Source organism: Eulemur rufifrons, chromosome 14 (genome assembly GCF_041146395.1).
Source record: "Eulemur rufifrons isolate Redbay chromosome 14, OSU_ERuf_1, whole genome shotgun sequence".
Classification (NCBI taxonomy): domain Eukaryota; kingdom Metazoa; phylum Chordata; class Mammalia; order Primates; family Lemuridae; genus Eulemur; species Eulemur rufifrons.
In genome coordinates, this window is record NC_090996.1 from 1,510,151 (window position 1) to 1,576,881 (window position 66,731).

General features: G+C 43.6%; 1 protein-coding gene and 1 pseudogene across 2 annotated transcripts; one reads left to right on the forward strand and one right to left on the reverse strand.

Moving 5' to 3' along the window:
* Window positions 1-6,059: 6,059 nt before the first annotated feature.
* Window positions 6,060-59,790, forward strand: LOC138394802 (integrin alpha-M-like). 2 transcript variants are annotated; one of them, XM_069487236.1, is made up of 30 exons: window positions 6,060-6,140; window positions 7,271-7,376; window positions 8,801-8,904; window positions 9,182-9,252; window positions 9,393-9,510; window positions 14,308-14,438; window positions 14,864-15,009; window positions 15,761-15,914; window positions 16,859-17,009; window positions 17,682-17,755; window positions 17,930-18,059; window positions 18,342-18,484; window positions 24,153-24,293; window positions 24,382-24,594; window positions 51,733-51,863; window positions 51,958-52,121; window positions 53,945-54,099; window positions 54,196-54,327; window positions 54,490-54,563; window positions 54,802-54,943; window positions 55,040-55,162; window positions 55,394-55,473; window positions 56,259-56,342; window positions 56,668-56,743; window positions 57,210-57,317; window positions 57,484-57,567; window positions 57,720-57,833; window positions 57,920-58,021; window positions 58,280-58,390; window positions 58,835-59,790. In XM_069487236.1, exons 1-30 carry the CDS (start codon window positions 6,113-6,115, stop codon window positions 58,904-58,906), a joined length of 3,462 nt encoding a protein of 1,153 aa, XP_069343337.1. In that variant the 5' UTR covers window positions 6,060-6,112; the 3' UTR covers window positions 58,907-59,790. The 2 variants fall into 2 exon arrangements, with proteins under 2 accessions (XP_069343337.1, XP_069343338.1); XM_069487237.1 differs by having other exon boundaries at window positions 24,385-24,594.
* On the reverse strand, window positions 29,010-29,789 carry LOC138394567 (aspartyl/asparaginyl beta-hydroxylase-like; annotated as a pseudogene).
* Window positions 59,791-66,731: the final 6,941 nt, after the last annotated feature.

The window sequence follows — 66,731 nt, forward strand, 5'->3', positions numbered from 1 at the left end:
CGCTTAAGCCCAGGAGTTTGAGGTTGCTGTGAGCTAGACTGACGCCACGGCACTCACTCTAGCCCGGGCAACAGAGCGAGACTCTGTCTCAAAAAAAAAAAAAAAAAAAAGAGTTCAATTATAAAGTGTCTCAGTGTGGGTCTCTTTGAAGTCATCCACTTGGAGTTTGTTGAGCTTCTTGGATAAACATTCATGACTTTATCAAATTTGGGAAGTTTTCAGCCATTATTTATTCAAATATCCTCTCTGCTCCTTTCTCTCTCTCCTCCTCTGGGATTCTCACAGTTTAGTTTTCTATTGTCTGACTCCCTAAACAAGCTCCATGAGGGCAGAAATTCTTTTTTTTTTTCTTTTTGTGACAAAATCTCACTCTGTTGCCTGGACTAGAGTGAGTGCCATGGCATCAGCCTAGCTCACAGCCACCTCAAACTCCTGGGCTCAAGCAATCCTATTGCCTCAGCCTCCTGAGTAGCTGGGACTACAGGCATGCACCACCATGCCTGGATAAATTTTTCTATATATATTTTTAGCTGTCCATATAATTTCTTTCTATTTTTAGTAGAGACAGGGTCTCGCTCTTGCTCAGGCTGGTCTCGAACTCCTGAGCTCAAACAATCCTCCTGCCTCAGCCTCCCAGAGTGCTAGGATTACAGGCATGAGCCACCCTGCCTGGCCAGGTCAGAGATTCTTGTATATCTTGCTCAGTCTGTCTCCAATGGACAGATAGTTCTGGTTCATGATAGATACCCAATACAAATTAATTGAATGACAGAGAGGATTCTGGGAAGATGGCAGAGTAGGATGCACCAGGAATCCATCTCCCCACCTAGATGGCAATTGTACTGGCAGAATCTGTCTGATGTAACTATCTGGGAACTCTGGAGTCTATTCAAAGGCTTAAAACTTCCAGAGGATGACTTGGATGTAAATTGTGGATAATTTTGGTCAACTTCAGTTCTTAGCACTGTAATAGTTACCAATTTCCCACCACCCAGGCCCTTGGCAGGCAGCTGTGCATGGATTCCAGGAGCAGCTTGTGCAGTTTACAGAGCCAGGGTGGGCAATAAGACCCCATCCTCCAAATATCAGAGATCCATGCTCTGATTGTTGATTGTTGCTTCTGACCCCAGAGGTACAGACACACAGGCAGGACCGGCCCCTCCGCATTGTCACAAGCCCTTCCTCCTCTGGCTGAAGAAACTTCCAGGGAATTTAAAGGTCCAGGGCGTTTCTCCTCCTTCATCTTTCTCTTTTTCCACATTTGGGAGCCAAACATTTAAGGACTAGGACATTCAAAAGCAACCACATTTACAGAGAAATTTAGAAAGTCACCACACATGCCCATGGAAAGGCACAGACTCAGGAAAGACCTGAGAAGACCTTACGTATATATACACCTCAGACTGATCTCTGGCACAGAGACAGCTTACTACAATCCAGAAACAAAAAGCAAAATAAGACCAAAAAATAACAGAAAACTTTCAGGAAGGGGGAGAATCTGATTTACAGAGTTACCACATTATTATATCAAAATGCCCAGTTTTCAACAACAACAACAAAAATAACTATAAGTCATAAAATAAAAAGTAAAGTATGGCCCATTCAAAGGAAAAAACAACAACAACAACAACAACAAAAAAAAAACAGTAGAAACCATCCAGGAGGAAGACCAGACAGCAGACCAACTAGACAACAACTTTAAAAAGAATTAAGGCCGGGCGCGGTGGCTCACGCCTGTAATCCTAGCACTCTGGGAGGCCGAGGCGGGTGGATCGCTCAAGGTCAGGAGTTCGAGACCAGCCTGAGCGAGACCCCGTCTCTACCAAAAATAGAAAGACATTATATGGACAACTAAAAATCTATATAGAAAAAATTAGCCGGGCATGGTGGCGCATGCCTGTAGTCCCAGCTACTTGGGAGGTTGAGGCAGTAGGATCGCTTAAGCCGAGGAGTCTGAGGTTGCTGTGAGCTAAGCTGACGCCACAGCACTCACTCTAGCCTGGGCAACAAAGTGAGACTCTGTCTCAACAACAACAAAAAAAATAAATAAAAGAATTAAAGGGGCCGGGCGTGGTGGCTCACGCCTGTAATCCTAGCACTCTGGGAGGCCGAGGCGGGTGGATAGCTCGAAGTCAGGAGTTCGAGACCAGCCTGAGTAAGAGCGAGACCCCGTCTCTACTAAAAATAGAAAGAAATTATAAGGCCAACTAAAATATATATATAGAAAATATTAGCCAGGCATGGTGGCGCATACCTGTAGTCCCAGCTACTCGGGAGGCTGAGGCAGTAGGATCGCTTGAGCCCAGGAGTCTGAGGTTGCTGTGAGCTAGGCTGACGTCACGGCACTCACTCTAGCCCGGGCAACAGAGTGAGACTCTGTCTCAAAAAAAAAAAAAAAAAAAAAAAAAAAAAGAATTAAAGGAAGATGTAGAGAAAGTCAAGAAAATAATGTATGAACAAAATAGAAATATCAACAAAGAGGAATAAAACCTAAAAAGAAACCAAAAAGGAATCTTGGAGCTGAAAAGTACAATAACTGAAATGAAAAATTCACTAGAGAAATTCAAAGGTAGATTTGAGTAGGCAGAAGAGAGAATCAGCAAACTTGAAGATAGGATAATGGAAATTATTGAGTCTGAAGAGAAGAAAGAAAAAAGATTGAAGAAAAGCGAACAAGAGCCTAAAGGACCTCTGATGGGACAGAGAAACCAGCATATGCAGGTTTAAAGGCCCTGGACCTTTAAATCCCCTGGAAGTTTCTTCAGCCAGAGGAGGAAGGGCTTGTGACAATGCGGAGGGGCCGGTCCTGCCTGTGTGTCTGTACCTCTGGGGTCAGAAGCAACAATCAACAATCAGAGCATGGATCTCTGATATTTGGAGGATGGGGTCTTATTGCCCACCCTGGCTCTGTAAACTGCACAAGCTGCTCCTGGAATCCATGCACAGCTGCCTGCCAAGGGCTTGGATGGTGGGAAATTGGTAACTATTACAGTGCTAAGAACTGAAGTTGACCAAAATTATCCACAATTTACATCCAAGTCATCCTCTGGAAGTTTTAAGCCTTTGAATAGACTCCAGAGTTCCCAGATAGTTACATCAGACAGATTCTGCCAGTACAATTGCCATCTAGGTGGGGAGATGGATTCCTGGTGCATCCTACTCTGCCATCTTCCCAGAATCCTCTCTGTCATTCAATTAATTTGTATTGGGTATCTATCATGAACCAGAACTATCTGTCCATTGGAGACAGACTGAGCAAGATATACAAGAATCTCTGCCCTCATGGAGCTTATACAGGGAGTCAGACAATAGAAAACTAAAATATATAATTTTATGTAATGATAAGTGCTATGGAAAAATATTTGAGCACCTGTAGCAGATGCTGCAGTTGCCCCGTCTGTGTCTCATCAGCGTTTAACATTGTCATGCAAGCCAGCTAGATTTCCAGCTGGCAGCACCTGCAACTACTGGCCTGAGGGCTCTCTCGGCTCCTGGAGCCTCCTTTGCCTGAGGGCAAGACAGGGCTGGGAGCAATAGAGAATTGATGCCCCAGAGAGCACCCCTCAACCAATACCTGATGTGGGTTAAGGATAAGAATCTAGCTTCCTTTCCCCTCAGTGTACTGAGCTCCAGTTGTCCATAGTGGCAGTTTGTTTCATCACACATGTTTTATGAGCTCCTTCTCTTCTGCACTTTCCCATCAGTGTTTCCTGGATCATCTTCCAAATATATTACTTAGGCTTGAATTCTTATCTCAGAGTTTGCTTATAGGGGAACCTAAGATAAGATTTTATCAAGAGTGGCTTGATAAATTGAGGGGCTAGGTGCGGTGGCTGACCCGTATAATCCTAGCACTCTTGGGAGGCTGAAGTGGGAGAATCGCTTGAGGTCAGCCTGAGCAATAGTGAGATCCCATCTCTACTAAAAATAGAAAAATTACCTGGGCATTGTGGTGCACACCTGTAGTCCCAGCTACTCAGGAGGCTGAGGCAAGAGGATTGCTTGAGTTTAGGAGTAGGTTGCAGTGAGCTGTGATGACACCACTACACTCATGCTCTGCCTTTTGAAAAAAAAAAAATAGTAGGGGTGAGGGACAAGTGGGAGGGAATGGCTGGCAGCCTGTAGATATGTACCCACCTGTGCGCACCTGGTCAGGTCATTGAGAAAGGCTCTGCAGGTTGGCCATTCTATGTTTTTGCCTGTAACTTTACAAAAAGTGGACGGTTGGCCACTGTTTAGGGCAAGGAGGGGCCTCAATGTCTAAGTTAGTTTATCTTCCTATAGTGGTCAAAGTGTGAAAGTTTTTACCAAAACAAACCCATTATTAAACGTATCTATTAAACTGCTCCCCACATCCTGGTTGGTATCTTCTCATTTGGCCCATGGCCTTGTTCCTCCTTTTCTCAGTCTTTTTACCTGCTAAGATATATGGGCACTTTGTTGTTTTAAATTATCTACTGGTATTTTTTGTTTATGATTATAGAAGTCATTCTGTTTTTGTATAAAGGTTTTAGATACCAAAAATATATAGAAGAAAAAATCATCCCGTGGCAGATTGAAGATAACCACAAATTCTTTGACACTCCTCCCATTGAGAGGTGGGATCTGTGTCCCCTTTCTCTGAATGTGGATGAGCTCTGTGACTGCTTGACCGACAGAGTATGATGGAAGTGACTGTGGGTCAGTTTCCAGATCAAGACCTTACCAGACCGGAAACTTTCACTTCCTGTCTCTGGGAACACTTGCTTTTGAAATCCAGCCACTGTGCTGTGAGGAGCCCAAGCCATGTTGACAGGGCACAGGTAGATGCTCCAAGTGACAGCCCCAACTGAGCTCTCAGCCTACAGCCAACCGCCAGCTGTGTGAGCGATCCATTTTGGAAGTCTAGCTCAGTTGCGCCTTTGGATACCTTTAGCCCCAGTCAGGATCTGACTGCAATCATGATACCCCATTGAGAACTGCTGAGGCCAGGCAATTCACAGACACATGAGAGACAATAATAAATTGCTGTTTTTAGCTACTAAGTTTTGGAGTGGTTTGCTATGCAGCAATAGGTATGGGAATGTACCCAGAATCCTACTATTTTGGAGATAACCACTATTAACATTTTGGTTTTCCTGCACATATATATTTTTAAACACAATGTACAGAATTTTTGTGGACTTTTTTTCAGTCAGAAAACATTTATTTCCAACTGGTTATTAGGAAAGTAGAGTTAGGGCCAAGAAAGAAATAAAATATGTTGAGAAACAGTGAGAAGAACCATTGGCATGGAAATCACCTCAGCAGTCACATGAAGGTGCGGTTTGGTGGTCTGTATGTTTCCCGAAAGTGTTTCCCGTGTCATTGAAACAGAACCAGGAACGACTACACACAATGCAATTGAGGACGCATCAGAGTGAGATAGTATTTAACCATTCGTCTGTTGTTGAATCTTCAGGTTGGTCCAGTTTTTCACTATTAAAAACTACGCTGCAGTAAATAAGCTAGTACGTGTATCTTTGATGGCACTTCTTAGCTATTTCTCTGGATGAATTATTGGAAGTGAAAATTCTTGGGCAAAGGTTCTGAGGCTTTTTAAAAAAAGCAAAATAATGTTTAAAAAGCACCAGGTATCCCTGTACTTGCGTTGTCCTTGTCGATGGCTGCGGCTGAGGGGCGCTTCTGCTTCCACGGGCTGGAGGAGGGACAGTTTGCAAAGTGTATTTTTGGGGAGACACAGAGTTTGACCTCCCACACTTGTTTGGTTTGTATTAATGTTTACAGCACATGTTCCAGGAGGCAGGCCCTAGGCCTATTCAGCTTGTTTTTCATAATGCTTTGGCCAACCTCAGAAGCAAGTGGGTGATAAGTGGTACCTTTTGGATAATGACCATGATGGTGGGGGCAGGAAGCTGGGTAAGAAGGGGGTAGGGTGTGTGCGGTCCCAGGAGCAAGGTCAAGCAGGGCTGTGCTCACTGAATCTCCGCCCTCTTCCTTTGAGTCTCTAGCAGACTTCTGCCTCCCACTTCTCTTTTTCTACCGTTCCCAGCTTTGGCGGCTTCCTTGAGTGGCTCAGTGGTGCCCGCAACATAGTGTTCATACTCCTTCCAGGTTCCTGCTCCTTCCAGCCATGGCTTGCAGAGTCCTTCTGTTATCAGGTGCACCAGGGGCTTGGGGGGCCCTCAGGGTGGGGTGGAGGGGAACTTTTGGGTCTGTGAGTGAAGAGACACAGCATATGCAGGGGTTAGTCTGGGGAGAGGCCAAGGGAACTTGGGGAGGGATAAAGGATTCCAGAAGCAGCAGGGAGTAGAGGCAGACCAGATGGGATGGCCAGGGAAGCTTCGATGAATGGCTGCATTCACAGGCTGTGCGAGGCCGTTTGGCTGGTCCCGTCACTTCACAGATGAGGAAACTGAGGCCCAGAGATGTGAAGTGACATGCCCAGGGGTGCATGGCAGGTGTTTCCTCTTGGATTCAACCTCACCACCTCCACTTTGCCTCCAGTTCTATTTTCCAAGGACCCAGATGTAAATGTTTTTTGAACGATTCCAGTTTGTTTCCTTCTGTGCCTATGTTTTGTGGAGAATTTGACAAGAAGGGAAGGAAATGCGTGAGAGCTGTATAGGAAGGAAATTATCTAATCAAGGGTATCAGGAAACTTGATTGTTAAGCAAATCATCGGGGTGCTAATACTAGGGGAAGAGGCCGTTTGTGTGCTCAGAGAAGAGGATGGAGGTCAGAGAGGTGCTGACTGCATCCCCCGATGGTGGCTCTGGGGCATCAGCAGACGGTGGCCTGGGGGTCAGATACGGCACCACTGTTCTTGTACCGTCTGCGAGCCGTAGGTTGCAGATGAACATTTGCAATCCATTTGGTGATAAGGAACACTAACTTTGAACCCCGGTTAAGTGAAATGCTATCTCTACCCCCAAAGAATTCCATTTGTCTCCTTAGTAAACCTGTATTATGAAAATTTGTACTCAATAATTATGTTTTGAATTCCCTTAATGAAAAATTTGTGGAAATGTATTTCTGCTCTTGTTATGTAAGAACCTACGTAACATATTCTATTGGCTTCTTGGTCTGTAAAGCCTAAAATATTTACTGTCTGGCTCTTTATAGAGAAAGCGTGCCAACCCCTGCCCCAGCCTGTGGGGGCTGGACGCGGGAGGCAGGCACCTGGGCGCTGGGCGGGCCGACTCCGGACATGAAGACGCACAGAGCAGGAGGCCTCCTGCTTCCTTAACTGTCTCCTTTCCTCTGACCCGACCCCTTGTGCCCCCTCCAGTCTTGACCTTATGTCGAGGGTTCAACCTGGACACTGAAAACCCAATGACCTTCCAAGAGAACGCAAGGGGCTTTGGGCAGAGCGTGGTCCAGCTTGAGGGATCCAGGTAAGAGCCTCAGATGGCTTCCCTGTCTCACGCGCTTTCCCTCCAAGGCTTAAATATCTGAAAAAAGCGGCAATTTCCTTGAGTGATTTTTTTTGGAATAGCTAATAAAGTTACAGGGTTCTAAATTGAAAAGACACGAGCAGGTGTAAGAGTAAAGTCCCTTTTTCACTCCCTTCCCCCCAGTTCCCTTCCTGGGAGGGACCTCGGGCAGTGGCTTCTCGTGTGTCCTTCCAGAGAGTGTCTATGCGCCTGGAACACACATACATCCTCCCAGGCTGCATCCCCCACACAATTTGTCGCACACATTATACTGTCTGCAGGCTGCCACCCACTTTTGAAAATAAATTTTATTAAACACAACCGTGTCCACTTGTAACTTACTGCTTATGGCCACTCATCAAGCTATAACGGCAGAACTGAGTAGCTGCGACAGAGATTACAGCCGGCAAAGCTAATGCATTTCTCTTTACAGAAACAGCATTTACGGAGATAATATTACCTTTACAGAAAAGTGTGCTGGTCTCTGCTCTATAATGCCCTTTGCTTTCTTCCCGCTTAATCTTGGTAATTTGACCTGATAAGTACATAAAGATCTTACTCCTTCTGCTTTATGCTTGCGTGCAATTCCATTATTCGGAGGTACTGTAATTTACTTTACATCCCATTAAATCTCTTCTTAATGAACACTTAGATTGTTTCCAAACCTTTCCTATATGAACAATGCTGTCATTTTGCCCATGTGCAAGTGTATTTGGAAGTAAATTCCTAGAACTGGGATTGCTAGATCAAAGGATAAACAGGCATATATAATTTTAACAGATTTTTGCAGACTCCCTACAGAGGTGGCAACAACTTACACTTGCACCAGAATGCATGAAAACACCGGCCTCCCCACCCGTTTGCCCACCCGGTGTGTTATCAGACTTACTGATCTTTGCAAATCGAATGGGTGAGAAGTGGTATCTCAATTTAGTTTTAAATTGCTTTCTCTTTTTATAGCAAGGTGAACCCTTTTTTCTTATCTGTTGCTCATTTTTCTATTTCTTTTTAAACCAGTCTGTAGGAGCTGTGGATATACTGAGGAAACTAGTCTGGGGTATGAGTTGCTCATGCCCCTCCGCCCAGCTTATCATTTGTTTATTGACTTTGCTTATGGCAGTTTATCACATACAGAAATTTGTTTAAAATGACTGTGTGTTGAATTTATCTATTTTTTAATGACCTCTGGTGTTATGCTTAGAAATACCCTACCTGTTCCGAGATTTATAATTTTCCCATTTTCAAAATTTGCTAATTCTTCCTCCTATTTATGGGAGGAATCCATGTGAAGGTCCCCACTTTCCTCTGGGTGGTAGAACTTCTGTGGTCATGTTAGAGTTTCCCCCACATGTTAGAGTTTTCTCTCTTCCTACCTCTCCCCACAGGGTGGTGGTTGGAGCCCCCCAGGAGATACAGGCTGCCAACCAAACAGGCGGCCTCTACCAGTGTGACTACAGCATAGGCTCGTGTGAGCCCATCCGCCTGCAGCGTGAGTCACTGCCCCGCCTGGGCCCCAGGGCTGGAACGCACCTGTGAACGCACCTGGTCTTGGCAGTCCTCGAGTTCGGGAGATCTGTGGTGGGGGCAGATGGGTCTGGCTGTGCAGCTCTGCTCTGTCTGGTGTCTGACCCCAGACACCCTCAGGCAGCCCCTCCACGTTCCCTCCCCATGACCTTGGTGCCCCTTGACCTCTCAGACCTGCTCAGCTCCTACACAGCCCCTCTTAATCCCCCTGAGGGTGACCATGTACATATCTGTCCCCTCAGCCCCCCCAGAGGCTGTGAACATGTCCCTGGGCCTGTCCCTGGCAGCTGCCACCAACCCCTCCCGGCTGCTGGTGAGTTGCCCTGGGTCACAGCAGGGTCTCGGCCAGGGTAGGGGGCGGTGGGGGGCCTAGGACTGGTGGGGAGTGGAGATGCGTGGGTGAAAGGGCAGGAAGCAGGGGAAGCCCCTTTTCACTGGCCTCATGTCCCCCAGGCCTGTGGCCCCACCGTGCACCAGACTTGCAAGGAGAACACGTATGTGAAAGGTTTCTGCTTCCTGTTTGGATCCAACCTATTGCAGGAGCCCCAGAGGTTCCCAGGGACCCTCAAAGGTAGGTGGCCTTTGGCCAAGGGCACAGATGGGCAGCATGAGACAGGGTGGGGGCAGGACTGGGGCCTTCGCATGGTCTGGGGGGTGATTAGAGGTCTAGGGCAGAGGTGGGGAGCTGGGTTGCGTTAGAGGGAGAGGCTAGGGCAGGCGCTAGGGGCTCGCACTGAAGGGTCCTGGTGCAGCCACTCACCTCTGTGAGAGAGGGATCAGGCCTCCTGAATTCACAGAGGTCCCAGCCATTGTCCTCAGAGCAAGTGCCTGGATCTCCCAACCGCAGCCTTTGCTGCTCTGGCTGGCGTGGCCCCTGCTGGCCTCTGCAGACACCCCCATCCCTCTGCCTCGGCCACCATGCTCCCGCACCTCTGGCTGCCGTTCTCCCAGCAGCACAGCCAGCCGTCACCTTGGGGCCTCTGCTCTTACCGCTCCTTTGGCCCTCCTGCTGTTCCCCGGATCTCAGCTGACAATCCATTACTGTCATCCCAGCTCGAATGTCACCTCTTTGAAGAGGCCTTTCCTGTGTGGCCCTTCTAACCATTCTGACACCACTCGTGTCACATGGGCCTACTTTACCACCTTTGTACCCCATGTTCATGCTTCACCCGTGTCTCATCTGTCCTTTCTTCTGTAACGGGTTCCGAGACAGCAGGGCGCTTGTCCGGCTCGTTCGCTGCTATGTGCCCTTCATCTGCCGCTGCGGAACAGTCACCTCCGAACTCGGCAGCTTAAAACAACAAATGTTTGCTACCTCCGAGTTTCTGTAAGTCAGGAATCTGGGCGTGGCTTAGCTGGGTGCCTCTGCCTCAAGGTGGCTCATGAGATTGAAGTCAAATTGTTCCATCAGGGCTACGGGCTCATCGGAGGGCCTGGCTAGGGGACAGTCTAATTCCAAGCTCACTCACGTGGTTGTTGGCCCGAGGGCCTCAGTTCCTCACCGGCTGTTGGCCGGAGGCCTCCCTCAGCTTCTTGCTGCACAGGCCTCTCCCAAGAGTAGCTCACAAACAGCCGCTGGCTCCCTCACGGGAAGCAAACCAGAGAGCAGGAGAGCAAGAGAGTGGGCACCCGAGACCTGCGTCCCAGTCCTCATAACCTAGTCTCAGACGTGATGTCTCAACTCTGCTGTATTCTGTTCCTTTGAAGTGAGCGGAAAAGTCCAGCTTACACTCAAGAGGAGTGGGCTGTTCAATTGTATCGTTGCCAGGAGGTGGGAATCTTGGGGACCATCTTGGTGGCTGCCTACCACACCCCTGTTCCCCAACATTTGTTGAGAGGAGAGAGAGAGAGCATGTATTGCTCAAGCTGTTTTCTCTCACTGCTCTGTTCAACTGCTTGGCCATCTTTTTGCTGTTGGTTCTGGAACCAAAGGTAGATATTTGCCTTTTACAACTTTTCTTTCTCAAGCCTGGCTCCCCCGTACTTCAGCGTCCACAGAGAACTCTCCTTCCTTCACAGAGAAAACAAGTGCTCCCAGGCGTGGACTCCCTCCACTTCCCCCTTCTCCTTGTCACGTTTCCACAGTGGCGCCACCTTGGCAGTGTCTCACCAGTTTTAGGAGAGATCTGTCTCTCTTCCTTCTCGTGACTAATTCTTCCACCTGGGCTTTTGAGGGTCTCCCCTGCATCAACTAGGAAGCCCACTTCTTCAATCCCTCGTTCTCTTGGGGAGCTTTAATTTCCCCTCCTCTGAATGCAAACATGCTCATGCTACCTATATCTTAAAACAATCAGCCACCAACGCTGACAGCCATGAAAACAATCTTCCCGCATCTGGTCTGTCCTCATCTGCCATCTCTCCTTCCCTTCACAGCCAAGCTTCTCGGAAGGGCGCTCTCACCTCGTCTCTACTGCCGCATCTCACGATTCTGCACCCTCTGATGTCTGGCTTCTCTGTCCACCCATTGCACCGACCTTGCTCTTGACAATGGCATCTGTGACACCCACAGTGCCAAACCTCTTTTCTGTCCTCAGGTTCTCTCAGCTTTCTGGTGTGACTGGTAGGTTGCCCCGGCCATTTCCAGACGTCCTGGCTTCAGACATCCCAGCCTCTGGCTTCCGCCCTGCCGGGCCTTCCCTGCTTCACCCCCAGGCTGTCGCCCTCTGCCTTCCCTGTCCACCTAGGAGCCGCGGGTTCCACTTCCCTTCTCACCCATGTGTTCTTCCTGTCTGATACCATCCAGTTCTGTGGCTTCAGCCACCACCTCCACGTCTCCCTTTAGACTTCTGTCTTGTCTGTTGTCTTGCTACAAAAGAATACCCGAGACTGGGTCACTTACGAGGAAAAGAGGCTTATTTGGTTCACAGTTCTGCAGGCTGCACAGGAGGTGTGGCACGAGCTTCTGCTTCTGGTGAGGGCTTCGGGGAGCTTCGAACCACGGCAGAAGGAGAAAGGGGAGCAGGCATGTCCCGTGGTGGGAGAGGGAGCCGGAGAGAGGGGAGGACTGCCAGGCTCTCTTCAACAACCAGCTCTCGGCCAGGCGCGGTGGCTCATGCCCGTAATCCTAGCACTCTGGGAGGCCGAGGCAGGTGAATCACTCAAGGTCAGGAGTTCGAGACCAGCCTGAGCAAGAGCGAGACCCCGTCTCTACTAAAAATAGAAAGAAATTATCTGGCCAACTAAAAATATATAGAGAAAATAATTAGCCGGGCATGGTGGTGCATGCCTGTAGTCCCAGCTACTCGGGAGACTGAGGCACTAGGATCACTTAAGCCCAGGAGTTTGAGGTTGCTGTGAGCCAGACTGATGCCATGGCACTCACTCTAGCCAGGGCAACAAAGTGACACTCTGTCTCAAAAAACAAAAACAAAACAAAAAAACAACCAGCTCTCGGTGAGCTAGTGGGGTGAAAACTCATCCCCTCAGGCCTGCACCAAGCCATTCACGACCCAAACAGCTCTCACCTCCCACACCGGGGATCAAATTTCAACATGAGATTTGGAGGGGAGAAACCTCCACATTATAACAACCTCACTCCCAGGAGTTCAAGACTACTTCTTAATTTTTGTCCTGTTTACTAAAATCATGTCATGCATGCACTTGGTTTAAAATTCACAAGGCACTGAAGGATACACTGTGGAAACGTCCTCTCGGTCGGGAAACGGCTGCTGCCAGTCTCTTGTGTCTTCGTCTGGAGGTGCCCCGTGTACTGACAAACACACACATGTGCGTTCTACACTTTTGTGCCACAAATGGTAGCATGCTATACACACTGTTCTGTACCTTAATTTCTTTCGTGTAACATATCTTTGAGATTTTCAAAAATTTCCCTGGCTAGTCTCCTTTGTATATTTTCTACATAACCATTAGAATCTGGTTATCTAGTTACAAAAAAAAAAAAAAAAAAAAAAAGCCAATACTTTTTGGAGCACTTTTATTTTATTTTTTCAATACAGTAAAATTGACCTTTTTTTCTTTTAGTCCCATGAATTTTAACATATTCATATGTTTAACATATTTTGTGTAACCGTCACCATACTCAGAATACAAAAAAGGTCCCCCCAAAACCTCCTTCGTGCGGTTCCTTTATGGGCCACTGTCCCCTGCCTCAGCCCCTGGCAGCCACTCATCTGTTCTCTGTCACTATAGCTTTGTCTTTTCTAGAATGTTACATAAATGGAATCGGAACCTTTCACCAGCATGTGAGCCTCATCCGTGTGGCCGTGCGTGTCGTGGTCCCCTCCCGGCCGCTGCCGAGCAGCACTGCCCTGCGGGGTAACCGCGCCGCTCGGGCTGTTTGCGGCGTGTGGCAGTCGTGCGCGGAGCTGTCCCAACTCACCGCGGCGGCAATCGCTCTCCAATACGAACAAGCCAACTTACTTCCTTTTCTAAGAACCTTCGGTGGCTCCCCACGGCCTGAGGGACGAAGCCAAACTCCGTGCGGGAGCAGCGAGGCCCTTGCCACGGTCCCCGGCTCAGGGTCGCGCTGCTCTCCACCCGCCGCGCGGACGTTCGCCCCGGTGGCGCCCTTTCCGGGCACGGCGTTCCTGGAGTCCACCAGGGTCCTTGTGGGCCCCATCCCGTCTGTGTCAGTCGGAGTCCCAGCTAGGCAGATGGCACAATTAGAATAATTTGAAGAGGGCTCATGTACAAAAGGACTAAGTATAAAGGTGTGATAGGGTCTAAGGAAGCCGTGAGGGGTAGTCCGAGCACCTGGCGTGAGCGCCCAGACCTCTCCGCCCCTAGGCTCGTGGGATGGGCATGCGCTCTGGGTGCACCGGAACCCAGAGAGTCACGTGGGGCAGCCTCCTTGCGGGGAGCCCTGGTCCCCTGTCGAGGGCATAGGTGGCCCAAAGCAGCCTCCAGGAAGGCAGCCCACGGGAGGACGCCCTGGCCTCACTCCCCTCTTTCCCTCCAGTCTCCCGTTGAGCCCTCCGGAGGGCCAAGGAGCCCCACTGATGTGGCCCAGGTCGGTGGGCCGCCTCCTGGGCCACAGAGCCCAGTGGAGAAGGGTAGTAAGTGGGTTTGGGGGTGGAGGTAGGGGAGGGGGGCACATTCAACTTATCCATGTATGTGCTAGTCTTTTTTCTATTATTTATTTCTCTCTTTATATTTCTGGCAAATTATTTCTTGTTCTTTACGATCCAGTCAAATATCACCATTTTCCCTGACTCCCATGGGTAGAATTAACCAAAATTTCCCACACCACTGTTTGGTTATGTTTTTGTCTAGCTGGGAGCGTGGGTTGGGTCTTGTTTACCACCTAATCTCATTGCCCAGCAGACAGGGACATGCAAAAAAAAAAAAAAAAAAAAAGGCACCAAGTCTCTAATTACTTAATCAATTCATACTTTTCCTTCTTCTGCAGGGTGTCCTCAACAGGATAGTGACATTGCCTTCCTAATTGATGGCTCTGGTAGCATCAACACAAATGACTTTGCTCGGATGAAGGATTTTGTCTCAACTGTGATGGAGCAATTTGAAAAGTCCAAAACCCTGGTGAGGGCCCGTGGGTGGGTTGGGAACAGCCCACATGAGGCTGGCAGGTGCGTGACAGTCAGGCCATCGCGTCCCCCTTCGCCTTCAGTTGCAGACACTGCCAGATTGACAACCCACTCTGCTTCTCTTTCCTGCTTCTCTTTTCTGCTCCGGCCGGATGCAGCCTCGACATTCCTTCCGCCGTTTGCAAAGCGGGCAGCTCCGACTGGCGGATAGGGGTTGGCATGGGAGATGAAGCCCGTGTCACATCTCTGGCTGAGCTCTAGTACTGAGAGGAAGTGGGAGCTGTTGGCAGAGGGACTGGGGGCAGTGCCGAGAAGGAATTTGGAAACTGGGATATTTCAGGATTTGGGTAGGGCTTGCTGGGAGATGCCTAAGGGAGTGGGGACACCTTCTGTATGTAATGCCAGGTGCCTCCTCCCCAGTTCTCTTTGATGCAGTACTCTGATACCTTCCGGACCCATTTCACCTTCAGAGATTTCCAGGAAAACCCTAACCCAAGATGGCTGGTGAGGCCAATTACACAGCTGTACGGGAGGACGCACACTGCCACAGGAATCCTCAAAGTAGTGTAAGCTCTTCCTTCTTTGCTGAGGATGGGAGGAGGAGGAGATATTTCTAGCTGGGCTTTGAAGGATGAAGGGAGTTGTTCAGACAGCGTTGGGGCAAAGGATGCTTCCAGTGGAGGGAACAGCATGGGGAAAGGCGTGGAGGGACTGCGCATGGTGTGTTCATAAAAACACAAGTGTGAGTAAAGGTGAGAGTAACGTGGGGAAGTGCAGGAGAGGTGGCTCAGAAGATCGGTCAAGGTCAGGTCAGCAAAGGCAACTTTACAACCAGCTGGGGAGCCACTGGAGGTTTTAGGCAGTGGGGGGACATCGCCACACCTTGTTTTGGAAAGGTCACTTTGATTTCAGTGTGTGTGGAGGTGAGGGGAGGGTTGGGGCAGAAGTGCAGGAAGGACTCGAGAGTCCTAGATGTGCCAAAGAGCTGGTGCAGTGTTCTAGGAGAGGTTTGATGAAGGCCTAATTAAATTTATCTCTTTTAAAATTTTTTTTAAATTTAAAAGTAATAATATTCAGTTTAAAAAGCCAAACTATGCAAAAGTACACAAAGGCACAGAAGGCTTTGTTTCCTTCCCCTGCTGCCTTTCCAGGCCTTGGGGCAGCCACAGCTCAGTGTTCGGTCCCAGAGGAGACCAAGCCCTCCTAGGCAGAGCCCAACGGTATCTCTGTCTGTGACTCTGCTGACCTTGCCTCCCTAACATCAATAATATCTCTGTCTACTTGAATTTGACTTTGTCCCTCCTCTTCCCTGCACAGAAAAGAACTGTTTTCCGTTGCCAAGGGAGCCCGGGAGAATGCCCTTAAGATCCTAGTCGTCATCACAGATGGAGAAAAGTTTGGTGACCCTTTGACATATGATGATGTCATCCCCGAGGCAAACAGAGAAAGGGTCATTCGCTATGTCATTGGGGTATGAAATGTGGCCTGGTGCTTCTGCTGAGGGTTTCTAGTTGGATACACCCTCCCTTCAGTTTGCAAATAGGGATGAACTCAAAGTGAGGAAAGGGTTATTGCTAGCTCATATGTGCCTGTATCAGTTATCTATTGTCACAATAGTGCTGTGTAACAAACTAATCCAAAATCCAGTGGCTTAAAATAGTAAGTAAGCCTGTAGGTCAGCTGGACAGGTTTTCTGGTCTCAGCTGGGCTCACTCACACATCTGTAATCAACTGCAGAGGGTCTTGGCTGGGCTCTCTCCGTTTCTGAGGGCTGCAGCCATGTTTGCCTGCTGGGCGAGATGGCCTTCGTTGGAACAACTGGGGTGACTTGGCTCCTCGGCTCCCTGGGTCTCATCCTGCAGTGGGCTGGCCTGGACATGCCCTCGTGGTGAAAGCAGAGAAACAAGAGAGCAAGAGGAAATGTTGCAAGTGTTTTTTCAAGCCTCTGTTTGCATGATGTTTGCTAACATCCATGGGCTAAAGCAAGACCCATGGCCAAGTCCAGAGACAGTGAATGACGCAGATTATTCCACCAAGAGTAGGAGGGCACAGCAAAGTTTTGGGGAAAGGACTTGGCTAAAAGAAGAGGTAGAGAGTTAGGATCTCAGTGTAATCAAACCACCATAGCACTTTGTGTGATATAGAGAAAGAAATTATCATGGGTGCACGGCTTGGCAAGTAGGAAATACCTTCATATAAAGAAAGAGGCTCCCCTTCCACTGGGAGTCATGGCACAGCAAATGGATCAAAGGCTGGGTTTTAGCTCCCAGTTGCTCCCTATGCTTTGCAGACCTGTCCTGGGGCCTTCTGGTGCATTCTCTCATTTGACAAATAATGTTTCAGATTCTTTCCTTTGCTAGATGATACTGCTACCCATAGGCAGCGTCTGATTTGGTCTCTGTTCCTTGGTGACAGGTGGGGTCTGCCTTCAGCAATGACAGATCCCGAGAAGAGCTTAATACCATTGCATCCATTCCATCTCGTGATCACGTGTTCCGGGTGAATAACTTTGAAGCTCTGAAGACCATTCAGAACCAGCTTCAGGAAAAGATCTTTGCGATTGAGGGTGAGCAGGCGTCTGTGTTCCCAGAGCAGCTCCAGCGGCACCCTCCACCCCAAAACATAGATTCCTGTCTGGAAACTAGACCCTCCTAACCCTTGGTGTCCTGACCCTCAGCACCAACTCTCTCTCCACTGCCTCCAGCTCCCAGCCACCCTGGCCTCACGTGGTCACTTCCTTTGAAATCAAAGAATCTAGACTTTTATCTCTAATTTTGCAGGTCTTGGTTATAGGCTGATAAGTTGGAGTGTGGGGGAGTCAAATCCCACACAGTGGGTTTTTCCCAAAATTCAGATGTGTTGCCAACATTTGTCTGTTTGGTTCACTATTCTATCCCTGTTGCCTAAAATAGTGCCCAGTATATAGAGAAGGAGCTCAATAAATGTTTGTTGAATAAAAGGAATTTAATCATTGGTGAATTTCATCCATGATCTGGATTTATGGCTTATGTTGGAACGTTGGAAGATTAGACACCTTGAGGACCATACTCCTGCTTGGCAAGAAGTAGCTGGAGCTGAGTAGATGCCGCTCTTAGAGGGGCGTAAGAGGGGCCTGTGCTTTCCAGCTCAACAAAGATCCCATTTGAGCCTTTAGTCTGGCCACAAAGGCATTTGAGTTTCCAGCACCTGTTCTAGGCAATTCTGCTTTCTTTAATGTAAAAAGTTCTCTCCCTCACAGGTACTCAGACAGGAAGTACCAGCTCCTTTGAGCATGAGATGTCTCAGGAAGGCTTCAGTGCGGCCATCACCTCTGTAAGTGGTCCTTCATCAAATTGGAGGTGGGGGCGGCAGGAAGAAGAGACAGAGGAGGTGCAAGGGTTGGGAGGCTCTTCTCTGTGATGGGTCCTTGTTGGGAGTTACCTCTTTGATGGGCAGCAGTGGTCCCTTCTCTCTTTCTCACCAAGCCTGTTCTACCCCTTTTCCCAGAATGGTCCCTTGCTGGGTGCTGTGGGGAGTTTTGACTGGGCTGGCGGAGCCTTTCTATATACATCAAAGGAAAAATTCACCTTCATCAACACAACCAGGGTAGATTCAGATATGAATGATGCTTACTTGGGTAAGTGGGGAGCACAGGGGTTACTCTAAGAAGGGGTCAGGATGTGGCATAACTCAACTAGTGTAGGTGTCATTGGATCTTTCATGGGCCTTTGGGATAGCTTTAAAGACAGGAATTTCAAGACTTAATTTTTATTATATTCACAAAGAAGAATATAATGCAGGGCTCTGTTACCCCAACCTACCAGGCATGAGCTGCCCCATTGTTCTGCTCAGGGGGTGGGTCTGCGTGGTGGAGAAGGGGTCAGAGAAGGCACTTCACCTCTTAGTCCACCGTCTTCAGGTTATGCCGCCACAGTCATCTCGCGGAACCGGGTGCAAAGCCTGGTTCTGGGGGCACCCCGATATCAGCATGTTGGCCTGGTGGTGATGTTCAGACAGAACGCTGACACCTGGGAGTTCAACGCTAATATCAAGGGGAGCCAGGTGAGTGCAGAGTGTGGAGCGTGAGTGTGCCAACAGGGGTGCGTGGGGGCTGAGAGATTCCAGGATGGGCATTGCCAGATGCCGCTCATGGCTGCGTCTTGTAAAGGAGGCTTCAGAGGCTTTGAACTGGAGAGTCATGGGACCACCTTTGTGTTCGAGAATGCTATGTCCTTAGCTTTTCTAAAAATAATAAATAAATAAGGACACTTGACCTGTACAGAGCTGATCTCAGAGCTGTAACCAGTATAGTCGTATTAGTTATTAAAGTATTAAAATAGTTCCATATCTGTTGATAAATGGAACCCATGGACTCTGGTTCCTCTCCCAGTGCTCTTTGGACTTCCGTATGACCCAGCAACTGTGGGGGCGGGCAGGACACCATAGGGGACCTCCAGGACCTGCTCCAGCCAAGCTCCAAGTACTATTCCTCCCTCCCTGTGCAGCCCTAGCACTTCAATATTTTGAGTGTCACACCTGCAAAAGCAGTATGGTCGCATATTTTGTGGGAACTCACGTGTGAGGCAAAAATCTCTAACCTAAATCATGCAAATTCCTGAAACAGGATTGCGCTCATAATATTGTGCCTGTGGTTCTGTGTGTGTTTCTTTAATTTTCATCAGTGGTTCTTTTTGGCCTGCAATTAATTAACGTGAAACCGGTTTGCCCTGATACTCAAACAGCTTGTCATAATTCTTTGCTAATAGTCAGATCGTTCACATGGTCTTTCCAAATGTTTTACCAACACATGTTGACTGTTGATGGCGTCAGTGCCTGGCACACGTACGGTGTGGGTGGAGGAGAATGTGTAGGGGAATTCCAAGAAGTCAAGTGTGATGTGATGCTACTTCTTGTTTTGTGTGTGTGGTCCAGGATCACATGAGGAAGGGGGGCTGGTCAACTCCTCCACTACACATAGGCACCCACAAATTACCATCAAGAATGATAAATGCTTAAACTGGGATAGTCTGGGACTTAGGAGAGAAAATGGGAGGAGCACTTATGCAAGAGCATTGGGGAAGGCTTCCTGGAGGAAGTGACAGTTAAGCGAAGGCCTGAGGTAGAAGAACAAGAAAAGTGAAGGGGAGGAGAGGGGGAAGAAACGGACCAGAGGAGGGAGGAGAGAGCATGGACAGAGTTGAGAGTGCGGGTGTTTGTGGTGGGAGGAGTGGTGGAAGAAAACACTGGAAAGAAGGATAGGTGTGGTTTATCTCAGGCATGCAGGACTTGTTCAACTTTCGAAAAATCAACATAGAGCTGGGCACGGTAGCACACACCTGTAATCCTAGCTACTTGGGAGGCTGAGGTGGGAGGATCACTTGAACCTAGGAGTTTGAGACCAGCCTGGGTAACAGTGAGACCCCATCTCTATAAAAAAATAATATTGTAGATATGGACAAGCTGATCTTAAAGTCCATGTGGACTCAGAATAGCTAAAGCAATCTTGAAAAAGGAGAACAAAGTTGGAGGACTCACACTTCCCAATTCAAAACTTACAAATCTATAGAGTAAGGAATTAGATTTGTGGTTGCCAGGGGATTGGATGGGGGTGGGGATTGGGAGTGACTGAGAACAGATATAGAGTTTCTTTCTGGGGAGATGGAATGTTCTGGAATTAGTGGTGGTGGTTACACAATATTGTGAATATATCAAAACTCACTGAACTTTATACTTTAAAATGGTGAATTTTAAGTTAGATATATTTTGTCTCTAAAAAAGCAATTTTGAAAAAAAACACAGTAATTTACCATAATAGCAGATTAGAGAAGAAAAAACATGTAATCATCTTAATAGATATAGAAAAATAATTTGACAAAATACAACATCCTTTCATGATTAAAAACTCTCAGCAAACTAGGAACTAAAAGGAACTTCCTCAACCTAAAAAAGAACAATTTATAAAAAGTCTATAGCAGGCATCATACTTAAAAGTGGAAGAGAATGCTTTTCTCTTAAAATTGGAAATAAGGCAAGAATATCCACTTTTACTATTCCCATTCAATATGGAAGACCTAGCCAGTGCAATAATGCAAGAAAAAGAAGGGAAAAAAGCATACAGAGTGGAAAATAAAAAATAAAACTATCTTTATTTGCAGATAACACTATTGCATAGAAAATATTAAAGAATCTCTAAAACAACTGCTATAATTAATCTATAAAACAGATGCTATAATTAATATGTTATTTCAGTAAATTCTTAGGATACAAGATCAATATGTAAAACTAATTTGTATTCATATAAAGTCATTGAACAATTGGAAATTTAAATTAAAAAGTATCATTTATAATAGTGCCAAAGACCATGTAATACTTATGTATAAATCTAACATAATCCCTGTATGCTGAAAATTACAAAATACTAATGACAGAAATCAAAGACCTAAATAAACTGTGGTTATGGACTGGAATATTGGAATTCCAATATTGCTAAGATGTCAATTCTTCCAGAATTGACCTACGGATTCAATGCAGTAAAAATCCTGGGTAGTATTCCATTGTGTGTATGTACCACATTTTCTTTATCCATTCCTCTATTGATGGACACTTAGGTTGAGTCTAGATCTTGTTTTTTGTGAATAGTGTTGCAATATACATGGGAGTGCAGATATGTCTTCGATATACGGGTTCTCTTTCTTTTGGATATATACCCAGCAGTGGGATTGCTAGATCATATGGTAGTTCTATTTTTAGTTTTTTGAGAAACCTCCACACTGTTTTCCATAGTGGCTGCACTAAACTACATTCCCACCAACAGTGCACGAGCATTCCGCTTTCTTCGCATCCGCGCCGGCATTCATTTCATTACTATGTCTTTTTGATAAAAGCCGTTCTAACTGGGGTGAGATGATGAAAATATACTTGTTATGATTTCAGTCTTCTTGAATTTCTTAAGACTTGTTCTGTGGCCTAACATATGCTCTATCTAGAGACTGTTCCATGTCTGTTTGAAAAGATTATATATTCTGTTGCCATTGGATAGAATGCTCTGTATATGTCTGTTAGGTCCATTTGGTCTATAGTGTTGTTCAAGTCTGCTGTTTCCTTATTGATTTTCTGTCTGGATGATCTATCCATTGTTGAAAGTGGGATATTGAAGTCCTCCATTATTATTACTATTATATAATGATACTATTATTGTACTGCTCTCTATTTCTCCCTTTAGTTCTGCTAATATTTGCTTTATGTATTTAGGTGCTCTGATGTTGGGTGCATATATTTTCAAAATTGTTATATCTTCTTAATGATTTGACTTCTTTATCATTATATAATGACCTTCTTTGTCTCCTGTGGCAGTTTTGACATAAGGTCTATCTGGTCTGATATATTAATAAGTATGGCTCTCTTTTGGTTAACATTTGCATGAGATATCTTTTCCATCCCTTCACTTTCAGTCTATGTGTGTTCTTAAATCTATATTGAGTCTCTTGTAGGCAGCGTGTAGTTGGATTTTTAAAATCCATTCAGCCACTCTATGTCTTTTGATTGGAGAATTTAATCCATTTACATTTAAAATAATTATTGATAGGTAGGGACTATTACTACTGTTTTTTTTTCATTGTTTTCTATTTTGTAGTTCCTTTGTTTCATTCTTGTTCTCTTGCTGTCTTCCTTTGTGATTTGATTTTTTTTTTTTTTTTTGGTAGTGGCATGCTTTGATTCCTTTCTCTTTATGTTTGGTGTTTACTACAGGTTTTTTCTTTGTGGCCATGATGAGGCTTACATAAAACATCTTAGTCTAAGCTGATAACTTCTACTGCATACAAAAACTCTATACTTTAATGTCTCCTCCCCCCCCATTTTAGGATATTAATGTCACACTTTACCCATTGATCATCTTCTTCTATTTTGAGAGCGAGGGTCTCACTTTGTCACCCAGGCTGGAGTGCAGTGGCATGATCATAGCTCACTGTAGCCTTGTACTCTTGGGCTCAAGTGATCCTCCTGCCTGAGCCTCTCAAGTAGCTAGGACTACAGGCACCTACCACTATGCCTGGCTAATTTTTTAGATTTTTTTGTAGAGATGAGGTCTAACTATGTTGCCCCAGATGGTCTCAAACTTCTGAACTCAAGCAATCTTCCCACTTGGGCCTCCCAAAGTCCTGGGATACAGGTGTTAGCCACTGCACCCAGCCCCAGATTGATTTTCAATAAAGGAGCAAACACAGTTTAATGAAGAGTTTATTCAACAAATGATACTGTAACAATTGGAGATCCACAGTCAAAAACAAATAAACCTCTTATCTTCTTAGCTTTGGCCTTAAAATAAAAAAAACTCTACCCATATCTCACCCCATAAAAAGTTAATTCTTTATATTTCTTATAAAGTATAACATACAGTTACCATGCCAGCAATCCCATTCCTAAATATCTACCTAAGAGAAATGAAAACAGATGTTCACATGTAAACCTGTATGCGAATATTTGTAGTAGCTCTATTCATAATCACTAAAAATTAGAAAAAACACAAATGTCCTTCAACTAGGAAATGGATAAACCAACTGTGGTCTATTCACACAGTGGGGTACAAATCAGCAATAAAAAGGAGTGAATTATTAACACTAATGCATGTGACAATGTAGATGAATCTTAAGTGTATTATCGTAGGTGAAAGAAGCCAGACCAAAAAGGCTACATCCTGTATATTTCCAGTTATGTAACATCCTGGAAAAGGCAAAACTGTAGAAAGCAGAGCAGTGGTTGCGGGTGTCGGTAGTGGATGGGAAGGTGACTGCAAGGGGGTACGAGGGAATATTTTGGGGATGGCGAAACTATTCTATATCTTACTATGGTAGTGGTTATGATTTTATATGTTTGTCAAAATTCATAAAACTGTATACTAAAAAGGCTGAATTTTATTGTTTGTATGTTATACCCTAATAAACCTGACCTAAAAAATAACCAAAATCCTGCTGACTTTAGGATGAAACTTAAATGCCTTTATTAGGTTATCAGCGAGTCTCCCTCAGGGGTGTGGCGGGTAAGATCACAGGTAGTGAGTCATGGCATGATGTTCCCTGCACAAGTTCCTAGAACTTGTTCCTGTTTATCTGTTTACTCCCCCGTCCCGCTGCACAGAGGGCCCTGGAGGGTACTGTGTCTCTCCTGCCCAGCCCTGTGTTTAGTAAGTAGCAAACCCTTGTTTGTTGAATGAATAAATGAATGAATGGATGATTAAATGGATGAATTCTATGGAAGAGTTGTATATATTAACATTGAACATATTTTAAAAATCCTTTCACTGGTAAGTAGACATTATTTCTTAATATCACAAAAAATATTCCTGGGTAGCACTAGTGATTCCTTATTAGTTAGACTGCCAACTTTGACTTTTTACCCCCTTAAAGACTTCCATTATATTGAAAGGGTATCCTGTCTGCTCTTCTAGGCTTTTCTGTCTGTATTTTCCAATCCAATTTCTTCTTTGCTTACTTAATAATCTCCCTGTGGAATACCATTTGGGGTAAATCCTCACCCACTGTCCCCTGACTCCATAATTGGCTCCTCTAGCTGACAGCGCATTCAAACGAAAATCCGTCATGAATCGTACAGAAGATCACATCTACTCCAAAGGGCTTTTCCCACCTGGCACAGTTTTCCTTCACAGAGAGAAAACTCCCACACTCTGCTTTAGGTGGGAAGAGGAATATGATCATGGCCCCATCTCTTTCAGATCGGCTCCTACTTCGGGGCCTCCCTCTGCTCCGTGGACATGGACAGCAGTGGCAGCACCAACCTTGTCCTCATCGGGGCCCCCCACTACTACGAGCAGACCCGGGGGGGCCAGGTGTCTGTGTGTCCCCTGCCCCGGGGGGTGAGTGGCTGATGAGACCTGGGCTGGGTGGGGTCTGGATGCGGGGTGAAGGGGTTGCCTGGGTTTGGGCCTGACAGTTTGTGTTCAGCAGAGGGCTCGGTGGCAGTGTGATGCTGTTCTCCACGGTGAGCAGGGCCACCCCTGGGGCCGCTTTGGGGCAGCCCTCACAGCGCTGGGGGATGTGAACGGGGACAAGCTGACGGATGTGGCCATTGGGGCCCCAGGAGAGGAGGAGAACCGGGGTGCTGTCTACATTTTTCATGGAACCTCAGGATTTGGCATCAGCTCCTCCCACAGCCAGGTGAGGCCAGGTTACTGTCCTTGTCACCACAGTAGCCTCTTTACTGATCTGTCACCTTCTAATTCAATGTTCCCATAGTTGCCAGATCAGTTCTTCCAGTCCTCCTTTCAGAACCTTCAAAAATAATAACACGCACTTCACAGAAATCTCAAAGAATCTTAATCCTAGATAAATGCTTTCTGCTGTGATAGAAGGTGCATGGGGGCATCATTACTCCAATGTTACAGGTGAGTAGCCAGGCCCAGGGACGGAAAATGGCAAGCTGGAGGATGGAGGCATTCCTTTCTTCTGAATCTCGGTCCTGCCAGGGTGACCAAGAGTCTTGGTTTGCCCAGATCTGTCCTGGTTTTAGGAAAGCTTCACATCCCAGGAAACTGATATGGTTGGTCACCTTGTGGGGCTGCATGTTTTATGGGTGTGTGACTTGTGCAGTCACACAGGGTCATTCTCTCAAAAGGATCCTGTGCTTGGTTTAATGCTCTGCTATTACTATCTTAAATATTTTCTTAATAATTTTTGAACAAGAGGTCCCACATGTTTCTTTTGCATTGGGTCTTGCAAATTATGTAGCCCATCCTGATGACTGAGCACCCTAAATTCTGACCCCTACACCTGGTTTCCACTCTAAGATGCCTCCCTGTTTCCTGCTAGATGGAGTGCGCGGTCTGGAGGGGCCCTCATAGTCTGGTTTCAGCTCACCTGTCATATTCTCTCCCACACCCCCGCCCCTGGCAACCACCATTATACTCTTAGCCTTTTTGAGTTTGACTATTTTAGATAACTCATATAAATGGAGTCATGCAGTATTTGCCCTTCTGTGACTGGCTCCTTTCATTTAGAATAATGTCCCCCAGGTTTATCTATGTTGTCACAAATGACAGAATTTCCTTCTTTTTAAAGGCTGAATAATATCCCACTGTCTGGATTTTTAAAACTCCATCACTTGTTGATGGGCATTTAGGTTGTTTTCACATCTTGGCTACTGTGAATAGTGCTGCAATGAACATGAGAATGTTAATATCTCTTTGAGATCCTGATTTCAATTCTTTTGGATACTGAGAAGTGGGATTGTTGGATCATATGGTAGTTCTACTTTTAATTTTTAGAGGAACTTCCATACTGTTTTCCATAGGGACTGCATCCTTTTGCATTCCCACCAGTAGTGTGCAAGGGTTCTGATTTCTACAAATCCTTGCTGACACTTGTCTTTTGTTTTTTTGATAATACCCATCCTAAGAGTTGTGAAGTGATTTGTGGTTTTGATTTGTAATTCCCTGATAATTAGTGACATTGAGCATCTATTTATATATCTGTTGGCCATTTATATGTCTTTGGAAAAATGTCTCTTCAAATCCTTAGCTTATCTTTAAATCAAGTTATTAGATTTTTTTTTTTCTGTTGAGTTGTAGGAGTTCCTTATATATTTTTAGAGATTAATCCCTTATCAGATATACGGTTTGCAAATATTTTCACCCATCCTATAGGTTACATTTTGACTCTAATGATTGTTTCCTTTGCTGTGCAGAGGCTTTTTCATTTGATGTAGTCTCAGTTATTTTTGTACTTTTTGCCTGTGCTTGTGGTATCATATTCATAAAATCATTGCTCAGATCAATGTCAAGAAGCTTTCCCTCTATGTTTTCTTCTAGGAGTTTTTCATTTTCAGGTCTTACGTTTAAGTCCTTAGTCCATTTTGAGTTGCTTTTTGTGTATGGTGTAAGATAAGAGACCAATTGTACTCTTTTGCATATAGATATCCAGTTTTTCCAGTACCTTGTCTAAGACACTGTTCTTTCCCCATTGTGTATTCTTGACACTCTTTTGAAGATCAGTTGACCCTATAGGCATGAGTTTATTTCTTGGCCCTGTATTCTGTTCCATTGGTTTATATGTCTGTCTTTATGCCTGTACCATACTGTTTTAATTACTGTGGCTTTAAAAAAAAATACACACACACACACACACACACACATATATATATATGTATTTTGTTGCAGTCAGGTAACATTAAATGAAAGCTATTTAGATTATTTTTAGAAAATCCATTGATGTTGCCCCACTTGGCACATATTTGTAAAGACAAGGCTTATTAATTCAGATATTTGGAATTTAAAAATATTTGAAGTAGATCACAGCATAATGAATCCCAAAATTCCAGAGTTCTAGAGATGATTATGTACAAAAATCCAGTAAAACTTATTTTACTCATTTATCAGTTCTATGTCACTCCTAAGTTTCTCTTAAAAAATGGCTTTATTTATAAAAAGTAGTGTTCTATAATTCACAATATGAAGAGCTTTATCATAATTTGAATATCAGCTCTGTATCACCCATATAGCACAACTTTAGAAATTTAAGAAAATCACTGTTCTTATTAACTTAGTTCAGGTTTCACTACACATTAGGTCACCATGCGGAACTCATTACATCGTAGCTATGATCTATAATAATAAAAATATACAATTTCTTTGATTTTAACCTAAAAACAGGAAAAAAGTCACCTTATCTTCAAACAGTGATATCAAGAGCTATCCCCAACATGACAATGAAACCACTTGTGACTTTTTTAATAGCTCATGGTTCTTCAAAAGTGATGCTGTAGCTACTTTCTTTTCTAACAAAGGAGTATTTTTATCACAGCAACTATGTCTGAGCCAAAAATAAACCACATTAAAAATAGAAGAAAATCTTCAGTGTCGATAGGAAAAGTCTCATCTGTTGTGAAATGGCAGCAGGCATCGGGCTCTGTGAGTGCTTCTCACACATCCTAAATCAACCCAACCAGAGGCACTTTTGAGTTTACCCAGTAGTGCACAGGGCAGTGTCTGGTGCTGTGGGGCATGACGTCATTAGCCAAAGGCAGAACAATCTTTAAACTGTGTACCAATAATTTATATAGATTTTCTAAAATTGAAACAAATACCGAATGGACTACAGCTATCATATGATCAATCTGAGCGGTCGTTTTTTTTATTAATATGATACAGCAAATCATTCTTTTTCCTTGTGTCCTACCAAGGAATTTTTGTCCCTACTCCATTTTGAAAAATAAATTAACGATCATAATTTAAAACTTCCATAGAAATATTAAATTTAAAAAATTAACCGGCTAAAAGTTACAAAAATCTCAAAATTTGAGTTTTAACTTGAATACTTGAAGCTAATGTAGAAATTTTTGATAAGAATATAAGTGTAGATATCTACAACTTAAGCCTTCACAACTAACGATGATCCCTGTTAGCATTTTTAAGAGCGTTAATGCAAGGGGCTCTTAATGGCTTTGAAATATGCTTAATGCAGAGGTTACCCAAGTCATTCTAATGTACTTAGTTAATAATATATTAAAACCCTGCCAAGACAATTACTGTTATATCTCCAATATAATTATGAACTATTGTCTGGAAAACACCCATTAATGCAGGTAAGACTAAAAGCTGTGTCACAAAACAGAAAAAAAGAAAAGAAATTGAATAGATCCACTAATGCTATCAAAAAAGAACATGCATGGCTGAGCATGGTGGCTCATGCCTATAATCCCAGCACTTTGGGAGGCTGATGGAAGAAGATCTCTTGATGCCAGGAGTTAGAGACCAGCCTGGGCAACACAGAGAGACTATATCTCTACAAAAAGAATTTTTAAAAATGGGCTATGTGTGGTGGTGTATGCCTGTAGTCCTAGCTACTTGGGAGGCTGAGGCAGGAAGATGGATCACCTGAACCCAGGAGTTTGAGGTTGCAGTGAGCCATTAATATATATCATTGTTCTCCAGGCTGGGTGAGAAAGAGAGACTCCATCTCTTGAAGAGGAAAAAAAAAAAAAAAGAAGAAGAAGAAAAAAAAAAAGAAGAAGAAGAAAAAAAAAGGAGAAGAAAAAAGAAGAGAGAAAAAAAGGAAAAAAGAAGAAAAAAAGAAGAAAAAAGAAAAAAAGAAGAAAAAAAGAAGAAGAAAAAAAGAAGACGAAAAAAGGAAAAAAAAGAAGAAAAAAGAAGAAAAAAGTAGAAAAAAGTAGAAAAAAAGAAGGAAAAAAGAAAAAAAGAAGAAAAAAGAAGAAAAAAAGAAAAAAAGAAGAAAAAAAGAAAAAGAAGAAAAAGAAGAAGAAGAAAAAAGAAGAAGAAAAAAAAGAAAGAAAAGAAGAAGAAAAAAAAGGACATGAAGGAATGTGACATTATATGTAATTTTTGTTTCTAAAGAAAATGCACTAAAATGCCAGTGGGCTATAATTCATTCAAAACGTCTTTCATATTCATTCCCAAAGATCTTGATCTGCTCAGTAATTACTTCATAAGATTGACCACAGCTATTTTGGAGTGTAGGGGGCCCTTTTAAGTATCTGGTGGTACTTCCTGTTGTTCCTATGCAGGGGAACACTTATTTCTTCTAAGTTATGTTTGAGTCTGCAGCATTATCTGAAGTTTCTATCGTTCATTTTTCAAAGGCTAATAGTAATATGTTTGTCATCGTGTTGCTGTGCTATGGCATCTGCACCGTAGTGCGATCTTTCATCGCCAACTACTTGGTTCACTGGAATCTGGGTTTTCTTGTTTGTACATTCTGTCTTTATTTCCTGATTCCAGTCCTGGTCCCGTGAAACTGGACTTGCCTCCACGCGGTAATTATTCTCAGTTTCTTCACGAAATGTTCCAGTGTTTCAAATCTACCGTCTAGGTCACCTGCTGTAAGGAAGTTGTCGTCTGGTTGCGGATCTCCTGCTGCGCCATCCTCTTGCTGTCGCAGGTCTTCTCCGTGTTCTGCGTGTTTCCTGGAGAAGGAACCGCGTTTGCGCTTTCACTGCATCTTGCGCGTTCTTGGCACCGCATCCCCCCGCCACCCCCGCCCCGGGCGCTCCGCCGTCTGGCGTGTGGCCCGGCGCCTTCGGGTGGGACTGCTGGCCTCGAAGCAGATCTTTCTTTAAGTCCTAATAAAACTTTGTCGTCGTCCACATCAAAATCTCTTTAATCCAGCAGCACCCTAGACTCCCAGTTTTCCTTGAACTACCTTGTAATCAACAAGGTCAAACGCAAGGACAGCTGAGGCTCCCAGCAATGCAGTGATGACCATGAACCGCGAGAAACATGAGCTTCCAGAAAGGCCTCCTTTCCTCCCATTCTGTGTTCTGTGTGCTTTTCTTCTCTCCGGGGACCTGTGGCTGCCGCAGCCGCAGCCGTGTGGCCCTCGGCATTCTCGCGCAGGGGCATCTCGGGCTGGGGAGGCCCCCGGGGCGCGGGAGCGGGCTGGGCCGGTGCCGCAGCTCCGCCTCCGGGACTTGCACTGCGTGTGGGCCCCGTAACGTATTTTAAAATCAGAAAGGGCAATGCTTCCACCTTTGTTCTTTCTCAGGATTGATTTGGCTATTAGTGGTCTTTGTGGTTCCACATGGATTTTATTAATAGTATTTTTTTCTATTTCTATAAATAATGCCTTTGGAATTTTGGTAGGAATTGCATTGAATGTGTAGATTGCTTTGGGTAGTACGGACATTTTAACACGAATTCTCCCAATCCACGGGCACAGGATATCTTTTCATTTGTTTGTGACTTTTTAATTTTTAATCAACATTTTGTAGTTTTCATCATACAAATCTTTTACTTCCTTAGTTAAGTTTGAGTTTATTCATAAGTATTTTATTCTTTTTCATGATGTAAATGAAATTATGTTCCAGATTTCCTTTTCAGGTAGCACATTGTTAGTGTATAGAAATGCAACTATTTTTCTAATTTAAATTTTTATTTTTATTTTTTTATTTTTTATTTATTTTTTTTTGAGACAGAGTCTCTCTCCGTTGCCCGGGCTAGGGTGCTGTGGCATCAGCCTAGCTCACAGCAACCTCAAACTCCTGGGCTCAAGCGATCCTACTGCCTCAGCCTCCCGAGTAGCTGGGACTACAGGCATGCGCCACCATGCCTGGCTAATTTTTTTCTATATATATTTTTAGTTGGTCAGATAATTTCCTTCTATTTTTATTAGAGACAGGGTCTCGCTCTTGCTCAGGCTGGTCTCGAACTCCTGAGCTCAAACAATCCTCCCGCCTCGGCCTCCCAGAGTGCTAGGATTACAGGCGTGAGCCACCGTGCCCGGCCTAAATTTTTATTTTTAATTGGCAAATAATATTCATAATTGTATATATTTGTGGGGTACAATGTGATGTTTTGATATATGTATACATTGTAAAATGATTATATCAAGCTAATTAACATACCCATCACCTTGAACACTTATTTTTTTGTAGTGAGTGCATTTAAAATCTATTCTTTCAGCAATTTTGAAATATATAATACATAGTTATTAACTATGGTCACCATGCTGTGTAATAGATCTCAAAAAATTATTCCTCCTGTCTAACGGAAACTTTGTACCCTTTGACCAACATCTCCCCATTCTCCATACCCCTCTCCCCAACTCTCTGGTAATCAACATTCTACTCTCTACTTCTATAAATTGAACTTTTTAAGATTCCACGTTGTCTTAGTCTGTTATATGTTGCTATAACAGAATATCTGAGAGTAGGTAATTTATAAAGAACAGAAATTTATTTCTAAGTTCTAGAGGCTGGGAAGGCCAAGAGCATGATGCTGGCATCTGGTGAGGGCCTTCTTGCTGTGTCGCAACATGGTGGAAGTCATCATAGGGCAAGAGGGGCACACAAAAGAGAGCCAAACTGGCTTTTATAACAGACGCACTCTCATGCAAGTAACCCACTCCTGTGATAACCCATTAATCTGTTAATACATGAATGGATTAATCTATTTGTGAAGGCAGATCCCTCATGACACAATCACTTCTTAAAGGCCCCACTTCTTACTACTGTTACATTGGGGATTAAGTCTCAACATGAGTTTTGGAAGAGACAAACATTCAAACCATAGCACACATATAAGTGAGATCAAGCACTTTGTCTTTCTGTGCTTGGGTTATTTCACTTAGCATAGTGTGCCCAGGCTCATCCATGTTGTTGCATTTCCTCCCTTTTAAAGGCTGGATAGTATTCCTTCATGCATATATACACCACATTTTCTTTATCTGTTCATCTATAAATGGGCACTTAGGTTGATTTCATGTCTTGGCTATTGTGGATGATGCTGCAATGAATGTAGGAGTGTTGATATCTGTCAACATACTGGTTTTGTTTCCTCTGGATATATACTCAGATGGATGGATCACATGGTAATTCTATTTTTATTTTTCAATTTTTATTTTTTTAATATTTTGAGACAGGATGTTGCTCTGTCACCCAGGCTGGACTGCAGTGGCAGGATCATAGCTCACTATAACCTTGAACTCCTGGGCTTAAGCAATCCTCTGCCTCAGTCTCCCAAGTAGCTGAGCCTGCAGGTGTGTGCCATGACACCTGGCTAGTTTTTCTATTTGTAGTAGAGACGGGGTCTCAGTCTTGCTCAGGCTGGTCTCGAACTCCTGAACTCAAGCAATCCTCCTGCCTCGGCCTCCCAGAATGCTAAGATTACAGGTGTGAGCCACTGCCCCAGCCTTAATGACTTTTTGTGTCTCATTTTTGTTGGAAAGCATTTGAATACTTGGTTGCAGTATGGAGGTCTGCAGTTTCAGTTGATCCTCTAGATGGTATCAGTCATTTGTGACCTTAAGGGTGTCTTGATTTGGGTTAGGTAGGAGAATGTAGATTCTCAGCAATAAGTGGTTGAAAAGCAAGAAAGCATTTTTGGGGCATGTTGCTGAGGGCATGGGTGTTCTGCATTTTTCCATATTTCAATAGGACCTTTCTTAGCATTAAACAATGACTTTAAAATGTCATCTGCGGAGAACTCAATCAATTCCATCTGTAGTTCTTTAGGTGCCTTGGTAATGTCAAGTTGGTGAGGCTGAAATGCTAATATGAGTGTGATGTCATGATTCTCAAAGTCAGTGAACCTTTCATTGTGTTCTCCAATTAATAGGTCTATAACAGCTGCATATTCTTCAAATGATTTGCATATATCATCCTGCTCATCAGTGACCTTTGCTAACTCGGGAAAATGTTCATCTGAAATTTCTTTTTGAAGAAGTGTTTTGAAAAAGATAGGTTTTTTTGAAATGCTTGGATTTTTTTTTTTGCCACATATCATATACAGACTTAGTTTTACCTTGCAAAGAAATATTCAAGTCATTTTGATTTGACATGATATCACACAGAAATGCTGCATTCTTATGAAAATCTTCTTTCAATATTAACATTGCTGATTCTGTTTTTCATGAAATTTAACTGTCTGTTCTTACAGAGATAACATTTTGGCTAACACCTGTCCCTGTGATAGCCAATGCACTTTAGAATGATATAGCAAATCCGCTTTGAATACCTCATTGTTCTATTTTAGCATGTTATGAAACTGATGAGGCCATGTTGCATTTGCACAAATATAGTTAACAATACTTTAAAACATTTTTTTTTTTAGTTCAGGGTATTATAGGGGTACAAAGATTTTGGTTACATGTAATGCATTTGCCTTGCCCAAGCCAGGGCTACAAGTGTGCCCTTCCCCCATACAGTGTGCTCCACACCCATTAGTTGTGGGCTTACTGCCCTCACCTCGCCCCCACCTGATCGGCATCCAATGAGTATTACCACCATGTGAGCACCTTAGTGTTGATCGGGTAGTGCCAATTTGATGGCAAGTACATGTGGTGCATGTTTTTCCATCCTTGTGATACCTCACTTCGAAGGATGGGCTCAATCTCTATCCAGGATAATATAAGAGGTGCTAGTTCACCATTGTTTTTTGGAACACTCTTACACTGCTGGTGGGACTGCAAATTAGTAAAACCCCTGTGGAAAGTAACTTAGAGATACCTCAAACAGCTAAAAATAGAAATACCATTTGATCCAGCAATCCCACTACTGGGCATCTATGCAAAGGAAAAAAGACATTCTATAATAAAGACATCTGCACATGAATGTTTACAGCAGCACAATTCACAATTGCAAATATGTGGAAACAACCCAAGTGCCCGTCAATATATGAGTGGATTAATAAAATGTGGTGTATGTATACCATTGGAATACTACTCAACTAGTTAACAATACTTATAACTTATTGCAAAGTGTCACTTAAATAGTAGCTTTAGCACAGAGTTTTGCTGATGCAAGATAGAATGAAAAGAAATGAGAGCATCTGGGCCTGTTAATACTTTTTTTTAAAATTTGTGCAATAAACTCTTCATGTTTTCCTGTCATGGAAGGTGCACCATCTGTACTTACACTCACTAATTTACCAAGTTCAGCCCAACTTCATGACGTTTATTTTGAAAGTTGTTGAAGACATCTATTCCACTGTTTGCAAGAGTGCCCAAAGTGAGTGACTCTTTGTAGCAAAGAAAATCTTCTGTTATGACCCAAATGAAGTGTAAAACCTTTGTTGAGTCAGTAGTATCAGTTGATTCATGCAAAGCGATTGAATAGTATATATTTTCCGTTTGAAGTATTGCATGAAGTTGTTCTGTTAAGTTGAAGGCTAATTCATGCTGCTGATCAGTTATGGTTCTCCTTGAAAGAGGCAGTTGTTTGTACTTTGAAACATTATCAGGTTCTAAGCATCCTACAACTTCGACAATGCATTCTTTCACAATTTCTACATCGCTGAATGGCTTCCCTTTTTTCCTGAGTATATAATCTACTTTATAAGTTGCTTCAGTGGCATTATTTCCAGGTCTTATTGCTGCTTGAGAGAATGGTCTTTGCTTTTACTTTTCATTTTGTAATTTCTGCAATACAACCTTTTGCACCTTGCCCTCTAATTTAAAATATTTGTGGTCCTTACGAGTGTTACAATGCTGATGAGCACTGAATTTCTTTAATGTTGGTATTGCAGTATCACAAAGCAAGCAAATCATCTTATCTTCAGCAGAAATAAGATAATATTGTAATTCCCAATCCTCATTAAATCTGTTTTCTTCCTTCTGCATGCTCTTGGTCTTGATGGGCTATTAAGCAGACAGAATTAAAAAATACTGTCAAGCTGTGCAAGTATTCACAAGTTCCACTTCAAACAGAAACACAGTGCACCACTGTCAAAAGTTGATAACAGATAGGCGTACTTGAACCCCATAAAGTCTCACCAACCAGCCTCGTGTGGTAGTGGTGCCAGTCAGGCGGGGGAAGTTAGAGCTAAATCATGGGAGTAGCAGCTGTCAATTTAGCTCTTATGGCTTACTAATGTTTTCATTGTGCCAGTCAATCTGGGAGGATTATTTTGTTGAAACTTATTTTATTCTTTAGTATTTTAAATATGTTCATTTTAAAGATAAAATAAAAATATAAAAGATGAACACAAATGTATTAATAAAAATACATTTTTATTAATGGATAAAAGGATTTGTTCTGTAAAACTTGAATTCAGTCAAAAGGCTGCACTTAGGGACTTAGAAGGCAACAGGTGGCCTTAAAGCCACAGATTCCCCACCCCTGGCCCATACCAATGTCATGAGGCTTTCTCTCTCTGTTTTCTTCTATCAGTTTATAGTTTCAGGTCTTATGTGTAAGTCTTTAATCTATTTTGAGTTGATTTTTGTATATGGTTTGAAATATGGGTCCAATATCATTCTTCTGCATGTGAATATCCAGTGTTCTCAAAGCCATAAAAAGACTGTTTTTTTCTCATTGTATGCTCTTGGCACCTTTATTGAAAATTATTTGACCATAAATGCATAGGTTCATTTCTGGACTTTATATTCTGTTCCACTGTTTGATGTGTATGTCTGTTTTAATCCCAGTTTCATGCTGTTTTGATGACTATACCTTTGTAGTATATTTTGATATTAGGTAGTGTGACGCTTTCAACTTTGCTCTTTCTGCTCAGAATTGCTTTGGCTATTTGGTGTCTTTTGTGGTTTCATATGAGTTTCAGTATTGTTTTTTCTATCTCTGTAAGAAATGTCATTGGAATTTTGGTAGGAACTGCATTGAATCTCTAGATTACTTTGGGTAGTATGGAACTTTTACAAATATTAATTCTTTCAATCCAGAACATAGGAAAAATTTCCATTTATTTTTGTCTTGTTGAATTTCTTTCATCAATGTTTTATAGTTTTAATGTACATATCTTTTACTGCTTTGGCTAAATTTGCTCTTAAGTATTTTATTTTTTGATGCCATTGTAAATACAGTTATTTTTAAATTTCTTTTTCAGATTGTTGTAAGTATATAGAAACAACTAATTTTTATGTTGATTTTGTATCCTGCAACTTTATTGAATTTGTTTAGTAGTTTTAAACAATTCTTTTTTGTGGAGACTTTATTTCTATATATAAGATCATGTCAACCTCCAACAAGGACAATTTTCTTTCATTTTTTCTGATTTGGATGCCTTTTATTTCTTTTTCTTGCCCAATTGCTCTGGCTAGGATTTTCAGTAATGTGTTGAAGTGGTGAGAGTGGGCGTCCTTGCCTGTTTCTGCTTTAGTGATAAAGCTTTCAGTTTTACACCATTGAGTATGATGTTAGCTATAGGCTTTTCTTTATGGCCTTTATTATGTTGATGTAATTTTCTTCTATTTCTAGGTTATTGAGAGCTTTTATCATAAAAGTCTGTTGTTATGGTCTGATTGTTTATGTCCTCAAAAAAATTCATATGTTGAAATCCAATTCCCAATGTGATGGTATTTGTAGGTGGGGCCTTTGGGATGTATTTAGGTCATGGGGGTGTGGTACTCATGAATGGGATTAGCGCCCTTCTAAAAGAGATCCCAGAGAGAGTCCTTGCTCTTTCCTTCATGTGAAGACAAATCAAAACGGTAGCTGTCTAAGAACCAGAAAGCAGTCCCTCGCCAGATACTGAATCTGTTGGCCCTTTGATCTTGGACTTCCCAAGTCTCCAGAACTGTAAGAAATAAATTTCCATTGTTTGTAAGCCAGCCAGTCTATGTTATTTGTTTTAGCAGCCTGAATAGACTAAGATGAATGTTGAATTTTTGTAAATGCTTTTTTTTTCTTATTGAGATGATCATGTTTTATTCTCTTAATGTGATGTATCACATTTATTGATTTGTGTATGTTGAGCCAGCCTTGCATGCCAGAGATGAAACCCACATAGTCAGGGTGTATCATCCTTTTGTGCTGTTAAATTCAGTTTGCTAGTATTTTAGTTAGGATTTTTGATATATGTTCATCAGGGATATTGGCCTGTATTGGTCTTTTCTTGTGATAAGTTTGCATGGCTTTAGTGTCAGATAATGCTAGCCTTATAAAATAAGTTTGAAAGTGTTCCCTCCTCTTCAATTTTTCAGATGAATTTGAGAAGGATTGGTATTAATTCTTCTGTAAATGTTTGGTAAAATTTGCCCAAGAAGTCATCAGGTCCTGGGCTTTTCTTTGTTGTGAGGGCTTTGATTACTGACTCAATCTCCTTACTCATTTATTTCTTCATGATTCAGGCTTGGTAGATTGTACGTTTATAGGAATTTATCCATTTCTTTAAGGTTATCCAGTTTGTTAGCATATAATTGTTCATTGCAGTCTCTTATGATCTTTTTTATTTCTATAGCATGTGCTGTAATGTATCTTCTTTCATTTCTTATTTTACTTGTGTCTTCTTTTTTTCTTGGTTTAGCTAAAGACTTGTCAATTTTATCTTTTTGAAAAATCAATTTAATTTCATTGAGTTTTTTTTCTATTCTCTATTTGATGTATTTTTTTCTACAATCTTTATTATTTCTTTCCTTCTGCTAGCTTTGGGTTTAGTTAGTTTTGTTTCTAGTTCCTTGAGGTTTAAAGTTAGGTTCTTTATGGGAAGTGTTTCTCTTTTAAAAAATTTAGGTGTTTGTCACTCTGAACTTCTCCCATGGTACTGCTTATATTGAATACCATAAGTTTTGATATGTTGTGTTTTTATTTTATCTCACGGTATTTTCTAACTTCCTTTTTGATTTCTTTTTTGATCCATTGGTTGTTCAAGAGTGTGTTGTATAATTTTTACATATTTATGTATTTTCCAATTTTCCTTCTGCTATTGATTTTTAATTTCATTTCATTGTGATTGGAAAAGATACTTGATATTATTTCAATCTTTTTAAATTTGTTGAGACTTATTTTGTGACCTAACTTATGGTCTATCCTGGGGAATGATCCATATGCACTTGAGAAAAATGTGTATTCTGCTGCAGTTGTCTTGACTATTCTGTATATGTCTGTTATGTCCACTTGGTCTATAGTGTTGTTCAAGTGTGCTGTTTCTTTATTGATTTTTTTGTCTATCTGTTCCATCCATTGTTGAAAGTAGGGTATTAAAGTGCCCTAATATTATTGTATTGCTGTCTATTTCTCCGTTCAGTTCTGTCAATGTTTGCTTTACATATTTAAGTGTCTGATGTTGGTTTGTATATATTTATAATTGTTACAACTCCTGGTGAATTGACCATTTCATCATTATATAATGTTATTGTCTCTTGTCTTAAAGTCTATTTTGTCTGATATCAGTATGTTGCCCCTGTTCTCTTTTGGTTACCATTTGCATGGAATAGCATTTTCCATTCCTTTACTTTCAGCCTACATATGTCCTTAAATTTAAAGTATCTTGCAGACAGCATATAATCGGATTGTGTCTTTTTATTCTTTCGGCCACTCTATAGGAGTTTATTCCGTTTACATTTTTTTTTTTTTTGAGACAGAGTCTCACTCTGTTGCCCGGGCTAGAGTGCCGTGGCATCTGCCTAGCTCGCAGCAACCTCAAACTTCTGGGTTCAAGTGATTCTACTGCCTCAGCTTCCCGAGTAGCTGGGACTTCAGGCATGTGCCACCATGCCCGGCTAATTTTTTCTCTCTCTATATTTTTTAGCTGTCCAAATCATTTCTTTCTATTTTTAGTAGAGACAGGATCTCGCTCTTGCTCAGGCTGGTCTCAAACTCCTGACCTCGAGTGATCCTCCCACCTCGGCCTCTCAGAGTGCTAGGATTATAGGTGTGAGCCACTGTGCCCGGCCTCATTTACATTGAAAGTAATTGTCAACAGGAAAAGATTTACTATTGCCAATTTGTTAATTGTTTTCAATATGTTGTGTAGGTCTTTTGTCCCGCTTTTCCTGTCTTCCCTTGTGTTTTGTTATTTTTTTTGTATTAATATGCTTTCATTCTGTCCTCTTTTTTTGCATATGTGACTTCTAAAAGTATTTTCTTTGTTTTTTTTCATGGAGCTTACATAAAATATCTTATAATGGTCTAGTTTAAGCTGATAACAACTTAATTTCAATTGCTTGCACTCTATACTTTTATTCTCCTCTACACATTTTATGTTATTGATTCATAATCTACACTATTTATAATGTATATACATTGAAATTTTTAGTTGTAGTTACTTTTAATATCTTTGTTATAACTTTTATACTAGAATTAAAAGTTATTTACCCACAATTGTTATAGTAATACAGTATTCCGTGTGTGCATATAAGCTTACCTTTACCAATAACTTTTGTGCTTTCTCATATTGTGTTGCTGTTTAGCGTCCTTTTATTTCAAGTTGAAGAGCTTCTTTTAGCATGTTTTGTAAGGCTGGTCTAGTGGTGATGAACTACCTGAGCTTTTGTTTGTCTGTGAATCTATCTCTACTTCATTTTTGCAGGACAGTTTTGCTGGGTATAGTAGTCTTTGCTTGCAATTGTTTTTCTTTTTAGCACTTTGAATATATCATCCCATTCCCTTCTGTCCTGCGAAGTTTTTGCTAAAAAAAAATCTGCTTATAGTCTTATATAGGTTCGCTTGTACAGAAGAAGTCACTTTTCTCTTTTGCTTTCAAAATTCTCTCCTTGTCTTTGACTTTGGATGATTTGGTTATAGTGTGTCTTAATGTGGATTTCAGCGAGTTCATCTTATTTGGGATCCTTTGGGATTCCTAGATCTGGATATCCATTTTCTTTCCAAATTTGAGAATTTTCCAGCTATTATTTCTTTGAAAAAGATTTCTGGTCTTTTTTTCTCTCTTCTCCTTCTGGGGTTCTCATATACATATATTAGTCTACCTGATGGTGTCCCACAAATATCTTAAACTATCTTCACTCTTTTTCATTCTTTTTTCTTTTTGCTCCTGTGGCTGGATAATTTTAAATGACCTGTCTTTGAGTTCTTTTGCTTGCTCTATTCTGCTTGAACCTCTTTATTGAAATTTTTAGTTCAGTTATATTCTTCAGCTCCAAGATTTCTGTTTGGCTCTTTTAAAAATTTTCTAGTTCTTTGTTGAAATTCTCACTTTGTGTATTGTTCTCCTGAGCTTGTTGAGCATTTTTAAGATTATTATTTTAAATTCACTTTCAGGTAATTTATATATCTCTATTTCATTAGGGTTGGTTTGTGGGCTTTTTTTTTTTTTTTATCTTGATTCTTTGTTTGGAATGTATTTTCCTGTTTCTTCATTTCTTTGACTCTTTTTTGTTGGTATCTACCCATTAGAAAAAACCATCACCTCTCATAGTCTTCACAGATTGGCCTCATCCAGGAGAATATACACCTTCACTAATCAACCTGGCCAGAACTTCTGTGGGCATCTCAAACATTTGTGCTTGTCCAAGCCACTGTCTTTATTCTTAGCAGCTCCCAGGCATAATGTATGCTAGATCCTGTCAGCACTCCAAGGAAGGAAGGACAGAAGCCATTTAGCTTCTGGCCTTAGCTTGCAGAGAAATTGGAACATTGGATGTGTGGTTGAACTCTTTCTTCAGAGAGAAGTTTGGAGCTGGATTTTTCTATCCACTTTCTGTATATTGAGCTGGAGGGAGGAGCTGTGATGAGTGTTTGCATGTTTCTTCAAACTGTCACTTTGTTCACTGCAGCCCCCAGCAGCTTAATGTATGCTTGGCCCCATCGGTGCTCTGAGATAGGTAAGACAAAAGCAAGTCCTTTGGGTAGCACCAGGAAAACTTCAAAGGTTGCTGTTCAGTCCAGCTCTTTTCCTTCCCAGGAAGATACTGGGAACTGTATTTATTTATTTATTTATTTTGCCTACTCACTCTGTTCTGAATCAGGTGGAAGAGCTGTGTGGAGTGCCTACATACTAGTTCAAACTACTGTTTTGTTTTCTGTAGCCCCGAGGGAACTAGCACATGCTAGGTCTTGTTGGTGCTCTGAGATAGGCAAGATAGAAGCCAGTTCCTTAGGTAGTATCTGGAAAAGTTAGGATGCTAGATGTGCATTCCAGCTCCTCTGCTCTTCAGGGAGAATCTGGGAGCTGTGGGTTTGCTCCAATTTGTATGGTGGTGTGTCCAATATGGGATTATAGCAAATGATGGGTGTTTCCACTTTTTCTACCAGTTTGGTAGACTGGTTTGGATATGACTGGTTTCACAGTTAGTTGGGGTGTATAAGCCTTTCAACAAGTTTCTGAATTTCAGACAAAAGGAATTGATCTCCGTGTTGATGTTAAATCAGAGTGTCCAGGGGAGGAGGAGAATCCAGGGCTTCCTATTCTGTCATCTTGCTGACAGCAAACAACCCAATTTAAAAATGGGCAAAGGACCTGAACAGACATTTCTCAAAAGAAGACATGCAAATGGCCAATAGGTACTCTCACATATTTCTTATTTCCTTTCTCTCTCTGCCCTCTCTTAATGCTTTTGCCAAATGCCTCACCACAGAGGTTTAACCCCATCAGCACATTAAAATCACCTAAGAGTCTTAAGAAACAAAGGTGCTTGGATCTTGCTAATAGGAGTTCTGATTTAATTGGTCTGGAGTTGGGGCCTCAGGCATCAGTAGATTTTTTTCAATATTTTATTTTAAAAAATTTAAAATTTACAGCACAGTTGAAAAATTGTACAGTGAAGATGCATATACTTACCACCTAGAATCTATAATTAACATTTTACTAGATTTAATTTATCACATACCCATCCTTCTACTCATGCTTTTCCATCTCATCCATATGTCCATCTTATTTTTCAAATTTATTATTAATATTATTTTTGACTGACATATCATAATTGTTGACATTTATGAAGTACAATGTGATGTTTTGATATATACAATGTGACATGGTTAAATCAAGCTAATTAACACATCCATCACCTCACTTATCTATCATTTTTTATGGTGAGACATTTGAAATTCACTCTTAGTTATTTAGAAATATACAATACATTCTTATTGACTATAGTTACTCTTCTGTGCAATATATTTCAAAGCCTATTCCTCCTGTCTATCTGAAAATAGACCCTTTGATCAACAACTCCCCATTACCTCTGGTAACCATTGTTCTACTCTCTACTTCTATGAATTCAACTTTATTAGATTCCACATCAGTCATGCATTGTATAATGATGTTTGGTCAATGACAGACTGCATATGGTGGTCCTGTAAGATTATAGTACTGTATTTTTACTGTACCTTTTCTATGTTTAGATATGTTTAGATACACAAATACTTACCATTGTGTTACAATTAACTACAGCATTCAGTACAGTAACATGCTGTATAGGTTTGTAGCTTGGAGAAATAGCCTGGGTTTGTGTAAGTACACTGTGATGTTTGCAAAATGACAAAATCACTTGATGATGCATTTCTCAGAACACATTCCTGTCATTATGTGACACATGACTGTATGAGTGAGATCATGTGGTATTTGCCTTTCTGTGCCTGGCTTATTTCACTTAGGCTAATGTCCTCCAGATTCATCCATGTTGTCGCAAATGACAGGTTATCACCCTCTTTTAAGGCTGAATAGTATTCTATTGTGTATGTATACAACATTTTCTTTATCCATTCATCTGTGGTGAACATTTAGGTTGACACTATATCTTCGCTCTTGGGAGTAATGCTGGAATGAACATGGGCATGCAGATATCCCTTTAACATATTGATTTCAGTTCCTTTGGATATATACCCAGAAGAGGGATTACTGGATTGTGTGGTAGTTTCACTTTTAGATTTTTGAGGAACTTCCATACAGTTTTCTGTCATAGCTGTGCTATTAATAATATATATCCCCACCAACAATGTGTAAGAGTTCCCTTTTGTCCCTATCCACTCCAGTACTTGTTATTGTTCATCTTTTTAATAAAAGTCATTTTAACACGTATGAGGTGATATCTTACTGTGATTTTAATTTGCTTTCCCCTAATGATTAGTGATGCTGACCATTTTTTTGAACCTATTGGCCATTTGTATGTCTTCTTTTGAGAAATGTCTGTTCAGGTCCTTTGCCCATTTTTAAATTGGGTCATTTGTTTTCTTGCTTTTTTTTTTCTTTTTGAGACAGAGTCTTGCTTTGTTGCCCAGGCTAGAGTGAGTGCCGTGGTGTCAGCCTAGCTCACAGCAACCTCAAACTCCTGGGCTCAAGTGATCCTACTGCCTCAGCCTCCCAAGTAGCTGGGACTACAGGCATGTGCCACCATGCCCGGCTAATTTTTTCTATATATATTTTCAGTTGGCCAGATAATTTCTTTCTATTTTTAGTAGAGATGGAGTCTCACTCTTGCTCAGGCTGGTCTAGAACTCCTGACCTCGAGCGATCCTCCCACCTCGGCCTCCCAGAGTGCTAGGATTACAGGCGTGAGCCACCGCACCCAGCCTGTTTTCTTGCTCTTGAGTTAGTTGTTTGAGATCCTTAAATATTTTGGATATTAACCTTATCAGATGTATGGTTTGCAAATATTTTGTACCATTCTGTGGGTTGTCTCTTCATATTGTTAATTGTTTCCAATGCTGTGCAAAGCTTTTTAGTTTGATGCTACCCATTTGTCTATTTTTGCTTTTGTGGCCTGTGCTTTTGAGGTCATATCCAATAAATTATTTCACAGACCAATGTCAAGAAGTTTTTCTTCTATGTTTTCTTCAGGTAGTTTTACAGTTTCAAATGTTATAGTTAAGTCTTTAGTCTATTTTGAGTTGACTTTTGTATATGGTGTAAGATAAGGATCTAATTTCATTCTTCTGTATGTGGATATCCAGTTATCTCAATGCCATTTATTGAAGAGACTGTCCTTTCCCCATTGTGTCTTGTAGGTACTTTTGTCAAAAATCAGTTGACCACAAATGCATGGATTCATTTCTGGGTTTTCTATCCTGTTTCATTAGTTCATGTGTTTGTTTTTATGCCAGCATCATATTGTTTTGATTGCAATTACTTTATAATATGTTTTAAAATCAGGTAGTGTGATTCTTTCAGGTTTGTTCCTTTTGCTCAAGATTGTTTTGGCTATTTGGAGTCTTTCGTGATTCCGTATGAATTTAGGATGGTTTTTCCCATTTCTGTGAAAAATGACATTGGAATTTTGATTAAGATTGCATTGAACCTGTAGATTACTTTGGGTAGTATGGACATTTTCACAGTATTAATTCTTCTAATCTGTGAACACTGGTTATCTTTCAGTTTATTTGTGTTTTCTTCAATTTCTTTCATCAGCAGTTTATAGTTTTTACTCTACAGGTCTTTTACCTCCTTGGTTAAATTTACACCTATGTACTTAATTTTTTGTAGCTATTGTAAATGGGATTCTTTTCTTTTCTTTTCTTTTCTTTTCTTTTTTTTTTTTTTTTGAGACAGAGTCTCACTTTGTTGCCCAGGCTAGAGTGAGTGCCGTGGCGTCAGCTTAGCTCACAGCAACTTCAGACTCCTCGGCTTAAGCGATCCTACTGCCTCAGCCTCCCGAGTAGCTGGGACTACAGGCATGCACCACTATGCCCGGCTAATTTTTCTATATATATTTTTATTTGTCCATATAATTTCTTTCTATTTTTAGTAGAGACAGGGTCTTGCTCTTGCTCAGGCTGGTCTCGAACTCCTGACCTTGAGCGATCCACCTGCCTTGGCCTCCCAGAGTGCTAGGATTACAGGCGTGAGCCACCGCGCCCGGCCCGGGATTGTTTTCTTAATTTCCTTTTTGGATAGTTCATTATCAGTGTATAGAAACACTAGTGATTCTGTAGTTGGTTTTGTATCCTGCAACTTTATTATACTCATTTATCAGTTCTAACATTTTGGTGGAGTCCTTAGGATTTTTTATATATATTAGATCATGCCATCAGCAAATAAAATTAATTTCACTTCCTCCTTTCCTATTAAGATGACTTTTATTTTTTTTCTCTTGCCTAATTGTTCTGGCTAGGATTTTCAGTACTATGTTGAAAAGAAGTGGTCAGAGTGGATATCCTTGTCTTTTCTAAGATTTTAGTGGTAAATATTTCAGTTTTTCATTGTTGAGAATGATGTTAGCCATGGGTTTGTCATATATGGCTTTTATTGTGTTGAGGTACATTCCCTTTATAGCTAATCTGTTGAGAACTTTTATCATGAAAGATTGTTGAATTTTGTCAAATGCTTTTGAGATGATCATATGGTTTTATCCTTAATTTTGTTAATGTGATGCATCACATTTATTAATTTGTATACATTGAATCATTTTTGCATCCCAGGGGTAGGGACCAGTTGGTCATGGGGAATGATTCTTTTACTGTGTTCCTTAATTTGGTTTGCTAATGTTTTCTTGAGGATTTTTGCATCTATGTTCATTAGCGATATTGGCCTAGAATGTTCTTTTCTTGCAGTGTCCTTGTCTGGCTGTGGAAATAGAATGATGCTAGCCTCATAAAATGAGTTTGGAAGTACTCTATCTATTTCTATTTTTTTAGAAGAGTTTGAGAAGAATTAGTATTAGTTCGTCTCTAACTCTTTGGTAGAATTCAGTAGTGAAGCTATCTGGCCCTGGGATTGTCTTTGATGAAAGACTCCCCCTCCCCACGTCTCATTCAATATCCTTATTAGTTATTGGTTTGTTTAGATTTTTTATTTCATCGTGATTCAGTCTTGGTAGGTTGTGTGTGTTTAGGAATTTATCCATTTCTTCTAGCTTATCCAATTTGTTGGCATATAATTGTTCATAGTACTTTCTTATGATACTTTGTAATTCAGTGGTATCAGTTGTAATGTCTTCTCTTTCATTTCTGCTATTATTTATTTGAATAATCTCTCTTCTTCTCCTAGTTAGTCTAGCTAAGTTTGTCAGTTTTGCTTATTATTTTAAAAAACCAACTCTTAGTTTCATTGATCTTTTCTATTGTTTTTCCATTTTTCGTTTCATTTATCTGCTCTGATATTTGTTATTTCCTTCCTTCTGCTAACTCTGGACTTAGTTCATTCTTCTTTTTCTACTTCCTCAAGGTGTAACATTATATTTTTATTTGTGATCTTTCTTCTTTTTTGATTTAAGTGTTGATCACTATAAAATTTCCTCTTAGAATTGCATTTGTTGCATCCCATAAGTTTCAGTATATTGTTTCCATTTTCATTTGTGTGAAGATTTTTTTTAATTTCCTTTTTGACTTCTTCTGTGACCCATTGGTTGTTTAGGAGCCTGTTGTTTAATTTATACATATTTGTGGATTTTCCAAAATTTCTCCTGTTTTTGACTTCTAGTTTCATGCCATTGTGATATGAAAAGATACTTGATATGATTTCAATCTGTTTAAATTTGTTAAGACCTGTTTTGTGGTCTAACATATGATCTGTCCTGGTGAATGCTCTATGTGCACTTCAGAAAATGTGTACTCTGCTATTGTTAGATGAAATGTTCTGTTAGCTCCATTTGGTTTAAAGTGTAATTCAAGTCCAATGTTTCTTTATTGATTTTCTGTCCAGATGATCTATTCATTGTTGAAAGTCGGTATTGAGCCCTCCTATTATCATAGTATTGCAATCTATCCACATTCAGATAATTTAATAATTGCTTTATGTACTTGTGTGCTTCACTGTTAGGTACACACACATTTACAATTCTTTTGCATTTTTATGAATCAATCCCTTTGTCATAAGGTAAATGGGGTTTTTTGTCTCTTTTTATAGCTTTTGACTTAAAGTATATTTTGTCTGACAGAAGTATAGTTACCCCTGCTTTCTTTCAGTTTGATTTGTGTGTAACACATTTTTCGATCCCTTCACTTTTAGTCTATGTGTTCTCTTATCAGTAAAGTTAGTGTCTTGTAGGCAGTATATAGTTGCATCTGTTTTTTCTTTTTTTAAATTCCCAGCTACACTATGTCATTTGATTGGAGAATTTCATTCATTTATGTTCCAGGTAATTATTGAAAGATAAGGACTTGCTACTACCATTTTGTAATTTGTTTTCTTTTTGAGACAGAGTCTCACTCTATTGCCTGGGCTAGAGTGCTGTGGTGTCAGCCTAGCTCACAGCAACCTCAAACTCCTGGGCTCAAGCAATCCTACTGCCTCAGTCTCCCGAGTAGCTGGGACTACAGGCATGTGCCACCACGCCTGGCTAACTTTTTCCATATATTTTTAGTTGTCCAGTTAATTTCTTCCTATTTTTTAGTAGAGACGGGGTCTCGCTCTTGCTCAGGCTGGTCTTGAACTCCTGACCTTGAGCGATCCTCCTGCCTTGGCCTCCCAGAGTGCTAGGATTACAGGCGTGAGCCACCATGCCTGGCCTAATTTGTTTTCTGATTGTTTTGTAAGTCCCTTCTTTCTTACTTCTTCTCTTGCTGTCTTTCTTCATGGTTTGGTGGTTCTGTGTGGTGATATACTTTGAAACTTTTCTTTTTTATATTTTGTGCAACTTCTATAGGTTTTAGCTTTGTGATTACCATGACACTTACATAAAATATCTTATCCTTATAACAAGCTACTTTAAGTTGCTAACATCTTGCCTTTAATTGCATATAAAATCTCTGCACTGTACCCCCCTTTTGTGATTTTGATATCGAATTTTATATTTGTTTTTGTAATTTTTATCTCTTAACATTTTATTGTAGCTACAGTTTGTTGTTGTTGTTGTTGAGACAGAGTCTCACTCTGTTGCCCAGGCCAGAGTGCAGTGGTGTCATCATAGCTCACTGCAACCTCCAACTCCCGGGCTCAAACAATCTTCCTACTTCAGCCTCTCGAGTAGCTGGAACTACAGGTGTGCACTACGGCATCCGGGTAATTTTTTCTATTTTTAGTAGAGATGGAGTCTCACTTTTGCTCAGGCTGGTCTCAAACTCCTGACCTCAAGTGATCCTCCCACCTCGGCCTCCCAGAGTGCTAGGATTACAAGCATGAGCCACTGTGCCTGGCCTAAAGTTGTTTTTAATAGTTTTGTCTTTTAACTCTCCTAGTAGGAATAAAATTACCTTACACACCACCTTTTCAGTATTTGAGAATTGTGAGTATAACTATGTATTACTTATACCATTGAGATTTTTTGCTTTTATATATTCTTTGTTATTAATTAGGGGCCTTTTGTTTCAACTGAAAGAACTCCCTGTAACAATACCTGTAAAGCAGGTGTAGTTGTGATGAGTTCCCTTAGCTTTGTTTTTCTGGAATAATTTTTATTTCTCCCTCATCTCTGAAGGATAGATTTTCCAGGTAAAGTTTTCTAGGTTGACATTTATTTTTTTCCTTCATCACTTAGAATTTATCATCCTACTCTCCCCTGGCCTATAGGGTTTCTGCTGAGAAATCTGAAAGCTGTGTTAGGAATCCCTTGAATGTGATATGTTTCTTGTTGCTTTCAGCATTCTTTGTCTTCTATTTTTGGTAATTTAATTATTTTTTTTTTTTTTTTTTTTTTTTTTTTTTTTTTGTTGAGACAGAGTCTCACTTTGTTGCCCAGGCTAGAGTGAGTGCCGTGGCGTCAGCTTAGCTCACAGCAACCTCAGACTCCTCGGCTTAAGCGATCCTACTGCCTCAGCCTCCCGAGTAGCTGGGACTACAGGCATGCGCCACTATGCCCGGCTAATTTTTTCTATATAGATTTTTAGTTGTCCATATAATGTCTTTCTATTTTTAGTAGAGACGGGGTCTCGCTCAGGCTGGTCTCGAACTCCTGACCTTGAGCAATCCACCCGCCTCGGCCTCCCAGAGTGCTAGGATTACAGGCGTGAGCCACCGCGCCCGGCCGGTAATTTAATTATGATGTACCTTGGTAAACTCCTCTTTCAGTTGAATTTGATTGACGACCTCTGAGCTTCCTGTACCTGGATGTTGTTGTCTTTCCCCAGATTTAGGACATTTTTGGCATTATTTCTTTAAATATACTTTCTAGGCCTTTTCTTCTTTCTTCTCATTCTGAAACTCTTATTATGTGAACGCTAGTTCACTTGATGGTATCACATAATTCCTGAAGGCCTTCTTTATCTTTTTTTGTCTCTGATTGGATAATTTCAAATATCTTTTGTTCAAGTTCACTGTTCTTTCTTCTGCTTTATCAAGTCTGCTGTTGAGCTTTCTATTGAAATTTTCAGTGCAGTTATTAAGTTCTTTATCTTTAGGATTCTATTTACTTTTTAAAAACTATTTCTATTTGTCAAACCTCTGATTTTCTTCATGAATTATTTTCCAAATTTCATTTGATTTCCTATCTGTATTTGTTGCAGTTGCCTGAACTTCTTTAAGAGGATTACTCTGAATTCTTTGTCAGTCACATCATCCATCTCCATTTCCTCTGATTCTGTTATTGGAGCTTTATTAGTTTCTTTTGGTGGTGTCATATTTTTCTGATTTTTTTTTATAATCCTAGTGTTCTTATATTGATGGTTGCATATTTGAGGAGATGACCACCTCTTCTGCCATTTGAAGTTCTTTGGTGGTCATAGACCTTTATTATTTAATCTAGCCTGGGATTTTGGATGGGCTGGCTGGTAGAAACCCTAGACAGGCAAACCTTGATGTCAGTTACTCTAGTTGGACTGGGTTGCTTCCTGTGCTCTGAAGTCAAATGGAACTGCTAGCTGTGCTCCACAGTCTGGTGAGACCACTGGTTGGACTCTGCTGTCCTACTGGACTGCTGGCTGGACTTTGTGAATGTCTCTAATTGGGCATGGTTTCAGGTTTTCTTTTTTGGCTGAGTGGTACTGTTGTTTGGAATCTATAGCTGGGGAGCACTGCAGAATGGGCTCTGAGGCTCAGCCATGTGGGGTGGGCAATGTCAGAGGCTATCCTCCACCGATATATGTGGACATAGGCTTCCCTTCTGGCCTAGGATAGGCTTAAAGAGAATAACAGATTTGGTGGAGTCACCACTCAGCACCTGGGGTTGGGTGGGACCAAATGCTCTCTTTGAAGTAATAGCTGGCCTGCAGTTACCTGTTGGCTTGAGGAAGATTCAACAGGAGCACCAGGGCTTAGGTGGATCACCTATTCACTGATAGGGTTGGGCGGGGCCCAGTGCTCCCTCTGTGGGTAATTGCTGACCTATAGTTGCCTCTTAACCTGGGGAAAACTTAATGAGAACACTCAGGCTGTGTAGGGAAAGCTGGCTAGGCAGTCAATCCTGGATGAACCATGGACCATGTTTCCTGCAGTGTGATGAAGTTGGCTAGTTTCTCTGGTATGACCCCTCCATGGGCCAGAAATGCAGAAATCCACACCCTGATAACTGTGAGCTCCACCCTGTTCTTTTTTTCTAACTGATCCCAGATAGTCTAGTCCTGCCAGTACTCCCAGTGTTTTCTGTGGGATAAGATAGTGAGCCTCCTGTGAAGGGTCCCAGACTGGTGAGGAAGCTGGGTGTCTGCCTCGAACTCACTTTTCCCACTGTAGAAATTGTGGGTGCAGGGGAATTCTCTGTGGGTGGCTCTGTGACGGCTTTGGGGAGGGGCATCACAGTCAAAGAAAACTATTCCTCTTACTGTTTGATTGCAACTTTTCTCAGTTCTTTGGTCCAAGCAGGTGTCTCAGCCTCACTCCTGAGTTCTGGGATATTCATGATGGCATTTTTGCCTGCAGATAGTTGCTAGATGGATTTCTGTAGGGGGCAAGTGAAGCTAGAGAACTGTTATTCTGTCTTCTTGCTGATGTCATTCACCATCTTTTTTTTTTTTTTTTTTTTTTTTTGAGATAAAGTCGTGCTCTGTTGCCTGGGCTAGAGTGCCATGGCATCAGCCTAGCTCACAGCAACCTCAAACTCCTGAGCTCAAGCAATCCTTCTACCTCAGCCTCCCAAGTAGCTGGGACTACAGGCATGCACCACCATGCCTGGCTAATTTTTTCTCTATATAATTTTACTTGTCCAGATAATTTCTTTCTATTTGTAGTAGAGACAGGGTCTCGCTCCTGCTCAGGCTGGTCTCGAACTCCTGACCTCAATCAATCCTCCCGCCTTGGCCTCCCAGAGTGCTAGGATTACAGGCATGAGCCACCGCGCCCGGCTGCCCATCTTATCTTTTAGTGAATTTCAAAGTGGGTTGCAGCATCAGTCCACTTTATCCCTAAGTACTTCAGTATGAGGTACTGAATTAAATATTTGTTTATAGTTATTTTTAAGATAAAATTTATAGATAAGAAATGCACAAATCTTTTAACTATTCAATGAGTTTGGACAAATGCCTAAAACTCTGTAACCCACACTCTTATCAAGATACAGAACATGGTTACCAACCCAGGAAGTTCTCTTTTGCCCTTTGCCAGTCAGTTCCTTCCCCCACCTCCATCCCAAGGGCAACCATTGTTCTGATTATTTTCCACCTCAGATTAGTTTTGGCCATTCCAGAACTTCATATAAATGTAATAATATACTATGCAAGCCCCAGTATATTTTACAAGCTCTTTAGGTACAGCTAGGGCTGAAAACCACTGCCTTATGGTCTTCTCTCTGTGTGGGGGAGCCTCTTTCTAAAATTGCATAAATATTGTAATTATGCCTCTCTTCATTGGAACGTGTTGTTCTGTGTCTTTGTGTAAATGGAGATTGAAGGCTTTGACTTTTATTTTATTTTTATTACAAAATCTTGCATGCTTGTTATACATATATTTATGAGTCTAAAGTGAACAATGAAAGCCCTAATTCCCTCCACTACCCCAGCAAAGGGGAGGTAAGGATTGAGTTCTCTTTCAGTCTCCCACACATTAGCATCCCTTTTACCTCCCATTCACTCCTCATATTAATATTTATATGGTAATTTTGGTTAGATCAATATTAAGTGCATTATTCTGACCATGTAAGTGAGATTCAGCTGAACCAAATAATACACCTTCACTTTCTCTTGTACAACTGTTTGGTTTACCTGGAAAACACAGGTAGTTAATAGAAATTTTGGGTATCATCTTGCGGTTGTAGTCTAAAGGTAAATAATTCCTTGATAGGTTCTAAGTTTTCCTAATGCTTTGGTTAGTTTTGGTAGAGCTCAGAGAACGTGTATTTGGGTCACGTTGGGCAACTGAGTCACACACCTGCTTATTCTTTCCCACTCTCTTTCTCTCCTCTCTTTTCTACCCTCAGAGGATCTCAGGCTCCCAGCTCTCTCCCAGGCTCCAGTATTTTGGTCAGTCACTGAGCGGGGGCCAGGACCTCACAATGGACGGACTGGCGGACCTGACTATAGGGGCCCAGGGGCAGGTACTGCTGCTGAGGTGAGAATTCCTTTTGGAGCAGACCAAGTATTCTCCTTTGGAAGAGGTTATTTGCTGTCTGAAGGCCCCTAATGGTTTTCTGGTGTCCCTGCAGGTCCCAGCCAGTGCTGAGAGTTGAAGTGACCATGGAGTTCACACCCAGGGAAGTGGCAAGGAGTGTGTTTGAGTGTAATGAACAGGAGGCAAAAATCCGGGATGCTGGGGAGGTCAGAGTCTGCCTCCGTGTCCACAAGAGCACAAGGGATCGGCTGAGAGAAGGTGAGGCTTGGGGGGTGAGTCTCAAGGAACATGGACATGTGGATCAGTCTGCTCTGTCTGGCCTTCGGGCTGTCCCATGCAACATTCTCACTGGCTCTGGCAGACTTCTCTGAGCTTGACCAGAGTGAGCAGCTATTTCCCTGCTGGTTGGGGAAGCCCAGCAAATCCCATTAAAGAAGTGACCATGTGGTACTTCCTTATGCTCTCAGTTCTCCAGAGAATCGAGCACCCTAAACTTGTGAACAAACCAAATTTTTAAAAAATAAACTGAGAGAAAACTCATTTGGGGAGATTGAGCTGATGAGCTAAACACAAATTCACAAAGTATTTAGACATGCATTTTATCATCAATAACCTGACTTCCTCCCTTGTCCCTACTCTCAAAGAGTGGAATTGTGCTTGGGGTGGGAGAATAATAGTGACAGTACTAGAAAGAAATAGGAAGAGGAGATAAAATTATTAGGTGGGCATAGTGAGGTACTGCTGTAGTCCCAGCTACTCAGGAGGCTGAGGTGGGAGGATTGCTTGAACTCAGGAGTTTGAGGCCAGCCTGGCAACATGGTGAGACCCATCTTTTTCTCAAAAAAAAAAAAAAAAAAATCTTTTTAGCAGCAGTCTTACCGGGCTGGGGAAATATAAGTTAGAGATTAGGGCAGCCAGTATGGCCAGAAATTAAGAGAAAAGTAAGTCTTGGAGTGCAGGGAACTGCAGAGAAGGTGCCTCAAAATTTACACAAAAATTTGCCTCAAGTCATTGGCTGACTCCTAAGAGGTGAATTTGCAGGTCAATACTCCAAGAAACCCAGTAGAAAACAGCAACTTAAAGGTTAAAGAGTTGAGCAGAGAATTCATCAGCTTCCCAGTGCTGGGGAGACAGAGATCTGAGAGGGATCTTTGTAAAACAACTTGGTCTTTTCATTGAGACAACTGGTAAGCAACCAAGAGAAACAATATACAATAGAAATAGACTCACAGGCGATTCAGAAATTAGAGTGGAATTTTTAAAAAGTAACTACAATTCATATTTTCAAGAAAAAAAGAAAAAGATGGTATTTTCAGCAAAGACCTAGAATTCATAAAATAGAGTCACATGGAAACTCTTGCACTGAAAAGTACAATGACAAATTAAGAATCCAGCAAATAGATTTAGTAGCAGATTAGATGAAGAGCAGAGAATTAGTGAACTAGAAGACAAATCAGTTGAAAGTATCCAGATTAACACAGAGAAAGGAAAAAGGATTAACAATACAGAAACATCATAAGAGGCATATGAAATACTGTGAAAGATCTGACAACCATGTAATTGGAATTACAGAAAGCACAGGTGGTAGGGGGAAGAGAGTGAGAGAGAGGGAAATAAGAAAAAAGCAGTAGTTAAAGAAATAGTGGTTAAGAATTTTTCAAAACTGATGAACGATATCAAGATTCTTTACAGAATCAAAGCAGGATAAATGTAAAGGAAATTTTCATACAAAGGCACACTATAGTCAAATAGCTGAAGACCAAAGACAAAGAGAAAAAAATTTTAAAGCAGCCAGTAAAATAGAATTAATCTTCTACTATGTGACAAACTAGCTACCATTTATTGAGCACTTACTATGTGGAAGGCACTGTGCTAAATGTTTATAGGCACTATTTCATTTTATTTTCACCATTGGGAAGCTATAATTATTGTCCTCACTTTAAAAATAGGGAACTGACTCAGAGAGTCAGATAACATGCCCAAAGTCATGTAGCTGGGGAGCAGAGGAACTGGGTCTAAACTCCTGCCTGTCTAACTCCAAAGCTCAGGCTCCTCACCACCACACTACCCTGCCCCTTCAGGAGAGATCCAGAGCTTCATCACTTACGACCTGGCTCTGGACTCTGGCCGCCCGAATTCCCGTGCCATCTTTGATGAGACAAAGAACAGCACACGCAGACGGCAACAGACCTTGGGGCTGACGCAGAAATGTGAGACTCTGAAGCTACAGCTGCCGGTGAGTAGGCGAGTGGCCAGACTGTGGGTGCTCCAAGAATGGGCTGGGCTTGGGCAGCTGATGAGGGCAGATTCCCAAATCCTTGCTGTCTCTCAGGATTGTATAGAGGAGTCAGTGAGTCCCATCTCCCTGCGCCTCAACTTCTCTCTGGTGGGGAAGCCTTTGTCCTCTTTCGGGAACCTTCGGCCAGTCCTCGCTGTGAACGCTCAGAGATCCTTCACAGCTTTGGTGAGTCCTGGAGTCGGGTTCCTGCAGGGGCATGGACGAGAACCGAGGCCAAGATGGCCGAAGCTCATTTTATTTTTTTCACATAATTTTATTTTATTGTTTTATTTCACAATATTTCATTATTTCCTTTCCTTTCACTTTATCACATTTTTTATTTTACAGTTCCCCTTTGAGAAGAATTGTGGCAATGACAACATCTGCCAGGATGACCTCAGCATCACCTTCAGTTTTATGAAGTGCGTTTCTTTTCCTCGTTGCCTCCTCCAAACCTGCACCACGACATGCTCCTCCGTTCAAGGTGCAGGGGAGCCTGGCACAGAGCAGTCCCTTTGGCGGCGTTTGTGTGTCACGGGTCCCTTGTGGCTGCCGCATCTATTGTCATCTCTCTTCAAATGCCCACACTCCTTCCCTCCAGAGCAGACATGCCACAGGGAAGCCCTCAGTGCCTCAGGGCCTGTCTTGTTCTTCCCACAGCCTGGACACCCTGGTGGTGGGTGGTCCCCCGGAATTCAACGTGACAGTGACTGTGAGAAATGAGGGTGAGGACTCCTACAGGACTCAGGTCACCTTCGTCCACCCATCTGGTTTGTCCTACCGGAAGGTGTCAGGAACCCAGGTAACCAAATCCTTCTGAGGCTCCATCTGACCTTCACTGTCTCCATGCCCAGGGCTGGTGGTTGACGTCACCACCTGCACCTCCCTTGCCTTCCAGAACCAGCTCTCACAGCGATCCTGGCGTCTGACCTGCGAGTCTGTCTCCTCTACAGAAGGGCCTGGGGCCGTGAAGAGCACCAGGTGCAACGTAAACAACCCCATCTTCCCAGACAACTCGGAGGTCAGCACTCTTGTGTGACTGGCTTCTTTCAGTTAGCATGATGCTTTCCAGGATCCATGTTGCAGCATGCATCAGCATGTCATTTCTTCTTATTGCTGAACAATATTCTGTCTTATGGATGGACCATCTTATGGATGGACCACATTTTATTTATCCGTTCATCAGTTGATGGATATTTGGGTTGTTCCTTCTCTCCATTCATATCACTCTTTCTCCTTTCTCCAACTCCAGGTCACCTTTAATGTAACGTTTGATGTGGACTATAAAGCTTCCCTTGGAAACAAGCTGCTCCTCAGGGCCAATGTGACCAGGTGCACTCACCCGCCCCTTTGAGGCCCCAGCCCCTTGCCCAGGGGGCCTGTGCCCTCTCCCCACTGGTTCTCCCTTCAGCTCATTCATTCATTCAACAGACACCCACTGAGCAGCCACCGAGTGCCTGTGGGACAGTGACAGACAAGCCAACTGTGGTTCCTGCCCTCACAGAGATGATAATTTAGTGACAAAGATAGACAAGAAAACTGGCCATTGCAGTACAGTATGAAATGAAAGATTAAATGGGGGATGTCTGGTATTCTTGGGAGCTTGGCATTCAGAGAAGATTCCTGAAGAAAATATATTCAGGCTGTAAGTCAGCCAAGGCATGAACTGAGGGTGAACATGGAGACAGAAGGAAGGAAGCATGCAGTAGGCAAGGCCCGGAGGCCAGAAAGATCAGAGTGTATTTAAGAACGGCCTCTGCACAGAATGCAGGATTGAAGGAGTTGTGGTGGTTAGATGTGAGTCAGTCACAAAATAACTGACGGGCGGTGCGATTTCGCTCATGGGAGTGACTTAAGCATATTTGCACGTTACAAAGATCACTCTCCAGGAGGGCTGGAGATTGGGGTGGGAGCAGTTTGGAATCTGGGGGACCAGTTGGAAGAAGGCTGCTGCAGACAGCCGGGGAGTAGGGATGGGCCCGGGCTGGAGAACGGTGGTGTGTGACACCAGAGGTGACAGGACCTGGTGAGCGATTGGAGGGGAGGGGTGAGGGAGAGGGCAGAGGAAAGGCTGGTTTTCAGCTCTCAGAGCTGACCCGCGCTCTCTTTCCCTGCAGTGAGAACAACATGCCCAGGACCAGCAAGACCGAGTTCCAGCTGGCGCTGCCCGTGAAGTACGCCGTGTCCATGGCGGTCGTCAGGTGCTGCTTCCGGGACTCTAGCTGCGCCTCCGCCACCGCCGGGCTGGACTCGGCCAGTTGTGTGCCTGTGTGTGTGAGTCTGCGCTGTGGTTGTGTGTGCGTGTGTGCCTGCGCATGTGTGCGTGTGTGTGCGTGTGTGTGTATGTGTGTATGTGTGCAGTGGGGGGGGGGCAAACGGGCACACTTTGCCACCCCTCCCCCACCCCGCGCACCATGTCACCCCACCCCCTCAGGGCCTGTTCACTCCTTACACATGTAGCCCGAGACCCCCTCCCGGGACACCCCTCATGTTCTGTCATCTCCTGTCCCTTCTTTCTCCCTTCAGCCATCAGGTCTCTACCAAATATCTCAACTTCACGGCCTCAGAGAAGACCAGTAAGGTTCTGCAGCACCGATACCAGGTGGGGAGCGGGGACATCCGGGTCCTGAGAAAGAGGCTGGGAGGGAAGTCAGTGCGACGAGGGCGCAGAAGCAGCGGTGGGACACGAGCGTGCGGCGCCGACTGCGTGCCAGGCGCGGCCCCAAGCACACAAGCCCGCACACTGGCTGTGTTCACACACATGCACAATGAACTCGTTTTGTCCTCGTAACGACGCTGGGAGGCACTGTCGTTGTCCTCAGTCTACAGATGAGGAAACTGTTCGGGGCTCAGAGTACGAACACGAACAGAACATGTCCAAAGTCTCACACCTAAGAGGAGTGACCAGTGGAAGAGTCAGGACCTAGCACCAGCTTGCCTGGCTATCGAGCATGTGTTGCCGGCTGCCCCCAGGGAGGGGCGGGGCTGGGCCCTGAGGCCTTGCTGGGGTGTGCTGGGCAGGGGCTGGTGGGGGCCGGACCCCTGACCCTCACCCCTGTCCGATGCAGCTCAGCAACCTGGGACAGAGGAGCCTCCCCATCAGTGTGGTCTTCTGGGTCCCCGTCCGGCTGAACCAGGTGACCGTGTGGGACAGCCCCCAGATCACCTTCTCCCAGGTGAGTGCGGCTGGGCTGAGAACTGGGCCTAACTCCTCCCCACAGCCCTGATCTTTCCTAAAATCTCCGTTTCCTCTGCTGGATCTTGGAGCTGCTTCAGACCCTGTCCCGGATCCAGGCGGGGGCCTCGTTTCTCTCCCCTCACGGCACCTCTCTCTCTCCCCAGAACCTCTCAAACACCTGCCACACCGAGGAGAGACTCCCCCCTCGCTCTGACTTCCTGACTGAGCTTAAGAAGACACCAGTGCTGGTGAGAAGCAGCCTGGCCCCTGCCTGGGAGCCACACGCAGCCCCAGCGTGGTCCCCTCGTTTGCTGGAGCCCAGTCGGGTCTCTCCGAGCACACGGCGATATTTGCTGCATCCAGCTTCCTTGTCACCTCCCTCCTCGTGTCCTTTCCCCAGAACTGCTCCATCGCTGTCTGCCAAAGAACCCAGTGCGACATCCCATTCTTCAGCATCAAGGAGGAATTACATGTCACCCTCACGGGCAACCTCTCGTTTGACTGGTATATCAAGGTGTGTGGGGTCCTGTGGCTTCGCCGGGCACAGACGTGGCACTTCAGAGCCCTCAGCTGCAGCTCCCACTTGGCTCTCTCCCGCAGACTTCGCACAACCACCTCCTGGTCGTGAGCGCAGCTGAGATCTTGTTTAACAAGTCGACGTTTGCCCTGCTTCCAGGACAGAGCGCGTTCGTGAGGGCCCAGGTGCCTGTCTTGGGAACGGAGGGACTGTTGGGGGTTGGGCTGTGGAGATCTCTGGGGGAGCGGAGAGAGACAGAGAGAGAGAGAGAGAGAGAGACAGGGGTGGGGGAGGAGGAGGAGTGAGGGCTGAGATATTGGGGGATGTAGGGAGGGTTAGTCACTGGGTTCAGGGGGTGCACAAGGTCTGTCTGATCGGGGAACTCCCCGGAAAGCTGGAGTCTGCCTCCCCTGGTGCACCCCCTTTCTCCTCTTCCCTCCCAGACGGAGACCAAAGTGGAGCCGTACGAAGTTCACAACCCTGTACCGCTCATCGTGGGCAGCTCCATCGGGGGGCTGGTGCTCCTGGCCCTCATCACGGCCGGGCTGTACAAGGTACTGCCCTGCTGGCTTCCTGCCCACCCGCCTCCTCCTCTCTTGCTTCTCACTCAGCAGCTCCATTACTGGGCTCAACTGCCAGGAGTGCTGTGTGACCTTGGGCAAGTCACGGAGCCTCTCTGTGCCCCAGTTTCTTCAACAGTAACGTGAGAGTGTCAATACCCATTTTGTGAGTGATTGGCTGGAGCACTTCGAATGGCCCCTGCTACAGAATGAGCACTTTATAAGCAGTGCTGCTGCTTCTCGTTATATTTTATGTTCCTTTCCGGTCCCCAACACTGATGCTATTTCCCTCCCTGCCCCACTTTCCCTAGGTCTCTTCCACACTCTGCCACCTTATCCTTTGCCCTTTGGTCCTTCTGTCCCGCCTCCTGGTCTGCAGGACCCTCACCTGCTCCCCAGGCTTCTGTGGCCCTGACTGCTCTGTCTCTGCCCCAACAGCTTGGCTTCTTCAAACGACAGTACAAGGACATGATGAGCGAAGCTGGACCCCAAGAGGCCCCCCCCAAGTAACCGCTCCTTCCCCACTGCGTGGGCCTCTCCCGCAGCAAGCAGGACGTCAGTCAGACCAACGCGCGAGTCCCCCGGCTGCTGGACAGACATGTCCATCAGGAGACGGGTGGTGAGGTCTCACTCGGAAAAGACCTGCTTGGGTTTCCATTGTGTGTGTGCAAGTGTGTGTGTGTAAGTTGTGTGTGTGACTCAGATGCCTCCTGGGTGTGTGCGAGTGTCTTCGGCACAGCCTCGCAGGCAGAAGGAATTGCTTTGCTTCCTTGTGTGTGGGTGAAGATGCTGCTGGGCCTCCCTTTGGGAGACGCAATGGCAGCTTTTGTGGGAGAACATAACTTCCTCCTCCTTCCTGCTGGAGGAAGTGAGACTGCTCCTCGTGGGCGCGGGCAGACCTGCAGGAGCCCACCCAGCGAGCTCTGAGACTGTGGGGAAGCCGTGGGTGGACCCACAGGCGCCTGTGCAAACCCCCCCCCCCACTAGAGCTGGGGGGCCCAAGATGTCCAATGAGGAATGATAAATCTCCCTTTGTGTATTTATGTTTTCATGCTATTTTTATTTTTTGCATTGATAAACCTGTCCATAGACAAAAATCAAAAGACATTCAAGGGTGTGTGGTGAAAAGTCTCTCTTCCCTGATACTCAAGTCCCCTCTCCAGGGGCAGTCAAGATTATGTGTTTCTGGGTCTCCTTCAGGAAGATTCTATGCATGTGCAAAACTGCATAGAATTTACACAAATGGTAGCTTACTGTATACTGTTCTGTATCTTGCTTTTGCCATTAATATAGCTCAGACATTGTTTCACATCCAGGCATAAATTACTTTTTCATTCTTTTATACAGCTGTGTAGTCTTCCATTGTGTGGGTGTATCATGATGTATTTGACCCGTCTTTTTTTGATATATTATTTCCAACCTCTCACTATTATAAACAATGCTGAACCAATAAATTGAATATATGTCAGTTTTTGTAGATGTGTAAGGATGATTTATGGGATATATTTTTAGAAGTTTGGGTTCCCCCAGAAGCAAACCCAAAAATTTGAATGAAAGAAGTTTATTTAAGACGTGGCCCCAGGAACTCCTGAGAGGTGGGGGAGTGGGCTGAGGAAGGGAAGGCCGCCGCCCTCGGTGTGGTCAGCGGTCTGTGCTGTGGGGCCCTGAGGCTTAATCCCACTGGGCAGCTCTGGGAGAAGGTGTCGCACACGCACCTTGGCGGTGTCCACCCCAGGGGGAGGGAGCGGGAGTCCCGCATGCGCAAATTCCACGGAGTTACTGGCTGAAGGCTGCTCTGGGTGGGGAGAGGGTGCTAATCCCCTGGCACTTCTGGCCTGACCCGAATGTGGGCAGAGCAGACTCAGGTGGCCGGAGAAAGAGATCCGGGTTGGAAGTCTGACAGGTGAGCACAGCCCCGGCGAGGCCCATGGGGATAAAGCGCTTGCTGCCCAGGGTGTGTGCAGGTACAGTTCTGACAGCTATTTCCAGGTGGCCCTTGTCCCATCCCGTGCAAACAACGTAACCACCACCCTGGCCTTAGCACGTAAGCTCTCTAATTCCACAGCAATCATGCAGAGTGGCTGCCACTTGCTATTTATTATTATCTGAATTTCACTTGCGAGGAAACTGAGGCTTAGGTAGATCATACCAGTTGCCTGTGATTATATGGATAAGAAGGAAATGGAGCTGGGATTTGATCTCAGCTCTGTCTAGCTCTAAAGCTCTTCTCTTTTACTGTCCTGACAGCTTCGGAGGAAGGGCCTTGCAGCAGGCACGAGGGCGCGTGGCGAGAGCGTGGCTGTCACTTAGCTGTTATATTAAGTTGAACCATATGAAGCTGCTGACTTTTTTTTTTTTTTGACAACAATGACAATTGAATGATGTTCATTGAAATACAAGAAAATCATGGCTTAGGGGGATACCTGTTCAAAATGTGATCAGAGGGGAGAGGGCTTACTCCTTCTTAGGGAGGTGAAGGAAGGGCCCCCAAGGGAGGTGACACCTGACTCAAGCGGGGGCAGGTGTCCCGGCAGAAGCTAACGCAGGTGAGGCTGGAAGACTGGCTAGGAGCTGGGGTGGATGTGCTTTGCAAGCCAGAGTGAGGAGTTTCCATTTTACTCGAAGTGCAGTAAGATATCATGAAAACGGGCCTGGTGAGATAATGGCGCTTTTAATCCCTGGGGTGCCATGTCGCATGGCCACCTTCAGATGGCTCTGCAAAATTTCCCCTTTTGACTGAAAAGTAAAATCTGTTAAGAATTTTTATTTTTCCTTAAGTTGAGGGTAAATAGTCCTAAATATCTCCGGAAACCCTTGACTGATCCAGGAGGGGCGAGAGCCGCTGCGCCGCACTCACCTGTGCTCGTGTGGGCAGGTAAGGTCCTGCAGGCTCAGCGTCCACGTCGGCGTCTTTGAGCCAGAAGCTTAGGCTGAATCCAGCCAGATAGGCGCTTTATCATGAGTTAGAAAAGTAAATCATTTCAAGTGACAGATCACCCTGGCCTGACCACAAAGTTACCAATAAACAGGGCCATGAATCTCTGTGTTTTTTCTTATTTTTGGAGATCTCTCACTTCAGAATAAATAAATCCCTTCAGTATATGTCCCCCTTTTTCTACTTGGCAGTGGAATTCCTATCTGGGCCACCATGGTAGGTGGTTGTGATGATGAGCCCAGTGAATCGTGCTTTCTCCGCCCCACTCCTTTGCAATGTGACGTTGCTGCTCCAACCATCAAGAAATAGGTGGAGCCTATTTCTCTCCCCCCTTGAATCTGGGCTGGTCTTGTGGCTAGATCTGACCAACAGAACGTGGTAGAAATGTTGCATGAGTTCTGGAGCCTAGACCTTAAGAAGCCTGGTAGCCTGTGCCCTCCTCCTCTCGGGACCCTGAGGCCACCATGCTGTGGTGCATCTAGCCTGAAGATGCGTGGCCACGTGGAGAAGACAGCTGAGGCCCCAGCCGACAGCCATTGCAACTGCCAGATGCATGTATGAGGCCATCATGGACCTTCCAGCCTAGTCCAGTCATCCGACGACTGCAGCCACAGGTGAGTCCAACAGAACTGCCCAGACTGTCAGCTCGCACAGCTGTGAGAAACATCAATAATAAATTGCTGATGTTGCAGTACTCTGCATTTTGGAGTGGTGTGTCATGTTGCAATGGGCAATTCACGTAGCCACTCAGCTAAAGAGCACATTTCCCAGCCTACTTTGCAGCTGGGGTGGCCACGTGGCAAGGTTCTGGCTAATGGGATGTGAGTAGAAGCGAAGGGAAGAACTTTGGAGTCAGGTCCTTTGAGAGAAGGTGTCCTCTCTTTCTCTTTAACATCTTGCACTGGCTGGAGTGTGAACGTCGTGGCGCACCATTTTGGACCTCACAGACGAGGGCAACACGCAAGAATGCCAGAGTGGTCAGAGGAGCCTGAGTTCTGACTCTGTAGAACCACCGAGCCAGCCCTGGGCTCCACGTTCTGACGCTATTACAGGAGAGAGAAATGAACGTTGATCTTGTTGAAGACATTGTCATTCTGAGCCTTTGATGCAGCAGTTGACTCTGTATTGTAACTGACATCACTGCTTTCCCGGAGATTCTGCTTTCCTACTTGTTCAAGCAACTGAACTTGCTCTTGATGGTGCTGCTGCCCCCACTAGCATTTCAATCCGCTCTCTCTAATACTCATGATAGAGCCACTCAAAACAGAGTCTGGAAGCGTTCTCCTCTCCCCATCCTGGTGGGGACATAGGCCGCAGTTATGTTTTCTCCATGTGCAGGACCCTCCTGCCGAGCTCACTTGGTTTGGTCTCTGAGGATTTATCCTCCACCCCCGAGAACACCATGGGGTGGTCCTACCCCTTTATCCCTTCCTACCTGGAGGCAGAATGACCTGATAGAGAAATTAGACGCCCAGAAAGGTGCCAGAACTGACGGTCTGCCCCCCTCTCTGGAGAGATGCCCAGAGGTGTGCGCCCTGAGGGTGTGGGCGTGCCTTTCCCAGGGAAAAACACACAGGCTTTGTTGTTGGAAAGTCTTAGCTCTTAACCACTTCCAGTTTAGAAAAGAGATTTCAAAGGGCAACTTTCGGGCCAAATCGAGACCTCAGGTTTTATTTGGCCCAAGTGGCCTTGGTTGTTTGGTTTCAATTAGTTGTTGACATTTTAAAATTGGGGGATTTCTGAGAGAAATCCAGATTTATGGTTTGGCAACAGGAGGCCACAGCCAGACAGAGCCCCTGTTAGGCAGAACAGGGCTCTCTGTCCTCTCCAGCCGCCTCTCCACACAGCACTCCAGCCCCTGCGGCCAGGGCCAGCTGTATTTACAGTGGCCCTTGAGGCCCTGACCACCTCTGCAGCTCACTTCTGCCCCCCACACCCCCAGCCTCATATTTCTCACACACACACCATGCTTAGGGTGACGCTCTTGAAAGTGAAAGGCATCGTGATTGGAACTACCTCGGGAAGCCTGGCTTAAACAAGACCTGTCTGGGACAGAGAGCATGTATATGTTTCCCCCCAACCACACCCCATCTCCCCTCTCAACCTTTGCCGATGCTGTACCCACTGCCCGAACGCACTTCCTTTTCTCCTTCACCTGACTGAAGACTCAGCCTGTTACTTCCTCCAGATCCTCCCGGTCCGCAGCTGAGGGGAGTTCCACATTCTGAAGTACTGCCACTGTGACCTGTGTTTCTTCCCCTGGAGACTGTACACTCCCAGAGGTCCCCCATTGTACCCTCAGGCCCTAGGACAATATCAGGAGCACGTAACCAACAATTGCTGAATATGTGTGCCAAGTGAATGAATGAATGGATGGATGAATTAAAAGACTTGGGTTTCCCCAGCTTCCTGTTCTCTTTGTGCCTTCTACAAGGAGACAGAGCTCTCAGAAATTTGTTTTCGTACATTCCAACATCCGCCTTCAGGACGACATACTAATCCAGCTGCACTATTTCACATTTTCTAGACACTGAGAGACTGAATATACAAAGGAACAATGGCCAGACCATATGAAAACACAGAACTCCGACCCACAGTCCGCAGCAACCAGCCCAAGAAACCAGCCCATTAGCTACAAAGCTGGCCCAGGAAGCCATCCTACTATCTATTTAGGTTGGAGCAAAAGTAATTGCGGTTTTGGACCGTGAATTTTAAATCATTATAACTAGGCTCAGACACATCTTTATTAATCAAAATAGGAACCACTACAATCGACACATTTTTTGCCAATGAGAAATAAGTTTGTTTATTCCTGTAGTGTAAAACTCTGTGCTTTGGGATTCGACGAACTCTTGGAAAGCATTTTCTGCATCCTGCTGGTTGTGGGAGCGCTTTCCCTGCAAAAAGTTGTCAAGATGCTTGAAGAAGTGGAAGTGGTAGTTGGTTGGCGAGAGGTCAGGTGAATATGATGAGTGAGGCAAAACTTTATAGCCCAATTCATTCAACTTTTGAAGCATTGGTTGTGTGACCTGTGATAGGGCGTTGTCATGGGGAAGAAACGGGCCCTTTCTGTTGATCAGTGCTGGCTGCAGGCCTTGCAGTTTTTGGTGCATCTCACCCATTTGCTGCGCAGACTTCTCAGATGTGATGGTTTCGCTGGGACTCAGAAAGCTGGACTGGATCAGACCGGCAGCAGACCACCAAACAGTGCCCATGATCCTTTTTTGGTGCAAGTTTGGCTTTGGGAGGTGCTTTGGAGCTTCTTCTCAGTCCAACCATTGGTCATTGCTGGTTGTCATATAAAATCCACTTTTCGTCGCACGCCACAATCCAATCGAGAAATGGTTCGTTGTTATTGCGTACAAGAAGACTATATTTTATTTAAAAAAAATTTTTATTTCAGCATATTATGAGGGTACAAATGTTTAGGTTATGTATATTGCCCTTGCCCCACCTGAGTCAGAGCTTCAAGTGTGTCCACCCCCAGTCGGTGTGCACCGCACCCATTAGGTGTGAACATACCCATCCCCTTCTCCCCTCCCATCTGCCCGACACCTGATGAATGTTATTACTATATCAGCACTTAAGTGTTGATCAGTTAATACCAATTTGATGGTGAGTACATGTGGTGCTTGTTTTTCCATTCTTGTGATACTTCACTTAGTAGAATGGGCTCCATCCAGCTCTATCCAAGATAATACAAGAGGTGCTAGATCGCCATTGTTTTTGTGGCTGAGTAGTACTCCATGGTAGACATATACCACATTTTATTAATCCACTCATGTACTGATGGGCACTTGGGTTGTTTCCACGTCTTTGCAATTGTGAATTGTGCTGCTATAAACATTCGAGTACAGATGTACCCCAAAAAGACTATGCTTTAAAACAACGATATTTTTGATTTTTGGTCAGCTCATGAGGCACTCACTTATCGAGTTTTTTCACCCTTCCAATGGCTTCAAATGCCAAAGAACCGTAGAATGGTTGATGTTGAGTTCTTCCACAACTTCTTGTGTAGTTGTCAGAGGGTCAGCTGCGATGGTTGCTCTCAGATGGTCATTGTCAACTTCCGATGGCCGGTCACTGTGCTCCTCATCTTCAAGGCTCTCGTCTCCTTTGCAAAACTTCTTGACCCACCACTGCACTGTACATTTGTTAGCAGTTCCTGGGCCAAATGGGTTGTTGATGTTGTGAGTTATCTCTGCTGCTTTATGACCCATTTTGAAGTTGAATAAGAAAATCGCTCAGATTTGCTTTTTGTCTAACAGTGTTTCCATAGTCTAAAATAAATATAAAATAAACAGCAAGTAATAAGTCATTAGCAAAAATATAAAGCGAGAGATGTGCATTAAAATGATGTGTAACACAACCACATTTATTTAAGAATGTATTCCAATACCAAATGGCAAATTTCAACAGTGCTAAAACCGCAATTACTTTTGCACCGACCTAATGTAACTCAGACTTACAGGAAGTCAGACCACTACCTCCAGCAACCAGTCCAGGAAGCCTAACAATAACTGTAATAATCAGCCCCATGTCCAGGACTTGATTAATGACAGCTTCCCTAATTTTTGTCCCTGCTTCCAACTTATTACCAACCAGAGAAAGCTAACTATACACCCTTAATCAATTGCGTGGCGTGTCCCGCTCCTAGTCAGCCTGCCTGCAGCTTCCCATGCCAACAGCTTCTCGTCAGGGCATCCCTGAAGCCTTCCCTCTTTCCACTGTAAAGCTTTCTCACTCCTCTGCCTGCTTTTGAGTTTCTGCCAAAACACAGGTGATGATGACTGACTCCCTTGATAGAACAAGCTCTGAATAGTCACCGCCTGTTCTCGTTTGGTTGGTCTTCATCTATTTCCACAATCCCCTGGTCCAGCTACTGTGATAAAGAAAGATAGAAGAACGCAAGCAAGAGATTTCCCTCCTGCTTCCTCTGTGGGCATTCCCGTTTGGGCAGACTTTGAAGAACAATTGCGGAAATCATTCCCCTTGTCTGCCCATCCGCCGCCCGTGGAAGTACAAGGCCCCTCCGCAGGCTGGGCTGGGCGAACATGCATTGAACGCATTGGTTGCCAAGTTCTGCCATATATGCATTTGCCTGTTGGGAAACAATCCTGCTGCCAAGACAAGGCCAGGCAAGATACAGAAGCTGAGTGTGATGACCCAGCCTCACTTCCTGTCTCTGGAATTCTTCCTCTCCTTATTCACGCAGGCCTCTCCAGCCTAGCCCCTCCCAGGAACGCCCCCTCCTGGCCCATGTTCTCGGGGAGACACTGGATCTCTGCTCGAGTCTCTGCTCTCACCCCACCTTCCTAGGACCTCTTGCTCCTTCCTTCCTTTTGCTCTAAAAAGAGATTAAGATGAAACCATTCTGTGGTCACCAGATATGTCTGTGCC

Bases quoted from the DNA above. Each gene is read 5' to 3' on its own strand.
- LOC138394802 (XM_069487236.1), top strand. From the start codon at position 6,113: ATGGCTTGCAGAGTCCTTCTGTTATCAG. The intron at 7,377-8,800 runs GTAAGAGCCTCA...CTCTCCCCACAG, and splicing joins GTCCAGCTTGAGGGATCCAG to GGTGGTGGTTGGAGCCCCCC. The intron at 9,253-9,392 runs GTGAGTTGCCCT...CATGTCCCCCAG, and splicing joins CCAACCCCTCCCGGCTGCTG to GCCTGTGGCCCCACCGTGCA.